The sequence below is a fragment of the Glycine max genome, chromosome 7 (genome assembly GCF_000004515.6).
Source record: "Glycine max cultivar Williams 82 chromosome 7, Glycine_max_v4.0, whole genome shotgun sequence".
In the NCBI taxonomy this organism is placed as follows: Eukaryota; Viridiplantae; Streptophyta; class Magnoliopsida; order Fabales; family Fabaceae; genus Glycine; species Glycine max.
This window is the reverse complement of record NC_038243.2, coordinates 5,197,434-5,253,486: the sequence shown is the minus strand read 5'-3', so window position 1 is coordinate 5,253,486 and position 56,053 is coordinate 5,197,434. Positions and strand designations below refer to the sequence as shown.

Here is a 56,053-nt window from a genome sequence, read left to right as displayed (position 1 = left end):
TTTATTAAATTAAAGAGTTTGATGGTGATAGGTTAAAAATCACTATTGTTATGACTTTCAAGAAAATTTGGTAAAGATTGACAAACTTATATATATAATGATTTATAGTTCAACAGTATAATATTATTTTAGAATGCTAGTGTATAATATATTTTTTCTCTAAATTTGGATCCAATTGTAAGATGAGTTTACTATATAAAAAAAATGCAGCTTTCAGCTAGACTTGGATCCTAAATCTCGGTTTAGGAAAATAGTTACTTTATTCTAAGATTCTTCAATGGTTAGTACGTAGTATGTTTGGTTATAAGTTGAAATGAGAACTAAACCTACGTTCAATGTGAATGCCAGAAGTTTTCCTTCTCCATTTTATGTTTTGGAATGTATGAACGTGTTTATATTGTTGATCGAAAACAGATATCCAAACATGCTTTAGATCATTCTAGTTTAAGAATATCAATCTTCATGAATGATCAAGAGAATGAATTACTAATAAAAATGAAATTGAAAAGACAAAAAATAAAATGGTTGCTGGAAGTGAAGTGATTGAAAACATGTTTAAAAATCGTCTAATATAACTTTGATGAGTAGTGGGTAGGTAGGATCTTACACTAAATTTCATGACATAATTTCAAATTTATTACATTGAACAAATTGGTATTTAAAGCTAAAAGATTTTCACAAAGACTAACTTGTAATAATTACTCCTAATAATTTCCAATGGTCATCTCATCACCATTGATAGCGATATGATCATACTTCTCTGTCATTGATGAATTCTACGACATTGAATCTTCTTATCTTCAAATCTGCCTTTTGGTCACAGTCCTGCCAAAATACGACAATGGAATAATTTTGATATCAACAAAGGATAACCATATGGAAGTTCAATTTGTTTAAGAAGTTACCTAACAGAGAATTGGCATGCTCCTGCACCAACTTCCATGCCATGATCACATGGTGTTCCTCTGTTAAGGTTCCACCAATAGCACATCTAATCATAAAAGCTCCTTCGACCTCACCATGAGTCATGAATGCATCACCAGAACTATTAACAGAATCAAGCAATTTACGATTGACTTCATTCACCATATACTCATCATTCACCAGTTTCCCATTATAGCAAGCTTCAACACCTTTAGAAAGTCCATTAGCAATTATTGCTGATGGGGCGATCCTAAAGCAAACCAAAGAGAATTTTGGTGGCACAACAATCTCAAACCTCTTATCCAACCTTACTAGCCCTTCAAAGGTTTTCGCCATTTGCACATGATTTCTCAGGAAGTTCCTAATGTTCTCAACACCATAGCTTCTAAGAACAAGCCATAGTTTGAGGGCATTGAATTTCCTGCTCAAGGGTATCTGCCAATCCTTGTAGTCAATCACTCGCTTTGACTCAGAAGCTTTGTTCCTCAAGAATTGAGGATTTACTGTCAAGGATTTTGTGAGGGCAATGTGATCTTTCACCCAAAGGCAACAACATGTCAAATTGGTCAAAAACCATTTATGAGCATTGAGGCTAAAGGAGTTAACCTCTTCAACCCCATCAATGCAATGTCTAAACTCAGGGCAAATGCAAGCTGAACCTGCATAAGCAGCATCAACATGGACCCAAATTCCATAGTCCTTGGCCACATTACACAATGGCCCTATAGGATCAATGGTTGCTATTGCAGTAGTGCCAACAGTGGCACATAGGAAACAAGGAATCAACCCTCTCTCCACATCCAAAAGAATGGTGGAGAGAAGAGAATCAGGAGACAGAGCAAACGAATTCGACCTCTTCGTTTTGATGACCCGGAAATTCGCTGGATGGATGCCTGCAATTTGTGCTGCCTTCTGAAGTGCACTGTGTGTTTGATCAGAGCCATACACCACAAGTTTTCCTATGTTCTCCTTCCCGACTTGGGAAAGTTTTTTCTCCCTTGCAGCCACCAAAGTGCACAAAATGGCCTCACAAGTAGTCCCCAACACCACACCACCACCATGATCACCACAGAAAAGAAAGCTTTTGGGGAGGTTCAGCACTTGTCCAAGCCAATCCATGACTATGCTTTCAAGCTCAGTGGCAGATGGAGATGACACCCAGTTGAATCCAACCACATTGAGTCCAGCGCTCAGCATCTCACCCATAAACCCTGCTATGCTACCACTTGAAGGGAAGTAGCCATAAAAATTAGGACTTTGCCAATGTGTGAGGCCAGGGATGATGTGATCTTGCACATCTTTAAGTATGGATTCAATGGGTTCTGGACCACATGGAGCAGAAGTTGGTAATCTTTGTTTAAGATAACCAGGTTCTACTTTACTTAAAACGGGATAATGGCTAACATTCCTAATATAATCAGCAAGGAAATCAACCATCATATAGCCTTGCCTCTTGAATTCTTCAGGATCTAGAGGTTTTATGATTGGTGCATCACTTTGAGGGTTCCTATTCATTGTATTCTTCATTTCCATTTTTCTTTTTGGATGTAGAAGAGAATCATTCACGGGGTATATATAGAAGAGACTTGTCTCATAGTGTATTTAATTCTTAACTAATTTTTTTGTGAAAACAAATGTATACAACGTGACACATTAGGACTTGGGTGAGTTGGATGATAATTTGTGTGAAGGTGTTTGGAAGGGGCATTCAGTTATAAAAATTTAAATAACTTTTTATCTTTGTTTAAAGGGGCATTCTTCATTTCCATTTTTCTTTTTGGATGTAGAAGAGAATCAGTCATGGGGTATATATAGAAGAGACTTGTCTCATATATATTTAATTCATAACTAATTTTTTTGTGAAAACAAATGTATACAACATGACACATTAGGACTTGGGTGAGTTGGATGATAATTTGTGTGAATGTGTTTGGAAGGGGCATTCAGTTATCAAGATTGTTGACATTCAAATAACTCTATCTTTGATTGTCGTTTTTTTATTATTTTCAACATTTCATGTCTATTAAAAGTTGTGAAGTAAATTAGGGAAACTAGAAAAATTAAGATAAACATTAACATGACAACAGTGTATGATGTCATGATGCTGATGCCAACCCTCGTGGTTGTGCAAGCATCAACAATTAATTGCTAAGGATTCTTGATTGATGATCGAGAAATTATCTTTGTATAAATTTTACTGAGTACGTAGGAGATGTCTGAAAACTGAATATAGCAAAGTGAAAGAGAGTAATATCTCGTTTTTTTAAATAAATTAAAAATGATTTATTTAAAAATAAATAAAATTTTAGAAAAATAATAAGGTTTTTGTAATTAAATAAATAAGGAGAAATGATTTTATTAATTAAAATAATCTTTTTAAGATAAATAAAATAAATGTGTTTTTAGAAGAAAAAAAGAGTGAAATAAAGTTCTTATTATAAAATAAAAAAATAGAGTAAATAATAGGTTGAGAATAATCTATCTATAGATCGAAACATATTAGGTTTATATTATATTCTTTCTTTCAAATTCGTTTTTCTTTTTTCGTCTTTCAAAATCCTCTCTTTTTCTCGTATACACTCAAACTTATTTTAGTAAAACTACAATCATAAACTTATTAACTGTTCAATTATCGTGAAATTTTGACACCACCTTTAAAATTTATTTTTGCACATTCCATCATTGAGATCTGGGAATTTTTGCACATTCCATCATTGAGATCTGGGAAATAATGGGCAAATTATTCTAATGAGACTCTTCTTAGAAACTATTTTCCAGAATGGATCCCTTTCTAAACAATTTATACAATGGGTGCTTTTGTATTCTCTCGCCACTATGCAAGTAGCCGGTGTGACTGGCAATTTGCACACAGCAGGCTAGGCACATAGGCTATACAGTTGGTTTCTATTACAGGCCTACGGTGGCATCACCATGTGGCATGTTTTGGTCCATTTTACTCATTAATATAGCTAGTTAATTATGATTTGCATTGGGTGCTTTTGTATTCTTGCATTATGATGACAGTCTCAAATGCATTTGGGTGCGTATTATGAAATGCATTTGTAAATTCCGCTTAAAGGTACATTGTGCTTGCAGCTCACCTGTCATGATAATAAATTATTATTTATGATAAATTTATGTATTTGAATTGTTTACTCTTATGTCTTGTTTCATGTTAGAGAGAATGAGAAGAGATTGGAGCCTTCATTGCATTGTCTACGTGCAATGAGAATTTATCTCCCCACAGACATTACTTTTCAAATCCCAATGGTGAAGATTCTTGAAAATTAATTTTGAACCTGATTTTCAAATTTTATAATGATCTAATGGTTAACAAGTTCAGGATCATAATTTTACTTGGACAAGTTTAGGTGTATGAGGGAAAATAAAAGCTACATGTGAGAGACATTTCTCTCTTCACACACATTATTTTGCAAATCCAAACATTAAAAAACTGAGTTTCAAATATGGTATTAAAATTTCATAATGATCGTGGTTAACGATTTATGGATCATAGTTTTACTAGGACATATTTGGATGCATGTAGAAAAAATAGAGGATTTTGAGAGAGGGAGGAAGGAAAACCAATATGAGAGGAAGAGAGTCTCGAGATGTACCATAAATGTAAAAAATGACTTAAAATGTCTTTTTATACCTAAGATATTCTTTGTTTATTATTTAGTCTATTTTTTCTTTATTTCATAAACAAGAACTTTATTTTACTATCTATCAAATGAATAAATAAAATATTATTTTTATTTTACTTCAAACAATTATTTTAATTAATAAAATTGTTTCTTCTTATTTGTTTAATTATAAAAACCTCGTTATTTTTCTAAAACTCTATTTATTTTTAAATAAAATTATTTTTAATTTATTTTACGAAAAATGGAGTGTTACATAGAGTGACCCTGATTGGTCACCTTATAATTTTACTTGGTGAAAGTGACATGACATATCCATTATGTGGCATGTCTTATTTTATACTCTTAAGTGCCCTAGTGTTATCTTTCACTGACATAGTATCACATTGCATATAGGCTTGAGTCTTAGTATAGTTATTACATAACACCTGTGAATTATTTATTATGAGATTTGTGAGTGTTGTTATGTCTTGAGTCAATTGTGTAATTCATGTGTGATGTGATTGGTTATTGAAAAATAAATTTTTAAGGATAAATTGATGAAGTGACGTGAATTGTATTAAGTTGAGCTATGTGATCAATATTTATATAATGTATTTTGCTTATGTATTTGTTTATCCATATTTTATTTAGAAATATGATAACTCACTCCCTATGTATTTGTTTATCCATATTTTATTTTGCGTGAATATGTTATTTTATGTTATTTTATTTCGCTACTTGACTTGTTTCCTTGTGTAAACTTGGACGACCTTATTTTGAGTCAGAGATATTTTTAATAAGTTTCATTTAATAACAATAAAGCAAATGTGACAATTTTATCCACGTGGATTTATTATATGATTTGAATAAAATTGATTTAATTAAATTCCGTATTTTATATATTTTTCTTATTTATATGTATGTCGGGATAAAAGGTTTTATAGTGAGAGTGACGAATAGTTTAGGTTGAGAATATTTTTTTATTATTTTAGAAATTGTTTAGTTTTAGGAATTTTTTATTTTAGCTTTATACAGAAAATAATAAAAAAAAAATATTGTATTATTTTTATTATCTTATATAAACATTTTCAGTGTATGGCACAACTGTATAGATCATTGAGATAAAATCACTACGGTATAGATCATGGAGATAAAGCTAACAACAAAGGTGAAATGAGAGGTGATATAAAAAACTAAAAGGTGAAATGAGAGAGGATAACAGTTTTGTGGCAAAAGTAAATCCGTTTTTCAGAGTATGGCACAACTATATCTCTTAGGTTATCAGTAGTGCAACTCAAAAGTGATCATCCAATGATACCTTAAAAATAAACCTAGTTGACTATATGTTACATCCTAAGTTGCTTCAACTTACAATCAAGTAGTTTATTCTAATTTCTATACAAAAGAATCTTGCAGAGCTTAATTAGTAAAAGTTTCTTATATCACCATAGTGATACCTTCATCTTGTGCATGAAGAGTAAGTTCTCAGTTGCCGTAGTATAATTTCTTTCAACTATATGGACTTGCATTTCAGAGACGGTTCTGTTGAAACAATGCTTCCTTTTGGAAAACGATATCAACGACCCTCTTGCAAAATTGGCAACATAATTCATTCTTTTCATCTTTAGCCCCAAAAAATTAAATGAATTTGGAAGCTTAGTTACCAGCAAGAGAGAAAAAGCCTTTGGAATTAGGGGACCTCACCAGGATTGAAGAAATGGCACCACTATGTTGAACCAGATATATAATAAATGAAATCCATGCTGCAGCGCTAAGGAAGACTAGAAAACCAAACAACAGTCCATCCACTTCATCCAGGAAGAAATCTAATAACATATATCCATAAACCAATATTACCAGCACAGCCACACTCCAAGCTACTCTCTGCATCATAAAATGGACAGTTATAGATGAATATCAAATAGATTTTTTCATTGGAACTTCCAAACCAATACGAAATCATTAGAAATTATTTATGTTAGTCTGCTTAAATTACTACTTTATAGTCTAAATAAAAATGAACATATTAAAATACTTCTTTCTTCTTATTCGAGTTAAATTTCATGTTATTGAAGTTATTTGCTTATCAAAATTTTGTCTTTTCTATAAACCTCGAGACAGTGGAGTTTAATTTACATTTTTCTTTTTGAGTTTTTCATAGTTGAGGCTTCATTTTACTCTGTGAAGTACAAGATGTATGTCTGCATAAACAAATGGCTATGCATGCATCTATCCTTTTGCTAATAGCCATACAAGAATAACCTTGTATCATTTGCTGCCAGCCTATGATCAAATAATGTTCTATCCTTCTCACAGTCAATGTTTCTTAGAGCTCAAGTTTATTACTTCTAAACTGTAGTATGTACTAAATGAAAGAATTCATCCTAGCATGTTTGTACTAGTAATACATATGCAATTTAAACAAACAAATCTTTATGAGCATTTAAGTTAATCATGGATCACTTGGTTAATAAAAAGTATTAATAATTTTGGATAAAAATAACTAAAGGGTTAGATGGAGAGCTTGCTTACCTCTACTATAGGCCCTATTCTGAAGGTCCCCATTACCTCCTCTTTGGACACCAAAGTAAGAAGGGGAATAAGTGCAAAAGGAATCTGTATTGCTTGGACCACATTAAGCCATTCATTCAAGGTATCCAAAGAACCTTCTGAGGTATTAAAAACAATTGCACAAATCATAGTTGGAACAATTGCACAACTTCTTGTAATCAATGCCCTCAACCACTTCTTTATATTGAGCTTGAGAAAACCCTCTGTTATAAACTGCCCTGCATATGTGCCTGTGATGGTACTACTTTGTCCAGCTGCTAACAAACCAATACCCCATATATAGAGAATTGGAAACAACCCTCCTCCATACCTCTCCTGAAGATACTGCCCTGCATTTACCAATCCTATGCCTTTGGCCTGTTCTGTACCATAGAACACCCTAGCGAAAACAGTTATCACAAATAGATTGATCACCAATGTGACTAAAAGTGCAACCGAGGACTCAATTGAGTAGTAGTTTATAGCCTCTTGAACCTGGCCTTTGTTACGGATATCAATGTCCCTTGATTGTACTAATGCAGAATGGAGGAACACATTGTGGGGGGTTATCACACACCCCACAATTTCCACAGCCTGCCGAAGTGTTTTCGAATTAACTCTTGGGATCAAAAGGCCTGAAGAAGCACCAATATGGAAAGAAATATGACAATTAGCAACTGTTTGTTACATCCTACAATCAAATGAATGTGCTCAAACTAATTCACTAGATAAATTTGTACCCATCAGTAGTTCTTCTTCACTGGGATTTGTATTGAAGAACATCCACGCAAAAGAAAAGCCCATAGTTCCAATGAAAACTGCGAATACACCTTCTAACTTCCTCACTCCATAGTTCTCGAGAAATAGAAAGAAGAAACTGTTCAACCAGAGACAACAAAGCAGGATTAAAAATGGTGAACCAGAACATATTTTTATTTATTTTACCATACTTATCATCGAGTAAAACATGGTAATCTACAGTTATTTCTATCCATAACTCAAATTGAATGACATATAAGGACAAAACATGGATCAAGTTCTTTATACTTTTGCTATCAAATTCTTAAATTAAATATTGACATATGGATTTTTTTTCAAACATCAAACAACCTTCATTAAGGAGGATGAACCTCAGCACAATAATAAGGTTGCTACCTTGTGATATGCAGGTTATAGATTTAAATCTTAAAAGCAGTTTCTCCACTTGTGAAATTAAGACTGCATACAACTACCCTCTCCAGATCCTACTAGATAGAAGCCTTGTCCATTAGGCCACCTTTTAAATAACCCCCGTTAAGAATTTGTTGTGGAATTTTAGGAAAGAAATCCTATGTTATTGTATGATTTGAGAACTTAATTGCCATGATAAGAATACAAAAAACTTGATACAAGTCTTATACAAAATTTGTTTAAATAATTATAGATGCTCGTACAACATCTTCTTACTAATTTTTTTGTTTCCTTTGTATAATGAGTATTACATGCCTTTTATATTTTCAAAACATTGTTTAGATAATCTTACACCCTTTTCAAAAGTATGTTCAGAATAGAATATACAAAAAGTACCATTATCTAAAAGTACATTCAACACCCAAAACTCAAAAGTTCGTTCAGAATGGTTATCCAAATATGCCTTAAATACATTTACTTCTTCATTTAATACTTTAAAGTAGTAGAGAGATTTGTGAGAGGATATATATAACATTGCTCAATTTGTTAAGCTTACCAATCCATGGCTGTGATAATCACACCAGCCCAAATGGGGAGAAGTCCATGGCTAAGAATCTTGAGAGCAATAGCACTGCCAATAACCTCTTGAATATCAGCAGCAATGAGAGCCAGCTCCGCCAAGATCCACAGCACCAACCTGGCCCAATTGGAGTACTCCTCCCGGCACAGCTCCGCCAGGTGCCGCCCGGTCGCCACCCCAAGCCTTGCCGACAGAAGCTGTATCACCAGCCCCATGATGGTAGACCACATCAACAACCAAAGCAACGTGTACCCTGCAATGGCTCCAGCCTGAAGGTCCCCTTCAAGGTTCCCCGGGTCCAAAAACGCCACGCTCATCAACAGCCCCGGCCCGGTGAACAGCCACAGCTTCCTCCACGAAAAAGGTGGCACCGCTGTGGACCCTTCCCTTACACCACCGGCAGACTCCAGGTCGAATATCTGCACCTTGTCCTTGGCTGCATACACCGTGTCCTTCTCTTCTTCTTCTTCTTCTTCTTTGTTTCCATGTTCCCACTCTGAGGGTGATGTGTTGGGTGAGGAAAATGGTATTGTCTCGCATTCTGAATGTAACAAATGGTTTTCTTCTTCTTCCTCTTCCTCTTCTTCTCCCTTGAATTCTCTTTTGTTGTGTTGTTGTGACTGAGTGCTCATGTTGCATGCAGTTGTGGGATAACGATATCTTTTGTCATGGTTGTTGGGGTTGATATATTTTTAATGATTTTATCTTTGGTTATGTGGGATGGGAGAATAAGATGGAGAGAATTTAGTGCAATGATATCTATGGCTGCGAAATCAAGAATTCAGGGGGGGGGGGTGTGTGCTCGTGCATGCACGCCGCATGCTATTTTTGTAGAGATTTCTTTGGGATAATGTGCTATATTTGTGCTGAAAAATCTATATTTTGGAGATAGTAAATTTATTTAACCAATTTGATTCGCTATTTTTTAGGGTGTCACGTGTAGCAAAAATTGGAGAATGAAATTAAAGCAAATAGAATAGAATGCTGAGAAATTATTACAAGTTGAATTAACACAACCCGTTGTGGGTATAACCTTCTTGCTCTATATTTGGAAAAAAAGTTAAGACTAGTTTTTCAACAATGGCTACTCTACTCTGACCAGTATAGCCTGTTGTCAACCATGTTTTTTTATCGATAATGAGTATCATGCCACCCAAAAATGGATTCTCCGCGATGACTGACTTTATCACAAGATCCTAATTTTTAATAAATTTTATTTATATTTTATAGTGGGGTTTAAAAGAATGAATAAATTACTCTGACTATTCTTGGAGTTTTGTGAAACTACAACAACTGTGGTTCCTCGCTAGAGAGTAGAGACAGACTAAACTGAACACTCACTACTTGCTTCTTATACGAAACTATGTGCTTATTTGGTTTGTCAAGAAAATCACGTTTGCTTTCAAAATAAAATTGATTCTATCTTGTAATACTAATCATATGAAGCTTATTTGTCTAGTGAATGAAAATGTTTCTAAGCATTAGATCCATAAGATTTTCGAACACAATCATATCTCAAGTGATGATACCCTATTAGTCAAAATCAACTGCAGTATTTAACTAAATTATAGAATATAATTTCTAAATACAAATAAATTTTTGGTTAAATTATTTATTTGATAATTATAATTTCATGATTCTTGTCTTTTTAGTTATTATAGTTTGAAAATGATTTTTTTTAATCTTTATAATTTACATTTTAATTCTCTTTTAATCTTTATAATTTTAAAATATTTTTTTTATTCCTTATAGTTTGTATTTTAATTCTCTTTTAGTTTGTATAGTTTGAAAATGATTTTTTAATTCTTATAATTTATATTTTAATTACCTTTTAGTCATTATTAAAAAAAATATATAAAAATTATTAGTTACAAATTAGTTATAAATTATCAACTATTTTTTTAATATTTTTGTAGTTAATTGTAATTCATAGTAAGAACTAAAATAAAATTAAAATATAAAATATAAGAATTAAAAAGATCACTTTCAGATCATATACATTAAAAAGATTTAAATGATGACTACAAAAATCACTTTGGAACTAAAAGGAGTAAAAAGATAAGAATTATAAAATTATAGGGACCAAATGATTAATTTAAGCTAAATTTTTTAAATCAATTTATTTAAAGTCAACAATAATAATATTTCTGAAATTCACATAACCATTCCCTTACACCTATGATTTTGACTGGAAAAGAAAAATCAAACCAAACTCGCTTTATCCTCTTTCTCTCGTTCAAAAACTAAGATGAATGGTTTTCTTAAAATCAATTCTTTCATATTATTGTACTATCGACTTCACTAAAATCTAATCCTCCAAACAACCGAGAATTTTGTTTTGTAGTCTGCATCATGTGAGATTAAATTGAGATTTGAGAAGGACCCACCTCGTTCGATTGAATACCAAATCAAAACTGCGTGCCTTAAGAAAACGTTAGAGAAAAGTGAGATTAGTTGAGCGCGAAGGCACTAATCAGAAGAGAAATTCATGTTAGTATCCTCAGTTGTGAAGCAACAGCAATAGCAAGTATTGCACAAATACCACCATAAAAATTTCAAAATCGAATCACTTGACCAACTTCCTTGTAGATTCCATTCAATCCTTCGTAACCCCTGAACATCAAACAGATACTAGACTACTTTTCATTACTTTCTCTTTCTTTTCTATTTTTACTTCTGATAGTAAAATACCATATTTTATTAACAAGACATACACCTAGATTATAATCCTCGGACGCGCAATGCAATGTTAAAAACTTAGGGCTCAAAACTAAAACCCAGTAACATAACCAGCAAAACCAGCTTAAATAATCTGCACAATATATCATTATATTGCAGGCTACCAAAATTTCCAGTCATAATACAGTATAATTAAGCAGAGTGTGGTATCTACAAAATCTCAATCCAAACACATAATTACAAAACTCTAGAACAGCAGAACACATATAGCATTTGATTTGAAGTATTCATTCACTAATTGATTAGCCTTAGAAATTCAAATGATATAATCTGACCACTCAGAGATAAAGGAAGTATGGTCCATGGACTCCCCAGGAACATCCTCGTGCTTAGAGGGCTTCTCCTTCCCACCAACCAACCTGGCTGGGTTCCCAACAGCTGTTGTCTGTGGTGGCACATCGATTAAAACCACCGAGCCAGCACCAACCTTTGCACCTTCCCCGATCTTAATATTCCCCAGAATGGTAGCACCGGCACCAATAAGCACCCCATCCCCAATCTTGGGATGCCGGTCCCCACCAACCTTGCCAGTCCCACCCAGCGTAACGTGGTGCAGGATCGACACATTGTTCCCGATCACTGCCGTCTCCCCCACCACCACCCCGGTGGCATGGTCGAACAGAATCCCCTTCCCGATCCTCGCCGCAGGGTGAATGTCCACCGCGAACACATCAGCGATGCGAGAGTGCAGTGCTAAAGCCAATGGCTGCCGCGATTGCCGCCACAACAGATGCGCCACACGGTGCGCCTGCAAAATCACAATCACACACAACTAATCCTAAGATTCAATAATCAAAAAAGAGTAAACTGTTCATACACTGTCATCCCAAATATAGTCATGTTTCATAGGAATCTTGATTAACAATGCATATAAATTAAACTCAATCAAAAATTGTAAAATGCCATCCGAGAAATTGTCATGTACCATAAAATTGTTGTTGACTTTTATAACAACTACGTCAAAAGTTGAATAAGGTTTTAACTATCCACAACCGTGATTTGAGCCTGCAACATCAAGGTTTTTTAACTATCCGCAACCGCAATTGGGACCGCAACGGCCGCATTTGTCCGCAATATCAACAAACGCCATCAAACCGCAACGAGACCGGGACCCATATCTAAAACCTTGAGTTGTATATATCATGAATTTTTTCTTAAAATGAAATAATTAAGCAAAAACCCTAGCAAGAAGTAGGAAACCCTGGAAAAGAGGGGGTTTAGGGAATTGGACCTGGCAAGCGAGGAAGCCTTTGTAATTGAGGAGGCAGTGGGAGTAGGAAACGCAGGCGGGGTCGCGTTCGCGGGCGGCGCGGAGGTCGGCGACGGCGGCGGAGCAGAGGGAGGGGTCGAAGGAGAACGCGTTCAGGAACAGGTCATAGAGGAGAGTGGAGAGGAGCGTGGAGGAACAGAGCTTGTTTCCGAGGTGAAAAGACAGAGAGCGCACGAGCGACGAGTGCGAGAGGATCGTCGAGTAGAGGTAGCTCGCCAGCGCCGGCTCCAACTCGGCGTCACGGCGCGCCTCCGCCTTGATCTGCGTCCACAACCATCCCTGGTCGTCCGGCGCCACGGAGGAGTTCGCCTTCGGTAACCCCGTCGGCATTGTTCGGTGGTTTGCGTGGTTCAGAAACGAATGAAAAACGTGTTAGACTACAATGGAGAAAGAATCACACAGAAAACCGTTCTTGCTTCTTCACCAAACTTCCAAAGTACTATATATATACAAATTCACTTCATGATCATTTGTTTTTCTTTTTATGCTGTGACTGTGAATCACGTGGGTGCAAAATACTCCATGCAATGTATCATTCATGAGTTCATTTAATTAAAAAATTTATATATGAAGTATTAAATACGAAAACTTTTTTAAAAAATAATAATGATTAAATTTTATTCTTTTTTATTTTTCTATATAATTAATTAAATGACATAAAAAATATTGAGAATATTTTTACATTCAACAACTTTTTACAATAATATTTTTGGTGTTTACCAGTTTATATCTCTTTTTTTTCACATCATTTATTGCATATCATATTAATGAAAAAAATAAATACTAAAAACATTTTATAAATTGTTAGACATATATGGTCCATTTGGTTAGATGGAAGGAAAATAAAAAAAGTAAATAAAATTTTAAAATTTAAATTGAAAAGAAAATAAAAAATAATAATTTTTATTTCTAGAACTCAACTTATCCTTTCATTTTCTTTTCAATCAAAACAGAAAAAATATTTCATAAGTTGTATTTTTGTTCTTTCCTCTTACTTTCTTTTCTATCAAAGGAACCACTAATGTTTTCCTTCTTTAAGTAATGTTTCATACATAAACTTATTAATTGAAAAAAAAAATGAAATTAGAAATTTTGTTAAACCAATAAATCAAATTCTCTAAAAAAAATTATAGAAAAATTAATTAATAGATTCTAGACACTAATACCATATATATGAACGAGGCATGAACTTTTTTTTCGTATATATAGCAAATAACACAAAATTGTATTATATTTTTTATTTTTTTTATATTCATATTCTTTCTCATAATTTTTCCGCCATTTGCTTTTCAAAGCAAGTTGATATGTTCCCGTTAACTTTCTCTACCAGTGGCTGTGGTGACGTATGATGCTATTCGTGAATCTGGCTGTGAAAATGGTACTAGTTCATTTGACTTATACATCTTTATTTTTGAAGAAACGTCTACCTCTCTCTATATATAACTCATCTATTATTTTATAATGAATGATTAAAATTAGTTTAATACTCTAAGATAATGATTAAAAAATTAAAATTCAAAATTCTAAGTTTAATTTTCGTGTATCATCAATGATATTTATAATGACAATTAAGAAAAAAAATATTTTTAAAATAATTATTATAAAAATTAATAAATACTCTAATTTTAGTATGTCTGCTGTAATAGATGCTCCAAATTAATTTGTACCCCACTAATTTTTTTATTCCTAAGTCCTAATCAATTGTTTAGCGGTATAATTTTATGCAGTATAGTCAACTAATCTATTATAGATTAATCGTTTTTTTAGTAAATATTTAATTTTTTTTCTTAATCTTTCAGTTAATTAACGAAAAAAATCTTAATTAATCTGAAATCTTGACCAGAAATTTAAAAATTATTTCTATTAATAATCGAACTCAAATATTATTCAACATTGTTATAGTATGATCACTCACGTAGCCATCTAAATTCTAAACCATACTCAATCATGCGCGCCTATGCTCCCACCATTAAGATTCCATATTCTGTGAATCTGTGGGCTTTTTTATATTTAGAATTTGTTTAATTTTGAGTAGAAGTTACGTCTCATATTGGACAACATTCTAGGCTTTAATTTAAAAGCAGTAAGCTTTATGGTCCACTAGGAAACCAGTGGAACTAGATTTCAGTGTGCCACGAGGAGATTTTCCAATGGTGGTAATTGGGGGGGTAAGAACAAGAGGGAAATGAAATAGGATGATAAAAGATGTCGTGAAAGAGTTAAAAAGGAAAGAAACCTGAGAAAAGACATAACTACCAAAGTAAAAGTAGTGCACGAGGATAATCAAGAAATGGATAGTGCATAAAAAAAAGTTGACCTTATCCATAAAAAAAAAAAAAAAGTTGAAAAACTGTAACGTTAAAACGGGGACACATGTCCAATTATAATTATTGTTTTGATATACTATATAGAGGATTTGTTTAAAACAAACTTTAATTTGTTTTAAAAATTGTCTTATAAAATGATTTTGAAAACTTATTTTTATGAATAAAAAAACCCATGGTTTTGTTTTACTGCCAATGTCCTCCTCTTGTAACCAAAATCCCACGGTTTTGTGTGCATGGTTTTCAGGCCCAAACTTCTTGAGAAATGGGAATTAGAGGGAGCAAAAAATTGATTTAAAAGAATCGATTTTCAGCCACTCCCTTTGTTTTTTAATAAGAGTCATTTTAGACTTTTTTAGTTTTTTAAAAATAAAAGTCATTCAAGTCTTTCTCTATCTTTCCTATTTATTAAGAACAACTTCTCATATTTTCTACTCATTCCCAAAGCTAAATATGAGAAGAAGAAGAAAGGTTTTTAGCACCTCATGAAACAAAGTAGAGTTTTTGATGGAGAGAAAAATTTGTCTTCCTTAATTACTCATATATTAAATGAGAGAGGAGAGAGTTTTTTTTCGGATTCCTCCTTCGGCAATTGCCTTGGAATTGTGCATTGCATTTATTTTCATTATTACTCCTATAATTAGAGTAATTGGACATTTTACTTATTTTAAGCCTTTAATAATTTCCTTAATTAGTGTGCACAAGTCTAAAACGATTCTTGCTAAAAAAGAGTGGGAGTATTTTTTACTAATTCTTTTGGTTAAACGATGCAAACCCAGTTTTTAAGCAATAAAAAGAAGTAGAAAAGAAAAGGAATTGGACTTGTGAAAATTGAGGATAAAAAAGGAAAAAAAAAGAGAAATAAATAAAGAATAATTTAAATGCAAAAAGATGAAGTCACTGGGGCCTAGCATGTTTAACTACCCTTGATGTAATGTTAATATTTTTCTCTATTAAATATCTTCTTAATTTTTACTCACATTTACTAAGAAACTCAACCCTTATCCCTCACGATAAATAGCCTAATTTATTTATTCTCTCTCTCAAATCTATGCATTTTCCATTTCTTTAGAAATTATCATTTTCCAATGTATAATCCCTAAAACTAATGCATGGATGATCAGACCATACAATGAAGATGAAGAGGAAAAAAAAAGCAATAGAAATAGAAATAGAAATTGCATTTAATAGATAATAATAGTTACATTACAAAGGTGTTGGCATGCCAGGTTCCAATAATGGAGGTTTAGTTTCTCATAGTCATGATAAGCTTTACACTTTATCGGCTAATGTGGATGGAAGAAGGGACTGGATAACTAATAGAAAGAGAGGAAGGAATGATTAAAGAATGAGGGTTTCCCGTAAGGGACAGGCCCAGGCTTTGGATGGCTATGAGACTCAGTGTGTGTCTCTCCCTTCTGTTTCCTCTTCCTTATATAAGCTTCAGGTACCTTATTTTTCATGCTGAATTCGCGTTTAGCGCGAACTTTCGTGCTAAGCGTGCATTTGAGTTTCGTTGTGGACTTTCTATGCTCTATGCCTGTTGTGCATACTTAGCGAGCTATCCAATTCTTCCAACTTTTCTTCAAGGTTTTTCTTCCCGTTTTTTCATCAATTTTCCTCTAAAGTACTTGAAATCTTCTTCTTTTGACTTCTGCTTATCAAAAATTGCAAAAATGTTAATTTCTTCATTATTTCATTAAAAATAATAATAAACTGAAAAAATTACAATCATTATTTGTCAAAATTGACTATCAAATTAACTCAAATTTCACAGTTGATAACTGCCAATTGAATTTTGAAAATCTTATAAATAACTTGTGCAAGGCACATACAATAGTACAAATTACAGTTTATATATTTCTTGCTAAATGAATTATAATTTCATAGTAACCAAGTTTTATTATCAACTACCAATTCAATTTTAAAAATCTTATAAATAACTTGCACAAGGCACATACAATAGTACAAATTGCAGTTTATATATTTCTAGCTAAATGAATTATAATTTCATAGTAACCAAGTTTTATATTTAAACATTCTTTTCCAATCTTTGCCTTTGAAATTTTACTTCATCTCATACAAAAATATTATTAAATAATAAATTGATAAACTTGAAAGACATTCCAAAACAAAATTTTGATTAAAAAAAATTATCAAACTACAAACAAGCTAATTAAGCAAAACTCCAAGTTTCCTACTTTCTAACAAAGTCAACTCATACAAAGAAGCATGAAAAGGTTATGCAAAATAGACAAAATCGGCTCCTCTTGCCGGGAGATGATAAATCGTTTTGATTCGAGTCTTAAGTTCAGTGGCTTTCATCATTGACAAAGACCTGCGCCAAGGCAATGATCGGTAGCTGATCCGAAAAGATGATTTGTGACTGAGACAAGGCCCAGACTCCTATGGGAGGCAGCGGTGGGGAATTTTCCACAATGAGCGAAAGCCAGACGAAGAATGACTATATGAAGCTTGAATATCATTTCCAAAACTACTTGACTATCATTTTCATTTTTTTGAAAACAAAGTCAAAGCTTCAAATGTTTAATTTAGGAAAGACAGATAGAAAAAAGAGAATAAAATTGAACTACAAGTGTTCCTTATGCTTCTATGGATAAAAATAAATTACAAAATCTCCCCTTTATTCAGTATCAGAATCTGGGTCTCCATCCACAATATCAGGAAAATCATCTTCATCCGCCAGTGCCTTATCATGTTCCAATTGAAAAGCAAATTCCTCAAAAATATTAGAGCCTGAGGTTCTATGCCATAAACTACTACTCGGAGAAGAGAATTTGAAGTCTTTATTAACCGAGCTTCCATGTCTTGATTCCATATGACTGGCTTCATTATGAGGAATGGAGTTGTCTGAAACAATCTTCTCAGACACTTTATCATCAGCTACATCACCGCGAGTTTCAACCACGGGGATGTTTGTGGTGCAAGAAACAGTTTCTTGAAATTGCACCACAGATTCTCCTGGTTGATCTGACTTGAAATTGGTTTCATCCTCAACAGTTTTCATCTCAACATCTGCACAAGTGGCAGTCTCAGACACCATCTCAATCCTCTCCTGTATATTGGTGTCGGAAGATACATGCACGAAAAGCACTTCAGGATCACTAGCTCTGCAAGCTTCAGAAGGCTCCTGGGTGTATTTTGTATTTTTATCCAATGATTCACCAACTTCATTGTCATTTTCAAGCCATCTTGCACACAGATCATCATCATAGTCAGGAGGAACTTGCGGTAAGCCATATGGCGTATTGTGGCTCCAACCAAAATATCCATGTTGGAGATTACTATGAGCTTCACCAAAGGAACTGTTATTTGCATAGGCATAATCTACCATTGGAAGTGCCCTAGGATGTATAAGCACCTCCAAGGTTAACAGAGCATGGGCACAGAACTCAGCTAGTTTAGTTCCAGTTTGTTGCCTCCCTGCAAACAAGGATTCCATGTTGTTCAAGCAAGCAGGAAGAAGGATAAAAATAAAATTTCATGAAATTGTAGGTACATACAAGGAAGATTTACATGTTCATCAGACAGTCATATCAGGAACCTAAAATGCTATTTTTATTTGATCATTCTATATTCAATAATAATAAAAATAAATATGGGAAGTGGATATTTATAATGACAGGAATTTTATAAATATACCTTGTGTACAAGATCCTCCCTATTACTAAATCCTTTCAGATACATATACCAATGAACATCTAACAAATTACCAATACTAATACCAAAATAAATAAGAACAAAAGAAATTCAAAATGATATATAGAGAAGTACCTCTACGGAAAAGTTCAAGACCCTGGGCTAAATATGGAGGTCGTACCCGAGCAAATGAAAGTAAAGATACCAATAAAGCACGCAATGCAGCAAGCTGCAACTCTGTGGTAGTTGCAGCAGGTTCCTTTTGTTGAAACACACTTCTTTCTTCACTAACTGATCCTTCCTTAAAAGAGTCCATTGCTGTGACTAACAAGAGGCTATCAACTTTTGATCTCCATGGTTCAGATTTTAAAGCACCAGCCTGTGAAAAATTATTGAAAATTCATACAGTTCCCTTAAAATTGAGAAGAAAATTGAGATCTCAAGGATCACTTTTGTGTCCCCTTAAACTTGAGAAGACAATTTCAAGGATGGATTTTAGGTGAAAATTTCATCCCTAAATGTTTCAGGTCAATATTAAGGAAGATACTGAACTTATTCCACAGGTACAAAACAAAAGACTGTTGTATGCACTTCAATATTTTATCCCATTTAAAACAGAACATCTTTTCCTCGTTTTTTATTTTTGTTATGTCATTTTGCCTAACATATATAAAGGAAAATATTAGGATAGCCATTGTGTTAGGATTCTTATTATGCTTGGTGTAACTGCACTAGGTTTATGATAATCATATAACAGGCCATTGTTTGCATCACAATTATTCAGTCACATTACTTAAAAGATATTTCCTTTATCCCTTTCCATCCATCCTACAATTTTAACACAAACTATGAACAAGAATAGCCATTTAAGGTACGGAAAGGTTGATGAAGAAACAAACACCTTTAGTTATTTTACATTAAAGATACTAAGATACATACATACCACAGTAATAAGAGATTCCAATGTCTCAAGTGCAGCAATCCTCAGAGAAACTGGAGTCAATGGACGATTCTTGGGAACTTCCACACTCAAACCACCTTCACCATGCTCTTGAAGAGAACCAGTTGTACTGCTGTGCTTCCGTTTTCTATGAATTGGCAGTAGCAGTGCTCCAGCAGAAGCATTTGAATTTGAACCATTTAATATGCCACTATTCTTATGCTCAATAATACTTAAATCAGCAAAAGCATTGTTTATAACTTCCTGTGCAAGGTATAAAGCCATTCCTGTTCAAGAGGACTAATTAAAAAGTGACACTAAGTATGGTCAAATTAAATACAGCTTAATCACGGTCAAATTAAATACAGCTTAATCACGCTCAAATTTTATGTACCAACACCCATGGTTATGAGCAAATTCCTTGTGACTGAATAGACCTTAATCCTTAATTCTGGCAGTTTACATGTCTTGAAGTACTTTGTAATGATACGTACAATATAGGCAGCATGTGGTAATAGTTGACTGCAATACAAATATTGGCAATAAGTAGAATTCTTCACTCTTGCAAAAAAATAATTACATGAAAGATATATCAGAGGAAAAAACTTGGAAGTCATGCTTAGAAACAGGACCAGAGCACCATAACAGTGCAGGATAGCTCTTGGATGATAAAATACACATTATAACAGAGATCATCATTAATGGCATTAAAATAAAAAGACAAACACACTATTCTAAAATGTCAAGGTTTCAAGAATTTTACATTTAATTAACAAAGCTCTCAACCTCATTTCTTTTTTTCTGTTTAGCCTATTTTTTTTTTAAGGGAGACAGAAAGGCTATCATGTAGTCATACCTGCCCATGGCCTTTATGATAGCCGTAAGCAATTCCAAGCTACTCAAGTGCAAAACTGGAAGTTCTGAACAAATGTTCTCTTGCTGCTTGGCAGTCATGAATGGCAATGACATTTGTGGCAAAGAGCCATTTACCATCAGAATTCTCTCAACAAAGCCCAATAACAGGCGAACAGGCACATTTACCTAACATTGTCATATTGCATTTTGTCATTGTTTTCCCAAACTAAGAATACACAAAACTAACAATCAATTGTAGGAACACAAATTGGATAAACTAAACAGTACCTTAACAGGATATGAATTTTTAAGCAACAGACAGCAGCCAAACATAAGTCTAGAGGCATTAGACATCAGTGATTGCTCAGATGTTTTTGATGCCTTGTTAAGAACTTTTTCTGCCAATATATAGCCTCCTAATGGTGGTGGAGGATGTTTTCCTGGCAAAACCAACAGCCTAGTAACCTCATTACGCAGGGTTTCTGCAACACATGGAAAAAGATGATCACAAACTGCTTTTAATAGAGGCTGTTGTGAAACAGATAATACCAATATCTACCTTCTTCTAGACCATGAAAGGCTAAATTTAATTGATCATTTATTAACACCAAAATTTTCTGCATCATCACAGACCAGCTTTCTTCATCTCCTTTTGATTTTGGAAGCAGTGTGAGGCAATGTGCGAGTTTCTAGATGTACCCAAGCAGATAACAGAACACATCAAATTAAGACCATGTGGGTATTTTTTTAAAATTTATCAGAACATTTCCATACAAAAACTGAGAATTCAACATTAAGGACCAGGCATACTGCTAAACAAGAAAAAAAAATAGAATAAAAAATTCATAAATGGTGCTCCCAGTATGATGAATATTGACTAAGCAAACTGTGGCAGCAGGTAGAATTGTTTTTCCTTGTTTGGAAGTTGTATAAAAAAAGGAATGGAAAATATAAATTTACAATTACAAAATGATCCCTTCTGAAAAAATGTATAAAACAAAATAAAAAGTAAAATTATTTTTTAAGCAAAATGTGGCTGCTACAGACATACAGAGGCAGACAAACAGTCCCTTTCCATCTGTTCTACCAACTATCCAAGCATACCCTAGAGAGAAGCTCTTTGAAATTTGATGAACACATTACCTTTGACATATCTAGACTGCATCCTCCAGACAAAAGTTTTAAAGCAATAGCAGATTCAACCTGCATAAATTTAAAGCACTCATCAAAATGTGAATGCAGCACCAGGGGAGCTTGAATAGTTTCCTCAACATTTTCCCTCATAGAAGCAACAAACATAATTGGTAACAACCACATGCAAACATGTTGTCATGTTCATTATCTTTCAATCATGCAGAGATAGAGAAACACCAAAGAGAACTGACTAGAATAAGAAAATCAGTGTCAATACAAGAGCATATGCAGATACAATCTACAAAAGCATCAACATCCCAATTATGTAAATCTTAGATGCATCCCTTGTATGTTTGATGACTCATTTTTAAGATTAATAAAGTAAATATAAAGAAATACGGCTTTACTATCTTTTTAATCCTTAAACTTTTCAGAATTTCTGTCTTAAGTCCCTTAACTTTTTCATTCTAATTTTAGTCCCTTAACTTTTTTTCCGTGGTTGAGGGCGAGCCCTGGTGCAGCGGTAAAGTTGTGCCTTGGTGACCTGTTGGTCATGGGTTCGAATCCGGAAACAGCCTCTTTGCATATGCAAGGGTAAGGCTGCGTACAACATCCCTCCCCCATACCTTCGCATAGCGAAGAGCCTCTGGGCAATGGGGTACGAAGAAAAAAAAAAAAAAAAAACTTTTTTTCCGTGGTTACTTTTAGTCCTTTAAAAGAAAAGAGTTAAGGGACTAAAAGTAAGGACAAAAAAAGTTAAAGGACTAAAAACAGATAAAATAAGTTCAGGGGCTAAAAACAAAAATTCTTAAAAGTTTAAGGACTAAAAAGACAATAACCCAAAAATACATTAGGAAAATAAAACCTGGTTAGAACAATTTAATAAACATAATTATATCCTAAGTATTTGTTTTATTAAAAAAAAAAAGAATTGTATTGAGAAAGAGAGGAGAAATACTGACGATAAAAATAATCCTCTACAGCTAAAAAATGCAAAGAGAAGAACATAAATTAAGAGCATGAAGCATGTAGCACAACATGCCGATCTCTCTGAATATATCTACAGTGTCAGCATGTCAATATTTGCCAGCCTAATGATAAATAATGTCACAGTTTACACACACAATCACCATCAATCTAGGAGCAAAAGGAACATAGTATAAGTCAAAAAATGAAAGATAATGGTGAAATTAAAAGAAAAGGAACATATCAAAATTACCATTTGAGTTTGAAGTTTTGCTCTGGTAAAACAAGTATTAAAGCAGGTAGTAGACTTCTAAGAAAAAAAAAGTTCTAATCATGCATGCAGAAATTAAGGACTTGCAAAAAGGGAAGGAGAGAAGCTTACACTATCATAATGATTACGAATAGAAAATGGGAATGAAGTTATTATGGTACATAACAAATGAACTGCAGCATCCTGCATACACCACAATTCAAATAATAAAAAAGTTGTAAGCAAACAAAGCATATAATTTCCATCCAAGGAAATGGCATATGAGAATTGACAAATAAAAGTGTCTAGTGTCAAGAGCACACAAAGAATATCTTATATTTAAAGATTTGTCTGCAACACTGCATTCAGAAAAAACTTTTTGTCTTCCGCATTTGCTAAGTTTAATTTAACACAAGACATTTTCATCTCTTAGTGTATACCTATGCATGAGTATGAGAGAGAGGTTTTGAGGAAACTGTTGCATGCATGCTTACAATAGTTTAGTTATTCTTTCTGATTATATTATTTTCATTATGTGATGAACTAAATGATTCTGTCCATCAACATATACTGTATATTGATAATGTTTCACAAATAATGATATCAAATGCAATTCTATGATATGCCCAAACCAACTTCAACCCAAGAATTTCTCCCTTGATTATTATTAAGCACTTACCCATATTGCCTCTGAGTTCTCATCATTCAAGATCTTCAAAGTAGGCTGAACAACTTTCACAGCACAGGAAGATGAATCTTTCTTGATCTTAGGATATCCACCTAACCTATTTTGCAACAGAGAGTTAGTACAGGTAGCTGCAAGCTATTTTAATGAAGACAGATTCACCAGGACTAAGATAATGGCTCCAAGATTGTACTAATTAGATTCAAAATGAATAGTAATAAGTGAAAAAAATATTCCACAGAATAAATATTGGAAATATTTAAACATTAAGACCAAATGCATGTCTATATTAATTTTGTTTCTATAGAGGTTCTGGGAGCTATATTTAATCAGAAATTTAGTAAGCAGTTAATTAGATGGAATGTCAAATTTAAGCAACTTGAAAGAACCAACCATTGTTCTCAAACTTGCAAGTTAACTTTTAAACTTGGCCAAGCTTAAGAGTTTAGGTTCACAAATCATGCCACCTCGCTAACAAACTCGAACAGTCAGACTTGAACAAACTCAGCTTGACTCCATTAGGATCAGATAAACTCAGTCAATCAAACTAGTGATTCCACAGTCAAGTTTACAAGTTTGCATGAGGAGCTGAAACAGCTCAAAAATGCCCAAAATGGGACCATTTAGTTAGGTCCTCTCTGTTTTTTTGGTTCTATTATGCATTTGCTTCCCTATTCATGACACCTCTAATTTGCCTCTTTCATGATGACCATAATTCTGTAACTTAAAGATTCCTTTGGACCAGTCTCCATTGACACCGATTGTTCCTCCAGCAAACCTCCAAGCTGCGCAATGTTCACTTGCGGGCGGGCAAGGTGTAGCTATGATAACCACCCGCAAACTGCAACCCCTTCAAATCAATAACGAGCAGTCAAGCACAACCCCAGCAAAGATGCAAATTTGCAACAACCACTCGCTTGGTTGCCCACCTGCAAATCAGCAACCCTTGCAATATGGCATGAGGGCTGTAATACTTGTGATCTGTGAATGTGATATGCAACTGCTTGTTTGCTCACTTGCTTGGTATCAACAAGGTAGCAACTACCTCTGGCCTCTAACTGGTTGCTTGACTACAATTCTGAAACTGAAATTGTGAACAAGGTTCCCTCTGCCCTCTACATGAACAAGGTGCCTTTGTTCCCTTTTTTTCTTTCTGGACTTGCAGTATTTGTTGAGAATTGAGAACTGAGATCACTCTGAAAGTGTGAACTGTGATAAATGATATCCCCAGTTTGTTTAGTTTATAATTTACAAAATGTGATAAGTATAACGGCAAGTTTCACATTGGTTGTTGAGGGCCTAACACAACCCTATGAACCCTCCCTTTTTACATTGAGTATAATTTAAGGTATTATATTTAATTTAGATACTATGATTAATTTTTGAAATAGTTTTTTAATTAAGTAAACTCTTGTAAATTTATGAGTCAAGTTTATGAACCCTCCAAGTGTTTAGGCAGACTCAAGTTTGACAACCTTGACCTCATCCTATTGATTATAGAGTATAATGCATACACAGAATAGTAAATTAATTACGGGCAATGTATGTGGCAACCACACAACAGCTTGCAGACAAACAGAGAGAGAAAGAGAAATTTATAGCAAGGGATTCAATTAATAGGAAACTCTTTTGGTGGGAAAAGAAATACTCTAACCTTGCAAATAAATCAGACATCGAAGCACAAGCAGCTACCCTCACTAAATGAGAATCTGCAGGTGACTGTTTTAAATAAAGATCAAGTAACACATTACAATTGTGCATAACAAAAGTAAAATTTTTGCAGAGATTTGACAAAAGATGCATATAAACAAGAGCATAACTTTAAAATATTCAAATGTGAAGTCCAAGACGAAAGATAAAGACATCGTATCAGATAAATGATGTTTAACATTAATCAGTAACATATCATGTAGAAAAAAAAATAGGGTCCTTATCATCCAACACAAGAAAGGAAGCTTCACGAACTCAAGAATGCCTTACAGAAAGAATAAGCACATTTGGTAATCCCAAAAGGCATCAGCCAAAGATAGATAGCTGATTTACAAATTACTGGCGGAATGCCTTTAATCTGTAAAGGCAAACCTATAGATTTTCTTAAACAACAAATTGAATAGTACCATATCATGAAATTCAAAATGGTATGGATTAGATTAAGCCTTCTTTCAAGTACTAGCACTGGCTTACATGTTGTGCAGGATAACATACAAAATATAACAGGTAGAAAGTATCAATTTTTTTTTAGATCCAGGATTGGACCCAGGGATATCCCCATAGCCAAAAGCCGTGGGACTACTTCCCCGAGAAGTATAGCACCAGTTAAGGGACAACTCCTCTAACCACAGATGCTGCTCTATTTGCATAACAAGGGATCGAAATTCGAACCCCGTCACATGCTTAAAAGACCCAAGCTACTAGCCACCACTAGTGAGCATCACTCAGGTCTAAATTCATCAACTAGACAACTACCCTAAACAACAGCATATCTACATTGAACACCACTTCATATCCCCAAAAACAGAAAATTCCAGATAGCAAAAGAACCATCCACATGCATATCAAAAGAACAACTCGGTACCTGTAGAAAAGACAGCAACTTTTGGAACCACACAGAGTAAGATTCTAGGAAACGCTCAGAGCTGCACTCTTCACAAGTAACCCCCAACAGGGAGATACCCGCCCAGCATTTATCTGGCTACAAAAGAAAAAACGCACCCATCTCAACAAAAAAAATAATATCACTAAAAACAATAAGAAAAGTGAAAAAGTTGCGTTTTTTTTTTTTTTTTTGTTACCATGGTGGTAGAAAGGAGGGAGTAAATGAGGTTGAGCCAGGAAGCGAGTGCGGATTTCCATGCTTCGATGAGTTTGGGGCGCGTGGAATCTGCGAAAGACTCGGAGAGAAGAGAGTGCGTTTTGATCAACGAAACGACCTTGGAGAGTTCTGAAGGGTTCGAAAAAGGGCGTTTCTCGTCCGGGAGGTGGTCTCTGATGAGGGTTTGAAGCAAGCGGGGTTTGAATGCAACGTCGTACATGTTCCCAAAGTGGTCGAAGGCCGCCATTGGAACCCTGCAACCTCGGAGTGTGCTGCTGCGGCGGCGCGAAAACGAAGTGAACTGGGAAAGGAAAACAAAATCTTATGCTTAATTTCTAACGAGTCGGGTCGGGATGAAGTTGGTCAAATCAAGTTTATTCTTTCTTAACATGTTGGGTCAATCGGGTTGGTTGGCACTCATCATTATTATTTCAATAAATATTCAATTTAATTCTTAAATTTGTTAAATGTTAATAGTTAAATGTCTGAAAAATGAGAAAAGAAAGAAAAAGATAAAAAAGAAAAAGACTAGTTGTCAAAAGAAACACAGAAAAAGAAAAATTAGTAAAAATTTAATCTTGTATGTGACATTTTAATCTCATTGATTTCGTATTATATATGACACTCTTTTTTATGACCGATAAATTCAAAGGTGTCGTTAGATACTTTTGTTTGAATTAATGAGAAAAGTAAGATAATTTAATCTTTCTTATATATTCAGAAACAAATTTTTAATTTTATATCTTTTAAGAATCTAATTATGTGCGTTTGATAAATTCAATGATGAAATTAGGTATTTAAGGGTGTTTTGTTTTACCTAATTGTTAGAATGTTATTTAGAAACGTACTTGGTTACATTTTCATATTTTTTTTAAAAATAAATAAAAGAAAGTAAAAAAAAAAAAGTTATGTGTTTGAGAATAATTATTTATATTTTCATGGAAATATCACTTCGTATTCCTATTTATGAGAATTAAAGTATATAAAATATATGACAAAAAAGTTATAACATTCTCAAAAATCAACCATACTTATGAATAATTTTTCGAAACATACAACAAACATAAGAATACATTCTCACATTTACATTCTAGAAATTAACTTTTAATTTGTGAAATAAATACACTTTAAGGAATACGCTCTAAGGGGATGTTTCTCATGAATCACATTACCATAAATATTATGATTAAGAAAGTTATTTTTTATATGTTTAAATATGTATTTGGTTAGATTTTCGTATTCTTTGGTTATCTTTTAAATTTTAAAATAATTTAAAAAAGGAAATCGCTTACTTTATTTCCATGAGAATATCATTTTATTTTGATTCTCATGCGAATAAAAGTGTATCAATTTATGATAAGAAAAAAAGTTATAACATGTATAAAATTAATAATATTCAGAAATAATTCTTCAGAACTTATAACAAACATGAAAGGGTAACATTCCCATATTTACATTCAGAGACAAATCGACTTTTAATCCATTTAACAAACTCATCTTAGCCTTAATATAAAAGTAATGCGAGACTACTTTTGTGCACCTGTAGCCCCTCAACACTCGTGGAGGTTCATGCCATCCCCTTTATTTAATATTTTCAATTAATTGTAATTATGACTATTATTAATATATTGCAATACTTAAGTTTATTTAACACAAACAAGAAGCAAGAGTATTAATTCAGTTGATAAGTTAACAAATTATTAATTTGTTATTTTTTACAAACATGTAATATTCATTTTAAATAATTTAAATTTCGTATATTTTAATCACAAATATGAGTAATTTTTTATAAACTAAACTTTAATTACACATAAATTTATAAAATAATTATAATTAATAATTCTTTTAAAATACATCATAAAAAAATTCAAAACAAAAAAATAAAGTAACACGTTATGGATATATTTGGGGTGGCTGTCAATTTTTTTTTTCAAATTTAATTTTCAAAATAAAATATGTTCAACAAAAATTAAACTAAAATAGTTTTTAATTCATTTTAAAATACTTTCACATTCATTTTAAAAATTAAGAAAAAAAATTGTGAATTTAGTTTTTAATTTTAAGAAAGCTCACACTTTTTATATTTGACAAATACTCTTCCTAGTATTTTCATCACCATTATCATTACCTTCATCACAACTATTGTGGTCACTACCATTGTCAACATTATTACTACTATTTTCATCGCTATCATTACCATCAGTTTCACTTTTATCGTTGTCGTCGTTGTCACACCGCCACTATTGATCAGTATTGTTGTTGTCGTCATCGACATTGCTATCACCAATAGGAGTGATCTTGGGTTCCATTTGCCAAACCTATTTCCCAATCCTATCAAAATTTTGCATGTTGGGTTAGGTTTGTGTAACTTTTTTTGCAAACCCAATCTAACTCAATCATAAATAGGTTGAGTTGATCTGAAAATTTTTAAAATATTTTTTTTTATAAAAAATTAGAACAACAATTTATTTTTTATTAAAGTTTTTTTAAGTATATAATAATTAAATGCACTCAAAAGATATCAAATTGTGAAAACAGATGATTAATAAAATTAATAATTTTAATGTTAATACAATATTTTTATTTTAGATATAAATAAAATATGATATTAATATGTGGAAAAATAAACAAAATCAAAATAAAGTTCAAAACAACTTAAAAAAGAAAAAAAATCACAAATGGTTTAATTTAATAATTTAATAAACTATGTGAACTAAATATTACTAATATGTTTTGTATTTTATAATTAATTTTTAAATAACAAAGTTATATGGTATGAGTTGGATTGAATTCAAAGAATAGAATCCATTACTCAATCCTTTATGATCGAGTCTTAATCGTGTTCGACCCAAATACTTTAGAAACTCAATCCAATTTAAAGGCGGGGTTATAAGTTGATCTGGAATCATAAACATCCTTAATCACCAACTACCACTACTTGCATTAGCCATCATCACCTTCCTTATCATTTTCATCACTACCACATAATAGTACATTTAAACTAATTTTCATAGGATAGAAAACTTTTTAAATAATTTTAGTTTGAAATTAAAAATCGAAAAAAAAAACTAAAATTGTGTCGGTTGTTTTTGAAAAACTTAAAATTCAACTAAAAAAATACCTAAAAGGAGCCCCTAAGAAATCAAGTTTTCAAATTAATTTTAAGGATGATGCATTAATAGTATAAAATGATTTCATAGTATCATCCAATTAGAGACCATCATGTATAAACAAAATTGTTAATTTTTATAATAATCACTTTAAAAGTTATACAAATAATAATTTATGATTAAATGATAATATAAATCTATTTTAAATTGTTAATACATAGTTATTAAACTCACAATGATTAACAATAAGAAGATCTTTAATAATGATAATAAGTTGTGATGACATATTTTCCAAATCTCTAACAATAGTAGCAAGTTGTGATGACATATTTTCTGAATCTCTAACAATAGTAACAAATTGCATGTATAAAAATAAATAGTAACAAATTGTGACCAGATGTATTTTTTGATGAATTGAATGTAAATAAAATATCTAACCCAAATGATTATAACATCACAAATTCACAAAATATTTGATTTTTGTGGGCAAACACAAAATTAATGATAAATTGAATGACTTAACTAAACTAAGATATGGAATAAACTCAATTGAGAACGGGCAGTCAAACAAATCTTTGCACTTGGAGAAGGAAACAAATGTGTGGACATTCCGGTACTTGAACATCATAAAACAGCAATTTGCAAATTCGAGAAATACCACTCCATGACATTTTTAGTGTTCAATTTGCCCGTTTCTCAATTTTCTATTTTCTTCATTTTGTTTGCTATTACCATGCACTAAAAAAACCTAATTCAATGTATTTTTGTTTAGTGCGTGTTAGGAAATGCATTGCCAATACACTAATAGTGTTTTTTCACGTCCAAACCGTACTGTTTATGTAAAAGTTAGTATTCTTTACATCAAGTGAATGCACATCACTCTCCTCTGACGCTCAAAGTAAACACGAAGTTAATAAACTTGATTTCAATTTGACAAAACAAGCAAATCAAAAGATCATAAAATATGATTGGATGAAATTTGTTTCTCACTCAACATTAAACCAATCCACCTCTTCTATACATCTATTTTTTTATAACAAAATTTAGAAAATTCATGCAAAAATAATTTACAAAAAAAAAACCCAAACGCACGTGGACACAACTTCTTTTCATAATTCTACAAAGGTTTGGTCAAGTACCTTTGTGTGAAATGATCCCTACACTAACAAGATGAGGTGTTTGTTGTACCTGAACCTTATTTAAAAATTTCACTTTGTGTTGTCTAATAACAAAAACAGAAAATCTCCTATGGATATTCCACTCTATTTTCCGAAATAGTCCAAAGTTGGCTATTGCCGTAAATTGACACATGATCCAATAGCAGAAGCACAAGCCAAGGGTAAAACCGAAAATTTACCGAAATTTAGGGCTGAATATATATTCAGAGGTGGCAACTGGCATCGGCAATAGAAGAGAATTTTGGGTTTTGCTGTTTTTTTTACACTCAGAAAAAACAGAGAAACACAAACACGAGCGAGAGCAGCGAGCGAAGGAAAGGAAAAAACAGTTTGTTCGAGAACTGACCCCAGAGATCTTCTCTTTACGTGCTCATGTGAGGACCCAATTCTTCTTCTCCTTCTTCCGGTGCTTGGATCTGCACTTTTCGGTGTTTTCTTTCATTCTCGCAAGCGAACTCGGTCACGGGTTAATTCCAATTTTGCGCGCTGGTTTTTCCCGCACGACAAAAAGGTTCCCCTTTTCTTCGCAATCTTGGGTACCCTTTTCGAAAAATTGGAGTTTTTCGCTCTAACAATTCCAATTTTGCGCAGCTTTCGGGAAGTATTTGTTGGGTGGTCGAAGGTCGAGAAAGGTTCTAGATTGACGTGGCTTTGGTTCGTTTGAATCCTGAAGGGGTTTGTTTGTTCGAAACCCACAATTCGCCCACTTCATGTGAGTTTTCTTCATTGTTTCAATTCCTACACGAGTTTTTTTTGTTTTTTTTTTAACATTGCGTTTGAATATTTCTCAAAGGTGGAAATTGAGAGAGAGTTGGGATTAGAAAACGATTTTTGGCTGAAATCCGTGCAGATTGTTGATAACTGTTTGAAATTAGTGTTAGTATTCTAAAATTTGCATGTGTTTGTGTGAATTGTAGTGTTTTCCTTCATGGATTTTTTCCCCCATTGCCAAAAGTGCTCTTCGAGGACTAACCTGGTCTTAAGGTGGTGAATAAGTAATGCCCTATTAAAATTGGTGACTCTAGGGTTTGATTTCTTGACGTTTCTGGTAAAATTTGTGGAAGGATACAGTCTACTTCCGCCGCTGGTCACAATCGAGTTTTCTCTTTTTTGAAAGCAGAAACTTTTATCTTTTCAAAGCCTAATTAATCAAGTTCCTGTCACCCTAATGAAAATTAAAGGGAAAAGCATGAATTTGAGTCATTAGTATAAGCGAAATTAAAGTAATTACAACTAATCATCTAAGTTTTAAGCATTGTAGTCAATAGCGCACTATAGTGGTGCTACAGCGGGATAGCAAAAGAGCAGAAGGGCTGCTATTGGATTCTAATAGTAGAGTGGTTTTCAATTTCAACGACAGCCAAAATAACGGCTTTTTGTGCGCTGTAGTGGTGCTACCAAAATAACGGCTTTTTGTGCGCTGTAGTGGTGCTACCAAGATAACGGCTTTTGGCGCGCTAAAGTGGCGCTACCAAAATAACCCATTTTTTACCCATGGAACATCATTGTTAATCATCTGAGTTTTAAGCATAGTAGTCAATAGCACACTAGTGTTGCTACAGCAGGATAGCAGAAAGGGCAGAAGGGCTGTTATTGGATTCAAATAGTAGAGCGGTTTTCAATTTCAACAACGGCCAAAATAACGGCCTTTTGCGCGCTGTAGTGTTGCTACCAAGATAACGGCTTTTGGCGCGCTAAAGTGGCACTACCAAAATAACCCATTTTTTACCCATGAAACATCATTGTTAATCACCTGAGTTTTAAGCATAGTAGTCAATGGCGCACTATGATGGTGCTACAGCGGGAAGAGCAGAAGGACTGCTATAGGATTCAAACAGTAGAGTGGTTTTCAATTTCAACAACAGCCATAACGGCCTAAATAACAGCTTTTTGAGCGCTGTAGTGGTGCTACCAAGATAACGGCTTTTGGCGCGCTAAAGTGGAGCTACCAAAATAACCTTTTTTTTACCCCTGAAACATCATTGATTGTTTAATTTTAGGGTAAAATATTCCACAAAAAATTACCTTTGGTTTAACCTCTATTTCTTCACACTTTACACAATTACTTTTTATCCTGTATTACGCTTTTTCTTCTTCCTATAGACTTCCCAATTCATATTTTCCTATTTATTTTATATCTAAGTTGTTATTTTCTTTTTTTAATTAATTTCACCATCATCTTTCCTTTTTTGACTTCATTACCATGTTCTTATTGCTCTTAGATTGATGGTGATTGTGCGTATAAACCGTAAATTTACCACAAATTTCTTTAATTTTGGGTTTTTCGTTTTGTTTTTGATTATTTATATGTCTACTATAAATATTTACTTTGTATTATAACATTTAAAATAGCGATCATGGTGCTATCTTGCTATCCGAGATTGATAACAGAGTTAGATGCTACGTACTGGTATCTGAGATTGATAACTATCGTTTTAAGGTTATTTATTTCCATAAAATGAGCAAAAAAGATATCTGCATATCAGCTACTCATTTGGCTACGCAAGCACGGCCTTCTAGAAACCCTAAAGTTTTACTTTTTGAGAATTCATTGTTTTTTTCCCCTTCATTTTAGATTTGGATTATAAATGAATCATAGTATCCAAATGATTGAAATGAATACGTCCTTTGATTATATAAGTTACTTCTGGTCATGTTAATTTGTGTATTTTTAGATCATTATAAATGGTGCATATATTGTAATAGTGGTGTGGAGCGGCCATGGGCTGCTACAAAGTTTGATTAGCCATGCACATTTTGAATAGCAGCATAGAGGCTGCAATTATGGTCGTAGTGCTAGTGAAGTTTTTCGAAAAAATTGTTTTGCCCTTGGAATGACATTTTTTTTGGGGGGTGGGGGGGAGCAAAGTTGAGATTTCTCTTCCCCTTTAAAAAACAAAAACACTAATTGGATGATGGCTTTGTGTGCGATATGGGATTCTCTGGCAAGATTTCTGACCTCTGGTGTTTGAAAATTTAAATTTCTGTAGATGGGGGAAAAGATAGGTAGGTCATTATTGGCCATGACAACTCTGTGGATCTTATAAATCATTTCAAATTTATAACCATGCTATGAGACTGAGTTCTTCTTCAAGTGACCACTTCCTGTTACAAATGTAAAATTCCACAGTGCATGTTTTGTCTGCTGAGAGATGGGGCAGCTTTGTTGCATGTTTAGTTTTTTTCTATTCTATACATTTGTGTTTTATTAAATGCTTCTGTGGATACCTTATCGACTCGTACTGTATTTTCCTTATTTTTTTCTTTAATATAATTTTTACCTTTCTATCATAAAAATCTCTGCCCTTATATGCAGAAATATATTTATTTTGAAATCTTGCAATTGAAACCTCTTTTGAGTTTTGACATTTATGGATGAGAGATACCTTGTGTCATATAATAAATTGAAGTTGTTTATGGTTCAACAGCTCATGAAAGATTGACTCATGGATCCTGAAGGCAAAAAGTTTGGAGGAGGTAAAAAGTTTGTTACATTAGTGCTCTACATTATGTTATTTTACACAAATCTTTGTTTGTTGTCTAATGTTGTATTATTATTATTATTATAATATATATGCCAGTCCTGATTTCCTATCTGCATGGCATTGACTGTACAAGTTATCCAATTGGTGATACTTGTTAAATTTTCAATCAGTTAGTATTTTTAACTTGAATAGTATCTTCATTTGCCCCTTTAACAAAATTTTAACTTAGTCAATTAGTGCCTGTTGAAAATTTTTCAAATTGAATGGAAAAGGGAAAAGGGAGAATATATTAAATAATAAGAATGAATTTTTGTGATATAAAATATTAATTTTGTACTCTTATTATACTAATAATCTGGATTGATGAGATGGAAGATTCATTGTTTAGCTGAAGGATAGCATGAGGATGAATTATTTTTCAATTCAATTTTTGTGAAATTGGTTTTTCCTTTTCTTTTTGGCATTATACTATTGGCTTGGACATACATTTGTCATAAATTTTCTCATCTAACATAAAAATTGATATCAACATGTACATTGATTATATATTTTTGTACAAAGAAGATAAACTCTGTTACTCTACTTTTCAACTTTGGTATATAATAGCTTTATGCGTGAACCCACATAACAAAACATGTTGTTGTGTTTACAGAAACTCATAGTTTGCTGTTTATTTGCTTTAATGTGATCATTTCCTGGTGTATGGATGAATTTATTGGATGAAAAGAAATTGGAAAGCGTTGATATAAAATGCTCTAAGCATTTGTTCAGGATTTTGAGCCATACATTAAAATTACCCTGCAAGCTTCCCTTTTTAAAATTTTTGTTGTATTTTCTTGTGTGTATTTTTGTTTGTCATTAAAACTGTGGTTTTTAAACCATTAGGACCAAGGGAATTGACTGGTGCTGTGGATCTTATAAGTCATTTCAAATTACTACCCCACTATGAATTTTTCTGCAAGAGGTCTCTCCCTGTGTCAATTGCGGACACACACTACCTTCACAATGTTGTAGGAGACACAGAAATAAGAAAAGGAGATGGGATGCAATTGGAACAACTTATTCAGAATACATCTTCATTCAGAGATACAAATGCTCGTATACAGCCTTTTGACCTAGATGTTCTCAAGGAAGCTTTTCAATTACGGGAAACAGCTCCCATTGATTTGCCTGCTGTAAGAAATTTTCTTTGATTTTGATCATACTTAATTTGCTTTTCTTGCCGAAATCAATTGACATGCTATCACTTTTTTTTCTTCTAAAAATTAGTTGAATGTGTTCTTTTTTGACGTATATGAATGCCGCTTATTCCTTTTTTTTTCTTCCCTAATAGGCAGAGAAAGGGATTCCAACTATTGCAGGAAAATCAAAAGGTGAGAATAAAGACAAGGAGAAGAAGCATAAAAAGCACAAAGACAAGGATAAGGATAAGGATAAGGATAGGGAGCATAAGAAGCACAAGCATCGCCATAAAGACCGTACCAAAGACAAGGACAAGGACAGGGACAAAAAGAAAGATAAAAGTGGACATCGTGATTCCAGTGCTGATCACTCAAAGAAACACCATGAAAAGGTTGAGAAATTTTAGATGGCTGCATCTACATTGTTCACATTGAGAGTAAATAGTGTTCTAAAAGTCCTTCCATGCCATAACATTGCAAATTTGCTTTATGCAATTTTATTGTGTTGATCATAATGTGTTACTCGATTGTCTTGTGATTTAAGATCCGGTGGGGACATCTGTTTCATCTAGCATTTTAAAGGGGCTTTGCTCCACATTTTATTTGGACACGTTGCAAACATTTAGTTCTATTTATTAATCTTTTTTAATTCTCTATATTTCAGAAAAGGAAGCATGATGGAGACGATGATGTTAATGATGTGCACAAACACAAAAAGAGCAAGGTAATAAAGGAAAGACACCTTGTCTTAGGATAAGCTTCCAACCATTTTTCTCTCTTTTCTATATACATTTCTGAAATGTCTATCTCTTCGTATTTGATCATGTCCAATCTTTAATGCACTTCTCTGTTCAATTTTCCAATTTCATTGTAGCACAAGAGCTCAAAAATTGATGAATTGGGGGCAATTAAGGTTGCAGGCTAAAATGGTACCGTACAGTAGTTCACTTCTTTTCCTCAATTGGTTGTTGTCATTTGTTAAATTTGGAGGGGTCTTTCAATTGACATTATCAAATTTCTTGAGGTACATTTGCCACAATCTTCAGTTTATCTTCAGCCATAGTTGACGGCTTATTAATTTATGATAACGATGTCTTCTATTTTCTTGCAGGGTAGCTAGTGATCTGACTAAAGATTATCATGATGGTGAATTCACCTGACGAAGGAAAAGGATGCAGGTAAAATTGGATGAAGATAAACTTTTTTTTCCCTTTTGTACAATAACAATTACCTTATAGGATTGGCAGTAATTTGCAAAACTGTAGTCTTCTTCCTTTTCCCAGTCTTTTGGAGCACTGGATATCTCAACATGTATACATTATTTTGGTTTTTTAAAAATATTTTGTAGTGTTCTTAATTAATTGGTAGTTTAAACTAGAGGTAACAGTTTCTTGTTTATGTTAATTGAATTAACTATGGGGGGTATGTAAATTGATTGCCTTGACCTCAAGCATGCATCATCCACTATTGTGTTATGTTGATCCGTGTGGTGACATTACTATCACTGTACAAGGTTCATCAATTACCTTTGAATGAGAGAGATGGGATGAGCCTCTCCAGCAAATGGCTAGGGTTAACACACTCTAGTTAGTGTTTTTGTACTGCAAAATATCCTGTACTCATAACAGGACTATGAATGTGTTACTTTTAAGTAACCTCTTGACTATTTATTTTTTGCATCTATATATTTGGTAGTGGTATGAAATTATTTTTTAATATGAGAATATTTTTATAAAATTATATTATTTTTTTAAAAATATTTTTAAATTTTATTTAACTCCGAATTATAATTTAGGTTTGTAGTTGATAGTTTTTAGGTAGCTTTTGGATTTAAAGCGTATTATGTTTCCATAAAAGAATCTTTATACAAAAGTCTTTTTTTTACGAAGGTAATGTTAGGAGTAATTTAGTTATTTTATTAATTGAGAAAGATTTAATTTCTATATTTCATTATACAAAATTAATAATGGATTTTGTATGATACATTTTTTTAAAAGAACATATCATATATTTTTACAAAGGTCTTAATGTAAACTTTGTTTAAGTCTTGAATATCCTTGAGTCATCAGCCTTGTACTGAAATGGGCTGATTTTCAAACTATTTCTCAACTCTGAACAAGTTTAGACAAGCCAAATAAATGCCAGGTGAACTTCAAAAAGAAACTATTCATATGATTGTTGTGGAAATGGTTTTAATAATGAAGATTGTGAAGATTTGACTGCGAAAAGTGGAAGTTAAATTTCCGAGATTTGATTATTAACCTCGAGGGGGTTACATATGCTGAAGCCCAAGGCCGAGTAATGCATAACAACCTAACGGGCTTTTCTATTTACAACCCCCTTTTTTCACTGCAAACCCTTTTTTGTCATTATTTCTAAAATACCTTCACTCTGTTTTAGAAAATATAATCCCCTTTCCCTGTCCTTGCCCTCACCTGGCACCTCTTCTTTTTACCGCTGCCAGTCAGGTGGTGGCTGCCGTCCTCCTCCCCCTCTCACTTTTTAGTTCTCTTGCCTTCTTTGTTATTGCCGGCCTCATTCCCAATGCGAGTTTTAGTGCTGAGATGATTTTATTTTTTCTTGTTGGATAGTGGATTTACTGGAAACTAATTTCTGAATCTTTCGATAGATGTTTCGGATTTAGTTAGTACATTCTGAAAAAGAAATTTTGAAAGTGTAGAAAAATTTGACACTTCTGATCCGAAATTTAATTTCTAGAAGTTTAAAGTTTTTTACACATCCTGAAACAAATTTTTGGAAGCTGTCTTAGAATGAAATGCATGATTGACAACTTGCAGTGAACGAAATGTATAAGCACAATTAGAGATTAGATTGTTATTATTGCATGCCAATTCTTTAAAAGAAAAAAACATTTTTGAAAGTGTTAAATTTAAGAAGAGGTGTTTCTTGAAGGAAAACAAAAAATTACAGAAAGAGGATGGAAAGAGAATTGTTTTTTTTTACCCAAATAACACAAAAACGGACATACCATTCTTCCAACATTATTTTTCCTTTCTACTATATTTTTTTCAAACCGACTTCCCTTTAATGTTTTTATTTTTAGTTATTAGGAAGTCGAAATATAAACCCCAACTTCTTAATGTGGTATTTTTTTTTAAAAAAAATTATGGTTATATATTTTAAAAAATTATTAAATTATAATTATTTTATAAATTTTGTATAATTAAAGTTTAGCATGTATAAAAAATAATTATATTTGTGATTAAATATACATTGAAATTATTTATGAATATTAAATGTTTGTCAAAGTTATTTAATTAATTAACTTTTAACTAATAAATTTAACTAATACTTTTTCCTATTGTTTGTGTTAAATAAAATTAGTTATTACAATTAATTAAACTCTAACTCAAACTTAAAATTAAAACAATTCATTATAATTAATTGAAAATGTTACAATAAAGGGAAAAAAAATAATATCAGAAGTGTTCTCCATTGAAATATTACAATGTTTGTGTTAATTAAATCTAGCTAACACAAATAATGAACAAGTTCGTCAAATTATTTCTGATCATTTTTTTTCAATTGTTGTAATAGTTATTTAAATTAATAACAACTTTTCAATTACAATTATGACTATTATTAATTGTGATAATTAATTTTATTTAACAAAAACAATGAACATAAGTAGTATTAATTAAATTGACAAGTTAAGAATTATTTAACCAATTAATTATTTTGACAAACATGTAATATTCATCGGAATGTATTTTAATCACATAATTTTTGTGTACAAACTAAACTTTAAAAAGGCACAATTCAGATAAGGGAAGTCGGGCTATGGGGATGGGGGAAGATGGTAGAGAAATAATGTTGGGAGAGTGGTATTTGGATAAATAATTTTTCTTTATGTGTTATTTGGGCTAGAAAGTGAAGAGAAAAGGGGTGCAAATAGAACTCAAATAATTGAGAATTTTTTCTTTCGCTAGGCCTTTGTTAACATCAAGCCCAATAGTAAATGCCTATAGGCTCAGCCTTACAATGGCCCACAAATTAACCCAAATAACTGAGAATTTCTCCCTACAATAGTTCTTGAGTAAAAGCGTAAAACATTGGGCACGTTGATTAATTTGGTTTCTCAAACTGGCACATTAATTTGGTCTCTAACTACTAACATTACCAAATTGATCAATTTCATCTTTAATATAGGGATCAAATTAAATAATGACAACAATGTTAAGATTAAATTAACTATTATTAGTAGTAGTTATTAAAATCAGCAACAAAGCTACATTTTCATAACATCAATAACTAAACTAACTGGCATTTATCAAATTAAGGATTAAATTTTTTTGCTCACAATTTCAAAGACCAAATTGGTCGATGATGCCAATTTCAAAGATTTTTAAACTGATGCTTTACTCGATTTATGAGCCGTTAGAGTCAGTAATATTAGTTTTATTACTGTATTACTCTTCACGAAACTCAGTGTTAGTTTTACCTAATAAACTAACTTCAAATACGAAATCCTAAACTGCTGTTTTATTCAAAAAATATTTGACTTATTGGTGCACGAAAAACCTAGCTACTTTATCGGTTTTAGAAATGTGAAGCTCCAACGGGAGCATTGGCATTGATATGTTTAGTTAGATTTTGTTAGTATAGTCCTAAACACTTGATTGGGAAAGTCCCCAAAAGGTACAAAAACATCGCTCGTGCTAGCTATTAGGCCTAGCTACATCATAATTTTTTTGGTGGGTATATTAGGCACCATAATTTCGTAGGTTAGTAATGTTCACCACTACTTTACCATAATCCAAATGATTTCAACATTGAATTACTTAGCAAGTAACGAGGTGAAGATTGTGAACCATATGTAAAGAATTGATAGTTGAGAACTAATAATGAGTTTGAATCCTTATGAGTATAAAAAGTGTGCGATTTTATCCAAATCTAGGAGTAACTCTTCTTTTGTTTGATTATTGGTGATCTATAAGACGTAACTCTTTTTTAGAAGTAGGTACTTTATTGTGTGTGTATTTAATTGTAAATGTATTATTAATTTTAAATACAAAATACATTTTGGCATCTTTTGTCACCAACTTACATTCTTGTAAATTCACTCCAACCACTATATTGCCCATGCTCCTATTGTTAAAGCTACTCTTTTGAGTAGTGTTGGCACTTGCCTTTGCATGTGGCCACTATGGGTGATTTGGGGTTATAGAATATTCGGTCGATTATGTGCTTTTTTGGATGTTTTAGGCCTCCACACTACTACCTTTGCTTTTCTTCCCCTTTACCAAAAAGTTTTGATAACATTTAATAAGTTTTCTTCCCTGTATCTTTACCCATTATAAGGATGATTTCTAGTGATTTAATCGATTTCATTTTTCTACCGGGATTAGGTCTTGCAAAAAGTATTAATATCTCATAATGCGACAAACTAATGTTCAAATTTTCATTGAGATAAGTGTCTATATATAATATCCAACCTTATTTCAAATAAGATTGTCTTTAAAAAAATATACATAAGAAACAAAAGAAAATATTTTTTTTTTCAAAATAAGTTAACGTGATCAGTTGTGTAGATTTCGATTTTCCAAAGTGATGTGACATTTTCTTATTCATCCATAATGGTTGAAAATAAGTTAATTAATCTTTTATTCTAAGTTATATATAATTAAACCTTTCAAATCTATTAGAAAAAGTTCAATTCTTCACATGTTAATGGTGCCTCAGCATTAGTTGATTATAAAAGAGAACATGCATAAATTAGTTTGACCCTTTAGCTGCCTTGCCACTTTATTTTTCTAGATTGGTTTTATACGTCTTTATTTCATTCATAGGTAGCAGACCCATGTATCTCTAAATCTAATTAATGGTGCACATAATGACAAAATAATGTGTATTGAATCCTTGGAAACAATTGTTTTTTTGTTGCATAATGCAAAATAATAAGGCATTGTTGGCCATCTCTTTCCATGTGATATTTCCCTCAGAAGAGTAATGCTCTACCGAGTAAGTGGGTATACAACTATAGGACAAATTATAAAGATACAAGTGCCAGCTGTTAAGAAAAGTGAAGATTTTTTTCTTTTGCCAAAGACCAATTATATACATGTCATAAAATAATAATAAAAAAGATGGAATTTTAGAAGGAAAGGGACCATTATCTCCAAGCTGCACAATGAAAAGTAGCTCGTGGTACCACAGGAAAAAAAAAACCTGCTTTTGTTGGTTGTGATGGTGGACAATTAACTGTGCGAATTAATAAAAATAATAATACTGTTTATTGGTGTGCTTAATTCATTTTTTCGAGAAAATAAACACTCACGTAAAAAAATGATCATATGATAATCCTACTTACAAATTGATGAATCATGAAATTTCTTGGGAATTTAAATTCACTTTTGGTCGCAGACATACATAATACGCCCAACTTATGGTTTGCATTGCACATTTGTTTTCGTACATTCCACGCCAGAAGATTTGCAACAGGGACCAACAATTGTCTTCAACTTTTTTTTTCTCTGTTTCTTTTCTTTTTGCACTTTTGGGGCATCCTAGAAAGTTTTTTTTTTTTTTTTGCTAAGAGAAAGCAAATATATATTATGCACCAAAGTTCACTCCCTGATAATCTTTTTATCCGTGAACTAATTTTTAAAATTGAGTTAAACTTAAATTGATGTAAAAAAATTTAAGTCCTACATCGACTAAAAATAAAATTAAAATAAAATATATAAATAAGAAATAATACTTATCCTATAAATTAACTTTTAAAATTGAATTAAACTTAAACTCATATTTTAATATTCTAAGACAAAGTGGTAAAGCATTCGAAAAACCCAAATTGAACCGTACATACGATCAATTAGAAATGATTCATTCTTGTTTTATTTATTTCTATTATATTTGCAAATACTATTAGAATCTTACGATTAAAACGTAAATAATCGATTGACTTTTGTCATGGCTTATACTATTAAATGTGTGCTGTGGTATTTATATTGAAGAGGAGGTTGTAGTGTAACGTCGATGTTTGACAAGGCACAACTTGAGGTATTTAAACGTGACTTAAGAAGTGAAAAGATCGATAGAAATATCTCAATCGAGAATTTAGCACATCCCATTCATTACGATGTGTCTCAAAAAAAAGTTGTGTCCGATAGTGACACCAGTGTAGTAACTAATAGTCAAATTATTAACAATAATACAGCTTAAACTGGAAACATTATATATTTGGGATTCGACGTACTCCTTGACTCAAAATTCAAAAGTGAACAAAGATTCTGAGTCAAAGTGTAGAAACTGCATCAAGAAAAGTTTACCTTATACGCTGTTATAATATGGTTGCAAACTTGGAATCCCCAATATAAAGTTTCAAACTCTAAATTAATGTTTCGGTTTAGTGGTGGATGAACATCAAAGTTTGAGTAAGTATAAATCAGACTTTTAATTCTAGCTACATTAATTATTTGCATCATGCTATGATAAATGATTTTATAAATCTGTCAATCTGAGTATAAAGTAATTTTCTTTGACCTTAAAAAGTGAAGTTCGCATAAATATAACCAAACTCCATTAAAAAAAATCCCTTAGGGTCTTCTGAACGATTAAAGATCAATAAATTTGTTTTATTTAAAATTTTCTAGGCAAATAATAAATTAAGAAAAATATCCTTACCAGATTTCTTAAAAATAAATGAGTTGGGTTGATATTAATTTTTAGATATGTTAACCTTTCCTCAAATACAATCATAATTTTAAGTTTCTCATATGATGACACGTTCATCTTAAATATATTTAATTCCTTCTAGTCACTATAACATATTTATTTTAGGATAAATCATAATTTTAGTTATTAAACTTTTTTTATTTTTTATTTTTAACCTCTAAATCTTTTATTTTTATTTTTAGTCCTTTCACTTTTTTATCTTTATTTTTTTTTAAAAAAAAAAATTCTTTCTTTCTTTTAATCTTTTGGTTTAAATATATTTTTAATTCTTTAAATTGAATTATGTTTTTTTTAGTCCTTTAAATTTCAATCTATTTTTTCTTGTCCTTCAAACTTAAAAAATACTCTTTTTTTAGTCCTTTTTCTTTATCCAATTAACATGTGTCAAATAAGGAATAATAAATTTTTATTTTATGAAAATTATAGTTGTCAAAATTATTTGTTCATCATAAAGGCTTAACCTTCATACCAAATCTAACAATCGCACACATGACTATAACTTTGTACCACCTCCTCTCATCCAACTAACACCAGATTTTACAATTAGCTAAAATTATGATCTTGAGCATTTTTTGCTACATTAATGAGAATTAACAGCATGAGTTCCTACTCCTCCATTGCCCCATAAAAAAAAAAAAATCAGAGTATCCAATAAAATAATATTAACATTAAATAAAAATAAAAAATAACCCACAAACAGGACACACCACCAGAAACATAACAACACAACACGCGCTGCTGAAAATACCGTGACACAGAGCAGGATCAGAGTAAGATCCATCAGTATTTACTATGGAGTTTAGGGTGTTTGTGAATTTTGAGACTGAGAGGGTTGGGACAAGGAGGTGAATGAGTCATGCAGGAGATTTGGGAATTGATTTGGGGTTTGCATAATGAGAAACTCTAGTGTTTTTATTTTTTAATTGTATTTTAAATGATTTTAGCGGTTTAAATTATCATAAATCATATTTTAAAATTTAAATTAAAAATTAAAATTTTCACAGTTAAAAATTGTCATTAAATAGAAATTGGTTATTTCTTGTTTGAAACATACTAATGATATAAAGACAAAGTACTAAAAAAACATTTTTTAAGTTTAAAGGCTTAAAAAAAGTAAATTTGAATTTAACGGATTAAAAAACATAATGTAAATTTGAAAGACTAAAAATATGTTTAAGTCTAATCCTTTTATGAGACTAAAAAAACATTTTCTAATTTTAAAGGATTTAAAAAAATAAATTTAAATTTGAAGTACTAAAAGAATATGATTCAAATAACTTAAAACATATATATTTAAGTCTAATCCTTTTAAGAGACTAAAAATAACAAAAAAATTAAAAAAATTAAAAGTTAACATGTAAAGAAAAAGTTAAAGAATTAAAAACATATAAAAATTAAGGAATTAAAACAATTTTTTTGAAAAATGTAATGACTAAAAGGATAATAAATATCTTATTTTATTATGCTTTTAAAGCCGAACATTCAGTACAATACAATAAAGTCAAACTTTTATAAGAACAATAAAATTTACCCTTTGTTTTTTAAAAAAAAAAAATACAATTAACTATAAATAATATAAAGACCGATATTTGAAGACTGGAATATCAAAATAAGTAATATGTGGATAACTTGATTAATGAATGCATTAAGTGTGTTTGATTAAACGTCAAAATTCACGTTTAACAAAAAAACATGTGTTTTAAGGCAAAACAAAATTAAAGAAACGAGAGAAGTTTTTTTTTTTTTTTTTTCTGGTTCGCAAACACACCCTAACTAATCAATTTTGTGTGATTTTCTTCCATTGTATTCGCATATGACATGCAACCTTTATGGGATCATATACCCTAAATGTTCAACTTATGCCCATATTCTCAAATCTCAAGTGGTTTACCAGCCGCAATAAATGACTAAAATTGAATTACAAAACAGAATACTATTGATCCTTGATCTACCTTGCCATTTGTTGTTCCAAATGAATTGTATATTCTGAACCATATATACAACTATTTTTTTAATTGAGAATTGTCTCCTTCATAGGAAGCATGCCATGTACTCCAACTCTTATTATTCAAACAATGACAAAAATATGCGCAGAATTCATTGGAAACACTTGTTTTTTTTCGCATAATGCACAATGTGTCCTGGTCGGTTGGGCGTTTTGCTTCCTATGTGAACAAAACTTTTCATAGCATACTATTTAACAATTAAAAAAATGACCATATAGTACAAAATTCAAATGTTGATCGCTAGCATTGGTGTTTCAAAATATATAGTACATACCCAAATCCTAAGTAGCCTTGGTTTTAAATTTATTTTTCTTATCAAAACCATGGTAAATGCCAATTTTTTTCAAACATAGATAAGGAACTTATCAAAAAGCGTTAGATGTGTGAAGCTTAAACCAAATGATAGGTAAAAAATGATAAGCCCATATCTCTTTCATCAAAGTCTAATACTCCGAAATAATTGTAAAATGTTTACTAAGTTTTTTAACATTTGTTTTGAAAAGGGCATGAAATATTCAACCATGGTACTTTCTTATTACGTAGCAGTAACATAATTTGTAAATTATTTTAAAATGTTTTTATTATTAATAAAATTCACTAAGAATTTATTTAATGGGAAGTGAGAGTTATATATTTTTAAATTAATATATTTTACTGATAATAAAAAATATATTTAAAAGCTTGTTAGAAAAAAAATGTGACTAACATTCTTCTTATAACTTGTATGCATTAATGACATAAAATCAACATAAAAAATAAAACAAATAAACCATATCATTTCGATAATAACATAAAGAAAAAATAGGATGAATTACATTCTCATTTCTCGAGAGACTAAAATCACACTTCCCTCTCCTCTTATTTAAAACTATACATTTTACTCCCTTTAAAAATCAATGTGCTATATTTAAATTAATTTTAATGTACATGAACATTTTAAAGATTTTTTTTTCTTGCATCCTGATTCTCAACATGATTATTAGCTAATTTTGAATATTTATTGTCAGTTCTATGAGTTTAGAAGACAAAATAAAATTTTTAGATAAAAACTCAAAACTAATAATAAAAATATTTAAAACTTCATTTTACATTCTAAAATATTAAAATCACTAACAATAATAATACAAAATTATTTATATGAAACACTAAAAATTATAGAAAAGGCTAAAATATCATTAAGAGACATTTTCCTAATTATTCATTGTCCTTAAGAATTTTGTTTATGTATAAAGTATTGAAATATAAAATATATATTTATTTCTTAAAAGAGAGGAGTACGTATTATAAAATAAATAAAATATAATTTAAATAATTCTCAAAGGAAGAGAATAGAATTAACTAAAAAAATAATATGCACCTTAAAATAAAAGAGGTGTACGTTAAGAAGTCACTATATTGATATATAAATAAATAAAACGATAAAATCATTAGGGCACAGAAGAGCACGCCTGCAAAAGCAACTTTTCTACCACTGGTTTTGTATATTAATTTTAGTACTAATGATTTCACGTAACATTGATATGATGTTCCAAGCCTGCTCATTGTCACAATAAAATCTCAAATTACAGCTTAATTTATTCAGCATAGAATCATAATTACCAAGGAAGATCGTTGTCCTTGTAATCATTATAATTTCAATAATTAGGCTGTATTGTGTACACAATTTCTCAATAATGGATGTTATCATTTTTCTTCGTGGATACTCTCGTACTAATAATTATTTTGCCTTTCGTTGCTTATATAATGATAATACCATTATATATAGTCCATACTATTATTATTAAGGATAGAAGATGAGAAACAGAGACATTGTCTTAAAAGTACTTGATAATAAATTCTATATATTTGAATCTTAAAAATTATAGTAATATACATAATTAATTATATATTTAATAAGCTAATAAAAATTAATTTAAATTATTATATATATATATATATATATATATATATATATATATATTGTGTTTTATTTGGATTAGTCTGTGAAAAATGTCCATGAAGTACAAAATAATAAATACTTTAATTGAAATGTTTAAAAATAACTCTACAAATTTTTTGAATGAAACATCAAATTAGCCTGTAGAATTTCAAATCTTAAATCTGTAAAGAATGTCGCAAAGAAAAATTGTAAAGAAGAATTTTGGTTATTGAAATTGCCAATCGTTGGCGATTTTAATTCTTAATATTAGGATCATTAATTTGCATCCTAACTTCATTAATTATTAATTATTTGAGTCTTTGACTTAGATACGTATCAATCAATTTAAATTAGAAACCAAACTGATTACTAATTAGCGATAATGAGCCAACTGAAGAACAGAATTAATATAATTAATTTGATGATGTTAGAAATAAAACTAACGGTAATAATAATTTTAGGAACTAAATTTATTATCAATTATTGGAGACCAAGTTTACCCTTTTTTTTCAATAGGACCGAATTAATTGATAATATTGCCAATTTTAAGAACTAAATATTTTTTTTATACAATTTGTTTTTTTTATCAGCGTTTTTATACAATTAGTGCATGCTATTTTAATTTATTTCAATCATTACATATTATATTTTGTTATTTTATGGTAGAAATGACAACCTACTTTTTTCGTTTTAGTTTACAGTGATTGAAAATTGTTTTATTAACTTGTTATATAAAAGTTAATTTGTTTTGATAATTTTTAATTTTTTAATATTTTAAAAAAGATAGTGACCTATGTGCCAACTTCTTTGACTCGAGATCTACAAAGGGTTCAGCTATAACAAACTTTAAGCTTACAATTAATAGTGTGTTTGGATCTATGTCCAGCATCCATGTTTTCCTGCACATTAACCATGTTCAAATCTTCAAATATAATTGACAAAGGAATTGAATAAGCATTTTTAGCGATAGTTTAATGCACCAACCAAACATGTAATAAATCAACTTAACTTGAGTTAATCGAAATAAGTTGACATGTTATAAGTTAACCCGAACGAATCATGCTAACTTGAAATGACACTTCTAAAATTGCATATAAGAATGGGCGAAAGAAGAAATATATATAAAAAAATTATAAATGTAATACGTGATATGCCTAGCAACCAATAATCTCTATAATAGATTACACTAATCACTCCTGAGAGTTAATATAGGAGTAAAAAAATTAAATAATTTTAGAAAATTTCATGATAGTTAATATAATTTATCATAATATTTATTGGTAAATACTAATTAATGTTCTAAGGACATTAATTAAGAAATTTAAAATAAAAATATTTTTATTGAAAGATAAAAAAATTATATTGTTTATGATCTATTTTACCCTCATAATTTACACAATAAATATTTTATTTTTTAACTTCTTAATCAATATCCTAATTAATTAATAACATTTCGTAACAAGATCCATAATTTTAAGCATGAAGCATCAAGCCAATGTGCATCATTCAGCTTAGCCTTTTAGTTGAAGTAGCTACGAAGCTGACTTGGAGATGATGCTAAAGTGTACTTGACAACTTTTGGAGTATGTCAAGTGACCAATGTTAACCTTTCTCGTGGGCTAAGTGGGGGAGCATTCAATATTCAATTATTCATGATCCGTGTGTACGTATGATCGTGTGTTTTCAGTTTCAACTTTTGGTCAAATTTGTGGAGCCCAATTTCGCACTCATATAAACGAGTTTTCTATAGAAAATAAAATCTCTTTCTTTTATAATCTCTTACACAAACACTAGGATAACTTAAATTCAATTTTGATGTCTATTTTATTTCGTTAAACGTATTCCACTCCCGCCGATACGTTATTGGTATATTGGATAATTTTTTTAATAGAAAAACTGACTTAGTATGATTCTAACAAAACTAAATGTGACTTTAGGCATAAATAAGTACGTCTTTTTTTTCACTTTTCCTCAAAATTGACCTAAATTTTATCATGCTTATTCGAGAAACATTTTATCGAGCTCAATATATGTATACGGCCCGTTCAGTTTATTCTAAAATATTAATAAATTTTTGTATTACTTTTGAGAAAATAAAAAATGTAGGCAATTATTCACGTAGTACAAATAAATTTTATTAAACACAGGTTGGGGTTAATTTATGAATGCCGACCACCCTCTTGTTCACAAATTTGTTAGTGTGCATGCCAAACTCGTACCTCTCTCTGCACATTTCTGAATCCGGGGCTCTAGGCAATGAAATTACATACATTGCCTTCACGTGTTTTATTTTTTGGGTTTTGAAATGAAATGTATGTTTCATTATATAGAAAAAACAAAAGATGGGGTTAGAAAGCAGAATAATAATTTCTGTCAGGGTAAATGACCATACACATTACACGTAGACGAGAAACTTTGTGTGTTGATGGATTCTAAGATTGTATTTTACTGCCATTATTACGCAAGCACCATGCAGTGGGTAATTGTGGTGTACTCGTTATACCCCGTTTCAGGCACCTACGTAATGCACACATTTATTGCATGCCACCTTTTTAGTTTACGTCATAAAATATCTATTCTACAGTGACTTTATTTGATTCAGAAGTTTTTTTTTTTTTTTTTTTGTAAATAAAGGTTAATTATTTTTGTATGATTGAAATACTATTATTACATACTGTCAGATATTGTTGTGATTTTCAATATATATTTTTACTACTAACTTTTAATAATATTCTTGACAAGTCATATATATAATATCATAAAGTTGAGTTTGGACAAATTTTTCATTAAGTTATTATTGAAGAAGAAAATAAAAAATAGTGTAGTATGTGCCATTTTTTTAGTGTAGTACTGTATATGAGTCTTTTTTTTTTTTTCCTCTTCGTCCTCTCTCGTTTACTTTTTTTCTCTCTCCCTCTCTTGCATTTTTTCTCTACCGTGCAATGCACGAGTTACTCTTCAAGAATGTCTTTTTTTTAATGTATAGGATGCCTTAAAATTGACATAAATGAAAATATTTTTTTTTATATAAAGAAAAATTTGTTCTTATTTTTGTTCATATTTATTTATCTTTTTATAGATATTTAATTATTTTTTCATACATATTTTCTTATTGTTTTTATAAAATTAAATTAGAGAAAAAACTTTCTTTATTTTTATTCTTTCTTTTCTTTCAATTTTTGCTTTTATTTTTTCACTAAAGTAAATATACCCTAATAACTTTTCCACAAAAGTATATTTTTCTTGTTACCCAAAACTCGGAATCTCAGATCGTGTTTAACTGAAACCAGACACATACGAAAGTATATATCCACTAGCCATTGATGAATTGCATTGCATGTCACCTAGATCTGCTCTTTTTTTTTTCGATCTTTCTTTTTTTTCCCTTTGTAGACAGATGCAATGAATTAAAACGGTAATTTTAACCGTTACCTTAACGTACGTTGATAAAGTTCAGAGTTATTCTAGTTGTTATAATTTCTTCGTACCAAATAAAAAGTAGTTTTCTTAATCTAATCTCAAGCTATTAACTACAATTTTTTTTATAAGTAAGAGAATTTCGTTAATAACTTGACTTAACTACAGAAATTAATTATACTTTAATCAAGCCACGCGCTTGAGAGGAAAAATATTCTTGGATGAGGAAAGATCATCCGAAAATGTATTTTGATGTAGAACAAAAGGAACACATTGACGTCAAGAATTTTGTAAGGTTGTAATGATCTAAGGAATCATTTATTCACACTCCTAATTTGTTTTATAGTTAAACTTTTTTATTGTCACTTACATATATATTAAATTTTAATTAACAATTCCAATAATTGATTTTAATTATAAAAAGTTCAAGTCCTAATTGTGGTGCTAGCTTCTTTTTTTTATTTGGATTCCATATTTATCTAAGTCTAGAAAAAAGCACTATGATGGTAACAAAAAATTCAAACTAAAGTTGTGCGACCTAATCGAAAAATTAATCACAAAAACTGTCCTTACCATCACAGTATATATGCAATAATAGTATATAATGACATTTTAAATATTTGATTTTTTTTCTTTATTTGAGGGTTAATTTTCAATTTTAATAGAGACTTGTAAAAAAAAGTACTCAATGGCACAACAAATTTCCAAAGAATGCATAGGAGCTACGATACCATTTAAAAAATCAACAATAAAAAGTTGATTGTATTTTACAACATACCGCAAACAGAGTAGTTGTAATTTTATTTACTATCATAAGCTAGCCAACTAACAAATAACTAGTCTAAAGAGACCCTTCTTATGTCAATCAAATTATAATATTTTTATGGAATTAAAGTAAGGAATGCTGATTATCTAAGCTAATGCATATGAGAATATGTAATATACCATGAAACAATTATTTCCTATAAAGTCTAATATCTATGGAAAATGTATAAATTAAGCTATACCTACCTTCTAAATTTACAAATAAAATGAATTTTTCAAATATTTTTAATTAAAATTAGGTTTTATTAACATTAACCTCTCATGTTAAAGAGATGAAAAATGGTTTTTTATTAAGAAAAAAAGGAAAGAAATACGATTTATATTTATGATGTAATAAAACTTTTTTTATATGTATCCTTTTTTAACATAAGTCATTAAAATTGATGTTAACAAAACTCTTTTATATTTTTGTGATGATGATTAGTTAAAATTTTAAATTATGCTTTCCCTTCATACAACTTATAAAAAATTCAAAATAAATGGTCCTATGATAAATATTAATTGATATAAGAGTTTTAAAAGTAATTTTTTATTATCAAAATATCGACTAAAACTATTAAACTAGTTTATTACAGTAAAAGTATTTAATGAAATTAACTGCTAAACTATTCAATACATATAAAATAAAAATATGTAAATTTTATAGAAATTTTATTTTTCTTTTTTGGATAAAAGTATATTTTCAATTTTATAATTATTTTTAAATTGTTGTCTTTTTTAAAATATATTTTTATTAATTAAATATAGTAAATTAAAAAGGAAAATTTTAAAATATTATAGGCAAACCAAAAAATATAACAAGTTGATGTAGTACAATAATTTATGAAATACTTCTATTTTAATTTAGTAATTTCCTAGATCAATCAAATAAATTATAATATAATTGAACTAACTAACTTAATACTTTGAATAACTGCGAGTCATAATGGGGAAAATGAAATTTATGCCAAGGGAGAAATGAGGTTTGAGTGTAAAAATATTAGGTTATTTAACGTTGTTCTTTTATGGAAATGGAGATGGAGGTTATATGGTGGTCATAATTGCCTTTGGCAACAAGTGTTATGTTCTAAATAAAGCCAAGGTAATTCGTTGCTTGTTAAGAGGAAATCTAGGAATGAGTCTTTGTGGTGGAGGGACTTTGTAGGGGCATGCGAGGAAGAGAAACATGACCAGTGGTTTGACAAAAATGTATGTTGGAGGGTGAGAGATGGAAGGTTAATCCAATTTTAGGAGCAACCATGGATGGGAAATTACAAGCTTGAGGATAGGTATGGGAGATGTTTATGAACTCGAATCAAAAGGATGAGATGATAGGGGGTGAAATTTTTATTGGAGGAGACAATGGTTCTAATGAAAATTACCCATGTTTACTAGTTTCATGAACGAATTGGAAGGGGCGAGTTTGGTGGCGGATGGGCAAGATTCATTGGTGTCAAAGTTGATCTTAACAGGGTGTTACTCCGTTACAAACACATATTTGTTTCTAATTGAAAATACAAATTTATTGATGTCCTTTTCTACAGGTCATTTTGGAAGCTTGCCATCCCCCACAATGTTGCTATCTTCGTGTGGAAACTATAAAAAACGAGTTACTCACAGGGAAAAATCTGTAATGTAGGAACATCTTGTTGGAAGAACAACACCAACTTTGTCTGTTCTGCTCAGGGGAAAAGGAGGATAGCAACCATTTAATATTCACTCACATGTCCGTTTTTATATTGAATCTGGCAAAACTGTTATAAATGGATTGAGGTTCAGATTGCTAACCAGGGGGATCCCAAAAAATATTTCTTTATGCATGACTGTTTTTGGTTTGGAAGGAATAAAACTATTGTGTGGAGAGTTGTTTGGTGTGCAGTGGCTTGATCCATTTAGTGTCACATAAATAAAATTGTCTTTGAAGGGGAACAAATGGATTTTGATGCAATAGTGAAATTAATACGGTTCAGAGAATGGTCATGGCTTTATGGGAAAGTAAAGAACTTTTCCTACTCTTTTTATGATTGGTACGTGAATCCTAGTTATTGTATCCAAACTCTGGTTTTTTGATGTTGGCTTGGCAATTGCTACAGCATGCAGGATAAACATCATGTATGTTGTATAACTTGTATGTAATTTCGGGTTAGTACTGAGTAGTTGACTTGAGGGTTTGGGTTCGAGTGTGCGAATTAATATAAATTTTCTAATAATTGAGTTTGATTTTCCGAATAAAAAAAATACTATGTATTGTTAAAACTTAGATAAAGATATAATTATATAGTATTTCATTCGAGTCGAGTTTTATTAAATTTTATTTTTACTTTCATTAATTTCTGGTATTATTCAATATTATTTTATATTTTTTAATAATACCAATTTAATCATGATAGTATTCAATTATTAAATCTTTTGAATTAGTGTCTTGATTTGTTTAACAGTTAATATGATTTTAAAAATATTGTTTAATATGGCAACAATAATAAAAAATTAATATAAAGACGTCGACATGAACACAAGTGCTTTGCAACATGTGCAATTGTGCAAAGTATTCTCGTAAGACTAGTCTGACCAGGATCTTGGATGCTTTGAAGAAGCTGTATTGGGGCGCGTGCTGGCTCACGGAACGCACCGTTTTCGGTGACCGACATCCGCATATAAGGGTCCGTAGATACCAATTTGTCCATAACTCATTTTCTTTAATCAAAATTTTTAAAATTTAAGTTTTGGATAAACAAATACAGTATTTAGATGAAGAATTTGTCACTTACAATGATATTATTTAATTTAGAGAGAATTAATTCTCATAATTAAGAGAATCTTAACTTGGTTGATAATTAAATAAGGTATATGTGAGTTATTATAAATTTTTAATCTTTTACATATAGATTTTTTATTTTTATGAATAAAAAATAAATTTGTTCTCAATGATGAAATAAAAATACTATTCATAAATAATGGGAAATGCGTCTTAAAAGACAAGCTTGTTTGTTTTCTTTTGCATCTCTTCTTTATTCTTTATGGTAATTTCCTTTGTTGAATCTTTTTCCCCAAACTTTAAGGCATTAAAATGTTTTTTTTGTTGTTGTCAATTGTCCAACTAAAGTGCTACATAATTGTAGGATATTTGGTATTGGTATTACAAGTTACAACCGACAGTTTTTGTTTTTTCAGCAAAGTAAAAGTCTATCACAGGCTACACAGTGGGACTTCAACATTTAGGATATTTAATTTTAAAAATAATTTTGTAATTATAATTATAAAAATGTCACATTTTATTTTATTTTAAAAACTTGCATGCACATAAAGCATTAAAATAATACAATTTATTTTCATAATTAAATTAAAATATTTTTCAAATTAAATGACATTATTATATTATTATATTATTTTAAGGTAAGAAGAGCATGCTATAACAATATAAAATGTTTTTATAGTGTTCGAAGATGAAGTCTGGATGGAGTGGTATATTCTCAACCAGGTTACAAACCTCATAATAACCTTCAAGGATTTCCTTACCAAACAGATTGTTAATGCTTCAACATGAAGATTAATGTTGATTGAAGTTCTCTATAGGAAATTCAGGAAGATCTGGCTTCGGGGCTCTTATTAGGGACTCACAGGAAAATTGGTTACTAGGTTTCTTAGGAACCCTAATGTTGAACTCATTGCGCTGTTTCATGGTCTTCACTATGCTTGGAGCAAGGATACCATTAATTTGATCATTTGTTATTCAGATTCTCTATATGCTATTCAACTTGTCAAGGGAGCATTGAATCAATAGCACCCTTATGCTGCAATCATAGTAGCTAGGATTCGTCAACTCTTATCCTCGTATTGGGAGGTCCAACTTAATTTATCATAATCAGGAAGGAAAATGTTTGTGCTGACTGGTTAGCCAAGCATGGATCTCCATTGGACGATGTGTTTCTTGTTTGGAATTCTTCTCAGATGCTATGGGCATTTATTACTACAAGCTATGGTTTCTTTTGGGATTTTTGTTTCCTCCTAATAAAAAGATATTGTTGTTATTTGAAAAACTAAAGAGTTGTGATAAACTCAAATAGATGTACATTGCATGCATAATCAATTTTTAAATTACTTTTAGATTTAATTTAGTGAGAGGAATGTAACATAGACGGTGAACTATATTAATATCCGTTGATTAAAATTCAACTATTAAAATTGTAACTAACTTAAAAAATTTTGACATATATATATAACTTTATTACAGTTCTCAACTATTAATATTTTAATTAATGGTGGTGAGGATATTTTCTACTTTAAAACATACATCTTCAGTTAGAGAAATTGAATCCTTAATTTCCTAACATCGTCCTGATTGAAGAATACTCATTTTCCCACATTGTTCAGTTGGGATTGTGAACGAGAGTGATCATGTCAAATACTAACAAATATTTAAAATTGACATATTATAAAAATTTGATTGTATTGATTGTTAATCTATTTATAATAGAATGGACAAGTGGAACATTGTGCATAATTAAAAAAAAAATCTGAATGTGTTAATGTAACTTGCTTCAAATTTACCATAACAATTAATAAAAAAAGAATTAAAAAGTGGAGGAAGAAGAGTAGAACAGAACACAGAAGGTCAGAAGAAGCAGAAGAGGGGAGTGGAAATAGCAAAACATCAGCAAAATCAGAATCTTAGCTGGATCCACCACCACCTAAATTTTACCATCTACTTTCTCCCCTTTTGTCGATCTGATTCAACCTTTTTCCCACTCTCACTCTAACAAATCTTCTTCTC

At 31.2% G+C, this 56,053-nt stretch overlaps 6 protein-coding genes across 6 annotated transcripts in view; 2 read left to right on the top strand and 4 right to left on the bottom strand.

The window, feature by feature from the left end:
• Nucleotides 1-538: 538 nt before the first annotated feature.
• LOC100802993 (tyrosine decarboxylase) lies at nt 539-2,465 on the bottom strand. The gene is made up of 2 exons (XM_003529857.5): nt 906-2,465; nt 539-825 (listed from the first exon to the last, which is right to left on the bottom strand). Exons 1-2 carry the CDS (start codon nt 2,455-2,457, stop codon nt 818-820), a joined length of 1,560 nt encoding a protein of 519 aa, XP_003529905.1. The 5' UTR covers nt 2,458-2,465; the 3' UTR covers nt 539-817.
• A 3,326-nt stretch (nt 2,466-5,791) lies between these two features.
• Nucleotides 5,792-9,622, bottom strand: NRAMP4A (metal transporter Nramp4a). Its single transcript, XM_003529854.5, has 4 exons — nt 8,827-9,622; nt 7,841-7,977; nt 7,083-7,735; nt 5,792-6,434 (listed from the first exon to the last, which is right to left on the bottom strand). Exons 1-4 carry the CDS (start codon nt 9,480-9,482, stop codon nt 6,207-6,209), a joined length of 1,674 nt encoding a protein of 557 aa, XP_003529902.1. The 5' UTR covers nt 9,483-9,622; the 3' UTR covers nt 5,792-6,206.
• A 2,041-nt stretch (nt 9,623-11,663) lies between these two features.
• On the bottom strand, nt 11,664-13,312 carry LOC100815091 (serine acetyltransferase 5). Its single transcript, XM_003528757.5, has 2 exons — nt 12,821-13,312; nt 11,664-12,337 (listed from the first exon to the last, which is right to left on the bottom strand). The coding sequence occupies exons 1-2, from the start codon at nt 13,187-13,189 to the stop codon at nt 11,846-11,848; spliced, it is 861 nt and encodes a 286-aa protein (XP_003528805.2). The 5' UTR covers nt 13,190-13,312; the 3' UTR covers nt 11,664-11,845.
• Nucleotides 13,313-17,668: 4,356 nt separating this feature from the next.
• LOC100800871 (proline-, glutamic acid- and leucine-rich protein 1) lies at nt 17,669-26,842 on the bottom strand. Its single transcript, XM_003529853.5, has 13 exons — nt 26,466-26,842; nt 26,249-26,365; nt 25,328-25,392; nt 23,668-23,773; nt 23,121-23,192; nt 21,782-21,841; nt 21,198-21,327; nt 20,927-21,120; nt 20,640-20,824; nt 20,178-20,305; nt 19,787-20,070; nt 18,979-19,222; nt 17,669-18,627 (listed from the first exon to the last, which is right to left on the bottom strand). Exons 1-13 carry the CDS (start codon nt 26,730-26,732, stop codon nt 17,828-17,830), a joined length of 2,652 nt encoding a protein of 883 aa, XP_003529901.1. The 5' UTR covers nt 26,733-26,842; the 3' UTR covers nt 17,669-17,827.
• A 3,968-nt stretch (nt 26,843-30,810) lies between these two features.
• LOC100814559 (mediator of RNA polymerase II transcription subunit 19a) lies at nt 30,811-36,777 on the top strand. Its single transcript, XM_003528756.5, has 8 exons — nt 30,811-31,284; nt 31,365-31,485; nt 34,202-34,250; nt 35,144-35,433; nt 35,592-35,831; nt 36,104-36,163; nt 36,314-36,463; nt 36,551-36,777. The coding sequence occupies exons 3-7, from the start codon at nt 34,220-34,222 to the stop codon at nt 36,362-36,364; spliced, it is 672 nt and encodes a 223-aa protein (XP_003528804.1). The 5' UTR covers nt 30,811-31,284; nt 31,365-31,485; nt 34,202-34,219; the 3' UTR covers nt 36,365-36,463; nt 36,551-36,777.
• A 19,248-nt stretch (nt 36,778-56,025) lies between these two features.
• The window catches only part of LOC100800333 (formin-like protein 1), a gene marked incomplete at its 5' end in the record, with an annotated part of 4,943 nt that continues 4,915 nt past the window's right edge, over nt 56,026-56,053 (top strand). The window contains one exon of the mRNA XM_026129073.2: nt 56,026-56,053. This exon is cut by the window's right edge and continues 2,002 nt beyond it. Coding sequence (XP_025984858.2) covers nt 56,026-56,053 — 28 coding nt within the window.

Bases quoted from the DNA above. Each gene is read 5' to 3' on its own strand.
- LOC100802993 (XM_003529857.5), bottom strand. From the start codon at position 2,457: ATGGAAATGAAGAATACAATGAATAGGAACCCTCAAAGTGATGCACCA.
- LOC100814559 (XM_003528756.5), top strand. From the start codon at position 34,220: ATGGATCCTGAAGGCAAAAAGTTTGGAGGAG. The intron at 34,251-35,143 runs GTAAAAAGTTTG...TTAAACCATTAG, and splicing joins AGGCAAAAAGTTTGGAGGAG to GACCAAGGGAATTGACTGGT. The intron at 35,832-36,103 runs GTTGAGAAATTT...TCTATATTTCAG, and splicing joins CAAAGAAACACCATGAAAAG to AAAAGGAAGCATGATGGAGA.
- LOC100800871 (XM_003529853.5), bottom strand. From the start codon at position 26,732: ATGGCGGCCTTCGACCACTTTGGGAACATGTACGACGTTGCATTCAAA. The intron at 26,366-26,465 runs GTAACAAAAAAA...TTTCTTTTGTAG, and splicing joins CCCTCCTTTCTACCACCATG to CCAGATAAATGCTGGGCGGG. The intron at 23,193-23,667 runs GTAAGTGCTTAA...TGGTGTATGCAG, and splicing joins AGAACTCAGAGGCAATATGG to GATGCTGCAGTTCATTTGTT.
- NRAMP4A (XM_003529854.5), bottom strand. From the start codon at position 9,482: ATGAGCACTCAGTCACAACAACACAACAAAAGAGAATTCAAGGGAGAA. The intron at 7,736-7,840 runs GTACAAATTTAT...GTGCTTCTTCAG, and splicing joins TGAAGAAGAACTACTGATGG to GCCTTTTGATCCCAAGAGTT. The intron at 6,435-7,082 runs GTAAGCAAGCTC...TTTATGATGCAG, and splicing joins GAATAGGGCCTATAGTAGAG to AGAGTAGCTTGGAGTGTGGC.
- LOC100815091 (XM_003528757.5), bottom strand. From the start codon at position 13,189: ATGCCGACGGGGTTACCGAAGGCGAACTCCTCCGTGGCGCCGGACGAC. The intron at 12,338-12,820 runs GTCCAATTCCCT...GTGATTTTGCAG, and splicing joins AAGGCTTCCTCGCTTGCCAG to GCGCACCGTGTGGCGCATCT.